The sequence below is a fragment of the Dreissena polymorpha genome, chromosome 5 (assembly GCF_020536995.1).
Source record: "Dreissena polymorpha isolate Duluth1 chromosome 5, UMN_Dpol_1.0, whole genome shotgun sequence".
NCBI classification, from domain to species: domain Eukaryota; kingdom Metazoa; phylum Mollusca; class Bivalvia; order Myida; family Dreissenidae; genus Dreissena; species Dreissena polymorpha.
In genome coordinates, this window is record NC_068359.1 from 108,951,967 (window position 1) to 109,024,055 (window position 72,089).

Consider the following 72,089-nt stretch of genomic DNA (forward strand, 5'->3'; position numbering starts at 1 on the left):
CAACGTTGAAATGTGACGTTTCGGAAAGCGAATCTAGCTTACATATTATGAAATGACGTATTTTATGTTGCCGTGTGTGTTTTAACAAATATAATTTTACGATAATTGCTTGATAGCATTGTAATTATTTTAGTGCAGTCAGACGTAATAGCCGCCGAAACGTACACCTACTACGTTTGTTAAGTGAAATGTCTGTGCGCCGTTATTTTGCTAGATTTCGTATAACGTTTTCCTTATGAACTGCATAATGCTACATGTTTGATAAAATTCTTTAACACTCAATTCACCAATATTGTTGAGTTAATCATAACGCTAACACGGACTAACTAATGTACATGGAGAAAGTAAATAAAAAACATTTTCTGGAGCAAGAAGTTGAAAAACAAAACATTACATATCAATTTTGACTTCCATTGCAACCAAATTTAGGTTCGATGATGACAGCCAGATATTGCTCTCTATTAATTGAATGTTTGAAAAATTCGTTAGATTTTGATCTCGAGGAGTTGTAAATAACTGAGGAAAAACTGGTATGACTGGTGCGGTATAAATCGCAACGTTTAGCTTTAATTAATGTATTTTTATTTTATATATTATTTGATTGGAGGTATTTTTGCCTTAAAAATCGATTATTATTTTTAAGGTAATTAATCTTGTTCAATTTGAACGCTTCGGACAGTGAATTGTCCGAGGATTCCCGATTGTTATCTTGTTAATGAATCCTATGCACATACTAATTTTAATAATTTTATAGATATTTATAAGTAGGCTAGTTTTGTTATGTAATTACGGTGATGGTCGAAACAAATCTATTGCTATTCCTGAATAAACATAATTCTGTTTAAGGTTGCTAATTATAAATGGACACAACAATATAGCAATAAAGCAGTCATTTGGGCAGTAATCCTATTTTTCCAATACAATGTTAGTGGCCGATGTATTGAGCTGATAGGAAAGAGATCATCACAGCAGGTTGCTAACACACAACGTAGACTCCCACTGTTTTATTCGGTAGGTGAACAATCTGATCTGATAAATGTCGGGCGATTGATTCATGTAAAAAAAATTGTGCGGTGTATATTTTCCTTTTTTGAACATCGTTACTTAAAACGACTTACTGCTAGAGATTGGCATTATTTTCTTTTATTATCGGAATGTAGCGTATTCGTGTGATTAAAACGCCTTGAAATCGGACTCTGTACGATGATTGATCTGTTTCTCAATCAGCAGATGACGAAACTGATTTTTACATTCGTCGGGCATCTAATGCTAATCGAACTAACGCTTTTGGCGACAGTTTTCTGAAGTTATGCATAGCTCGTGATTTACGAATATGTAACGGTCGAACAGGGAGCGATGCGAGTGTTGATAAATTCACATGTTTGACGAAATATGTTAGGGCGAAAGCGTGGTTAATTATTTGTTTGGCAGATTTTTGTCAAGATTTTCTGTCTGTCTGTCTGTCTGTCTGTCCGTCCGTCTATATGTCTGTATGTTTTTATGTCTGTGTGTCTGTATGTGTGTCTATGTGTGTGTGTGTCTGTCTGTTTGTCTGTCTGTATGTCTGTTTGTCTATGTGTCTATCTGTCTATCTATCTGTCTGTCTGTCTGTCTGTCTGTCTGTCTGTCTGTCTGTCTGTCTGTCTGTCTGTCTGTCTGTCTGTCTGTCTGTCTGTCTGTCTGTCTGTCTGTCTGTCTGTCTGTCTGTCTGTCTGTCTGTTTGTCTTTCTGTTTGTCTTTCTGTTTGTCTTTCTGTTTGTCTGTTTGTATGTCCGTCTCCACTTTCTGTGAAAAAAACATTGGATTTTCGATTTTTCATAATATGTTTGTTCATGCTCAGTTATCGATTTTCAGACTTAAGTAATTGTGCCTATTTTCCTATAGAAAAGGTGGTGAAAGGTTAAGGTCAAGGTCATCCTTCAAGGTCAAAGGTCAAGAAAACAAATCTATTGAAGTAATAAGCTTTAAAGGGAGATAATTAACTGTACCTGCCAAATGATAAAAAATATTAATAAATCAAAGCGGCGCAGTAGGGGGATTGTGTTCTCGGTCAGCAGCTGGAGCGTGCGCGTCGCGACCGAGGCGAGAGTCACCCGGAGAAGATTTTCTCCTCTGTACATATTTCCTTATAGAGGGGAACTTCTGCGGGCGGCTCTGCTAATCAAGCTGAGTCCGCCACCCTCGAGCCGGACAGCATGTATACAAAACCAGTAGGGGCCATCTGTACAAAGCATAATCTACAACATCACTTCTATGCCGACGACTCCCAGTTATACATGGCATTTATAATAGTTTATGCACACATAAAAGATTTTATGTCATTGTACGATTTCTTAATTGTTGAACATTATTTTTGTTCAAGCCTTATATTTAATTACTTGTGTATAACCTCAGTGTGGGGTCACATGGGCTCTTTTGACCAATCAAATTCAGTGTTGGTCATTGTGGCCCTTTGGATCCTTCTAGACTAACGTGGCATCCAATATGGTCGAAATTAACAATTACGCTCTTAAGCGATACTTCCAAGGATTAATTTTAATATGATATGATGCCGTTTCATTCCGTTTATGTGAGAGATTATCTCTCGTTGTACGAAGATTTACACCAATGGTGTTATCCCGTGTGATACTAAGTTTAAAGGGCAGTTGAACGAGTACACATGCTTATCAGTGCCGTGTGCAGAAAATTTTGCGACGTATACGCAGTCTACCGTGAAAGGTTTCCAAGATGGCGGCGCCCACAGCATAATTAGCGCATATCGCCAGTCACTTTTTTATGCTGGTCAGCTACACAGTTGTCGCTGCCCTGTATCAGTCATACTGATTCAGTTCAGATAAGTATTTAAATATCGTGTTAACATTTGTGCCTGACTAAGTTCTGGCTGTTTAAATTATTATTTTTTCTGCCTTTTTAAGAATGAAGATCAATTCGGGTCAGCTCTATATATCTTGTATATTTATTATTGTCTTATTTAATTTTAAGTTCAGCCTGGGCTTATACTTTATGAATATTTACGACACATTTGTATTATCAGTTTAGCTGGGTTTCCCACTGTCACATTAACAAATGTCATCACGTTTTTATGAAATAAACAATAAAACACCCTTTCATTTTAGTCTATATTACCATACCTAATTCATATGGTCAACGTGTGTATTTTAAAATTCTTGTGATGTGTTTTGTTGTGCTATTGTTGTTAATGTTTTCTTTATGGCAATTATTTGGTTGTAATATTTTCATTAACATATCCTTGTTAAGTCTGTAACTACTAAAAACTATATAGTAATTTTAATATTCTTAAAAGCTTCATATTCATATATATATATCTTATTTGTATGTGGTGGGCTGTGTCTTATAGTCACACTGTAATTTTAACCTTCAAGTTTTGTCTTGTAGTCACATCTGGTCAGTCTATTTGTGACTTGTAGTCACAATAGTTCACATAAGGTTATACCCAAGGAGTGTCCGTAAAGGTGACCGGTAGCTGCGGAATCCCACAGCCCGAGACAGAGAACAGAAATATCCTTTCACGTATCCTTCAGTTAATGAAAAACCGTATCTTTATGATGCCAAAAACTTACTGAAGTTTCTTTCTACATTTTTATTTATCAAACTATTTTCCATTAATATACTTTCATTAATGCTTCATAAGTGTAATATCTATCAATCTTAACTTGTATATCAATTTTATGTACAGTTATATGTTTTGTCAACACATTTTGATTTATATAATTATATACATAGGTGTTTCATCAAATAAGCAAGTTTCAGGTTTCAAGTATTTGTGTACGTATAACATTTGTGCTTATTATAAGCAAGACATATGTATTTGTATCTATCTCTAGAACACACTCAAGTGTTAATGTCACTAAAAGCCATGCTCGCTATTTAATATACTATCATTTACCGGTATGTGTCTTTATGTACTTAAGTCATGAACAATGTGAATCATATTCACAATCTTGAACTCATGGGTTATATACTGTATGAATAATAAAAAAGCAGCTCTTCTTAACATTTGATTAAGTTTTCGACTCACAGTATATTCACAATAGGATTTTGGAGACAATTATTTATAATCTCTTTCGCAATATTAATGTAATATTAATGTAATTTTTGTAATCTGTCATTATATTTTCAAGATTATACCAAATTTAAATGATTTTAATCATCTGTTCTGTATGCTGCTGATATATGCACGCTGTTAGTTATCATTTCAGGCCATGCCTACCTCTCAACACCGCAATATAAAGGACCTGTCCGCTGGCTGGCCCACTTCATGGGCGGCGGTGTTCCCGTTCCGGTCCCCTTCGTGGCGTGTTTTTACCACCCATTATGCCTTTCTGGAAAGAATCTGTTCTATTTTTATCTGTTTTATGGCATTTTATAATAAATGCCCGTTTTCAATCAACAATATTGTGTTTGTTCTTTTCTTCAAGTCATACGAGTCCGTCCGGTCTATGACCTTTTATTACCACCGAGGACAATACATAAATAATATTTTATGCACACATAAAAGATTTTATGTCATGGTACGATTTCTTAATTGTTGAACATTATATTGGTTCAAGCCTTATATTTAATTACTTGTGTATAACCTCAGTGTGGGGTCACATGGGCTCTTTTGACCAATCAAATTCAGTGTTGGTCATTGTGGCCCTTTGAATCCTTCTAGACTAACGTGGCATCCAATATGGTCGAAATTAACAACCCACTTCCACCCCTTCTCCGCCATAAGGTTTTGACTCCCGTACTATGTATGTTTTTACCTGTGTGTAAAACACATTTGTTTCTTAATTTACTGTTATACGCATTAAATATCGCGCGATGATGCGCTGCAAGTAATTGAAGCGTGTTTGAATGATATTGTACTGTGAATGAAGAACAACTTAGTTAAAATTAATGCTGAAAAAAACAGAAGTAATTATGTTTGTACCAAATCGCAGTAGAACTGAAAATGTCAGTGTTAAAGTCCGTACAGCTGTTATCAGTTTTTTAGTGCGACATACTGCCAACTTGCCCTGGCGACAAACAACTAAATAACGCAATACATCAGTACCTTAGTGGTTACAAAACAGGGGGCACGTTTTGATAATTGGCGCTATTGTTTTGTTTTACTCGCGCACATTTAACTTGCAAACTGCGGGGAATGGAGACTATGAAGGAAGACGCAATTTATATTTATCAACACGCGATAAAAATTAGTTTAGACAATGGACGGCTTATTTTAATCTATTTTTTACCAATATCCAACACAGATTGATTAAGAAAGTGTTGCAGTAATTTAACAATTATTTAAAAACATTTTATTATTAAGATTATTTTAGTATAAAGAAAAAACAGAATGAACAAAGATACATAACATTATTGTGGGCGATACGACGCGAATGTAAAATAAGCGGCCATACAGGCAATTTAGCATATTTGTCGCTAAATGTACGGGAAACAAACAAATGAAGAACTTAAGAATAATCTTAATGAAAAATTAAAAGGTCCTTAAACATGTGTAACAATGCTTGGGCTATTAATTAAACTCAGACAGTTTTAAGTACCATTGAACATTGAATTTCCATCCGTTGTTTATGATTAATTTAACACACCTCTAAAGTACTCTATTTTCAAACTGAAATTCAAATTCATTAACTTAATTCATATAACAAGATTTATGTCATTTGAAGATAAATATCCGAACAAACTCCCACGGCCAATTTATATTGTTATATAACAATATCGAAATCTATCGTTACACTTTTCCCAGATTGACACAATAGCGTTTTTTTTTTAATTTCATAGAGTAAAACATTGAAAATTTTATCTTGTTCATACCAGCGAAATTACATTGCTGATAATTTAAAAGCAAATACCGTGTCTTTAATGAAAACTCATACATCGGTATGGACAACATAATTAAGCGTTTGTAACACTGTTCATCGATACTTTGGAAATACGGGTTTTATTAATAGAGCGTTTTATTTCTTAAGCCTTATTATCGCAGTGACAGCATTTTAGGTTCTTCTTCTTATACCGGTGAAGGCCAAACAAATAAACGTATTCCCTGTCGAGTGAAATTATTCGAAAATAGTTCACACAATATATTTATTATTAAATTTGTGTAAATATATTTATAAAAATGACAAAAAAAATGTCAATACGTTATTGTAAATTACATACCTTTTTTAACTTTTTTTTTTTCACCAAAACTTGTATGAAGACTTATTGTTTTCATTCGATAAAGTACCATTTATTTGATTGCATACCTCTGCATATCTCACAACAAAGAGCATGCTACATTTAAGGTTCTGTCAACATTATTTTTGAGTTTCATTAGGTCTGGTTTGATGGGTTGGAAAAATAAAACATGTCTTACATTAAGGAGTGGTTAAATTTTTCTGACGATGTTATTAATATAGGCATACAACATGTATTTTATTTAAATATATATCGAGTTAACACAACAGGTAGTTAGATTACTTAGAGAAATCATCCGTTTGCAGCTCATTTCCATTAATTCCTTAACAAATAATAACGTACTCTCAACTTGGTGTTCATTAATCAATAATACGCTGTTGTTTTTTATATGCTTAATTGATGATTAAGTTACTTATTTCCTTTCATACAGACGTTGATGTAATTAACGGGATATTTCTAATGAGAAACTATACATTATTTTGAAGTTAATTTCCGTAACCGATGTGTGAACAGGTAAATGCTTCTTTTGATGTACTACGGTGTTATATTGCTAATTTTCGACAACGAGAGTACTGTTAAAGATAATTTCCGTAACCTCTGTGTGAACTGGTTAATGCTTCTTTCGATGGACTACGGTGTTATATTGCTAATTTCCGACAACGGGAGTTGTGTTAAAAATAAAAAATTCAATAATAAATACATATAAAAGACAGAAGAGGGGTGCCGTACATATTGCTACCGAGGTAATTAAAACGAAACGAAAGTGAGGTATAATAAAAAGTGTCATCGTGTGAATACACAATTTCTTTGAAATATGACTTTGTATATCAACGTTATTTAGTCCGTTCACGCATATTTTAATGCTATCGATTGACTGATTGGTATGTGTCAACATCGGACACAAGTTGTTATAAAAACGTACAGCGTCTTAATTATTCCGATACCGCTGACTGATAAAAAAAATAATGTGTTCAAACGGTGACTCTGTTAGAGCTCTCACCAGCTCCAATGATATTTTCTATTAAATTGTTCGAGAAGTGTATCGATGTTTGAACCTTTGTTTTATATATCTGTAACTCAAAAATGTAAGTTATAAGCAGCTTTAAAAAATAATATTGAATTGAAATGTTGGACCAGATGACTACGTGACCACCCCGCTGTAACAAAACACATTTGAATCGATAAATAAACGACGGTCTGAATACTTATCCTCCCAAAACCGTTGTATCCGAAATTTCGATTTTATTTGCGGTTCTATTTTTGAGCATGCCAAAAGTAATTCGTAAAAATAATGCATTTAGATTTTCCATGTCTATATGTATAAATGGTCTGGCGTGGGTTATAGCATAATCTGTAACATGATTCTATATTTATGTCGCGATCATTAAACCTTGTTGACAATGTTTACCTAAAATAACAAACAGAAACCACAATTATGTAACAAATAAGCATTTATACTGTGTGCTAAATCGATACACACATTGTAAAGGAATATACAGAAACCGTATCAATAACAACTTTCAACAGTATGTTAAAATAGTAATATAACACAATTATGTATAATTGTATACGAAAGTGTGTATTCTTGAATCCGAATGTTAAAGGAGAACAGACAAGTTCAGACTTAAAAAGCACATTTTATAAATGAATATAATATAATAACATTGAAATAAAAACACAAAAATATAAAAAACGAAATAGTGCTAAAAACGATGATTTTGATGATCGGTAATTTCCGTAATGCGTTCGGCACTTTCCGCCACCATTTTCCCTGATGACGTAGTCGTGAGACAACTGCGTATGACCCAGAACGACATTCATTAATTGTTATTTACGGTTACTAGATTTAATAAATTTTAACAATATAACAAAGGTATCTCAAAATATCAACAATAAACATTTAACTATGTGGCAAGAAACATTTTATATTAACAGTTTGTTCCTAATTCTCCTACTATTGTATACGAAACGGTAAAGTCCGGAAATTATACTAAATACACGAGATAAATTTGTATTGTTTTATTTAAGAGATAAATTTGCTTATCTCTTTAAAGATTTAATATCTATACAATACAAATAAAAGTTAAATTAATTCGTTTCATAAAATATTTGTGTTCATGACGTCACGGTTGTTGACATTTTCTTATCAAAATGAAATTGCGAAATAAAAGCGAGCGATTTGCAAAATCGAAAAAGAAGCAGACACCGATCGACAACGTCGTGTTCGATAACAATTATTCATTAACCGAGCTATGCGATGGCGATTTGTGTGAAAATGACTCACGTTAAAGCTATTCGCATTTGCTAAATGGCGTGAAAAGAGTAAGCAGAAGTGGGTGGGGAATGGAAGAAGATTGATTGACTCGTTGAGCTGGAGGTTTTGCTAAACAAAGTACAGTATGGTCAGTTTTGTAATATGTGTACCATTCCTTTGACAATATATAACATTGTTGGCGAACTACAAAATGGCCTCAGTGGTTATGTGTAAGTTGTTTGTGAAAACCCTGACTGTAGAAAAGTCAACCGTGTTGCTTATGGAAAGCAGCACATCTCAAGATCAGGGGAATGCCATGCTTTGACGTAAACACCAAGCTTGGAACAGGTATGCATGTCTTCATTTTTCAACCTGCCATTTCTATCAATGTTAAATCATTGTACAATTTCCATTGATCTTTGGACTTCTTACACATTTACAGACCCCTTAAAATTCCAAGTGTCATTCCCAGTAAATATTGGTTTATCGTGTAATATATAAGGAAACATTCCGGTGTCCATCATATTCAGTTTTCAAATTTAGTTTGTTTAATCCAATTGATTGCTCATTCATGTTATTTAATAATGTAATGATGATACGAATGGGTTCTATGAAAATACATTGTGATGTCATTATTAAGTAACTACGGCCTTATTTCGTGTTCATGTTCTTATCATTTTCAATTCTCTTTTCAGCAATGAAAGTCAGTTTGGGCAGGTAAATAACTTCCTAACCACTCTTAACATAACGCTTATTGCAAATAGAAATCTTAAGAAGATGGGGCTCGTGCAGGGGTGGCCATCAAGAAAATCTCAACTGCGTCGTCTAACAAGGCTGCCATGGATGCTTATGAGAAAGAAATTGAGTAAATGTAAAAACTAACTTTTAATACAATGTTATCGACTATTCTGGTGCCAAATTTTAGTGTTTTTTTTCTCATCAACTGTCCTCTTATTTCCTTTTCCAGATGAACATGAAACATGTTCGGCTATCCTTAAAAATTCTTTTGTTTGGCATAACCCGACCGACCCAATAAAATCGGCCCGACTGAATTTTTTGAAAAGAAGCGTAACACTCAATAAATTATTTTTAAGCTGATTACTTTATAAATTTCTACCGACTATCGATCTGAATTAAAGGATGATAATTAAATAATTAGTTGCATGTCGAAGATATTGCACCTTTCTGTTCTTGATTGAAATTAAAATGTTATAATTACTTTGTTGGTTTTTTTACTTACAAACAATGTTATTGTAAAGTAATATGTCAACCAAATAGTATATTAATTACGTATTTGCTAGATTACTTGTTTTCATTTTCTGTAGTCAAACGATATGCACATTTTATTTCATGTGCAAAATGCGTACAATTTTTCGGACTGTCGTTTTCAGATAAAGTATTTTTCGTCGATTATATTATATTCTCGAATTATCTTTATAGAAAAATAGACTTACGAATACACGTGCGGTGATACGGACGGTGCAGAAAAATCTTTACCAGAGGCAGAAGACTTGGAGCTTTATTTGATAATTACCTTTCAGTTTGGTATATGTCGGAGTTCAATGTCAGAAAGAAAAAAATCCCTACCTACCTACCCACCAAAATTTACCTGGGTCGGCTTATGCCAAACAAACAATTTTTTTAAGGATGGCCTTAATAATAATTGTTTTATTTAAGTCACTGTGATCATAGTTTGGTAATATTATATTTTTAAAAAGATTTTTGGTAAGAACCCCAGGGCAGGAACATTATTAAAAATATTTGTGATTGTTATTTTAAATATTAAAAGCTATTCCAAATATTACAATTTTTTTTAATAAATTCATTACTTTTAGTAATAAATCTTATGAAGGATATAAATGGTGAAGTCTTTTCACAAGCGATAATTTGAGTTCAACGACTTGTCAATATGTAATGTGCTGGTTGTGCTGAAAATTGATTTTTCTCATAACCAACGATCATATAATGCGTCTGAATGAAACTAAACGAGAAATTATAAAATTCATGAAATAAGCATTGTGTGAATTTAATTATGTATTTCAGTTCGAGGTACAGTAATGCCTGATATTATTCAGATTGCTGCTGTGCATTTGAAGACGGGTTTTAAGTTCTCGACATATGTGAAGACAACAGTGCCAATTTCTTCCGAAGCTCAGAAAGTGATTGGCATCTCTGTTGATGATCATGGCATAATGCGTGTAAATGGTGGAAGTGTTGATAGTGTATCAATTAAAACTTGTCTACATGATTGTATGATGTGGCTTGCAAAGTTTCCCAGAGCCATTTTTGTTGCTCATAATGGGCGCAGGTTTGATTTTCCGGATTTGGTTAGTGCATTGCTGAACACACACTGTTTTGAAACGTTTAGTAATTGTGGAAGCAGTTTTGTTGACTCTTTGCCGGTTTTCAAAAATCGTATCCTGGACAGTCACACAAACAGGAAGATCTAGTGAACGTGTTCTCCAGGCAACCTGCAACACCCTCAGTGCTCCTGATGATGTTGAAGCACTGGGATCTTTGCTAAAAACATGTAAAATTACTGACAATATGGCCCGAATCTTTACTATTACTGCAATCAATAATTCAGTTTGTTTAAGTCATGAAAAGCATTAAAGGCAAAGAACATTAGATTGTTAGACGTTCTGTTGCATAGAGGAATTCTAAATCGACCAACAGCTAAAAACATTGTGGGATATGGACTGGCCTTGTGTCATTTTAAAGCCATATTTTCTAGTTCCGGGGAGGATGACTTTAGGGATACTTTCATTGCTAAAAACAATGAGGGACTACCAAAAGTCACAAACGCAAAAAGATATTTTATCTGAAGTGGTCCCTAAAATCGGTCAGTTTTTCAGTAACGAAAAGTGACGGAACGAGATAATATGGCTTTCAAATGACACGCGGCCAGTCAATGGCTTTATACTGATACTAAATTATGTACATCTAGTTGTCATTAATCTGGCTGTTTTTATTAAAATATAAGTTGTATATTATTGTGCTACATGTTTAAAGAAACATAATAACTTATACATCTTTATGCTACGTAATATTGAGACAACTTTGACATTTTGTGGTGAACTGCGCCTGTATTCATTGACTTTAATTGACCTTAAGATTGTATTATTAGTTCGGCTGATTTCGGAGAAAACTCTGATGTATTGTCATAGCCATAGCCTCTTCGTCGTCCGCCGTCCGACGTCCGCCGTCGTGCTAAAACCTTTACATTGGCTCTAACATCACAGTGCTTCCACCTACAACTTCGAAACTTCATATGTACATGCACCTTAAAGAGTTCTATAAACTATACACACTTTTTGGTCACTAGGTCAAAAGTCAAGGTCACTGTGACCTCTAATATAAAACTTTAACTTTGCCTCTAACATAACAGTGCTTCCACCTACAACTTTGAAACTTCATATGTACATGCACCTTGAAGCGTTCTACACGCCACACCCATTTTGGGCAACTAGGTCAAAGGTCAAGGTCACTGTGACCTCTAAAAAAAAGATCTGACAAGCTTTCGCAGCCGAGCGTTGCACCCGTTATGCGGTGATCTTGTTAATGTTTTATTACATTGTATATCAATTGAAATTCAAAGTTAGCTAAATTTCTTCACATGTCATTATTTATAACTGTAGCTTTTAATAAGCAACTAGAAAACCCCCCAAAAAAGTGATATACACATTTATTCTTAAATTCATTGCGTGAAAATGAATTGAGGTAGGCATACTCAAAGTAAAATTTCTTGAGATAGGAACGGTAAAACTTCCTGAAATTCATTCAGTGTGTAGAAAATATGTTGTGTTAAATAAATATGTACACTATATGCATTTCACCACACTTTAATTGACATAAAACGAAATTAAAGTTTCTTGTAACTGAACCATTTGTTGTCGTTTTTGCCATTTTATCCAGAAAGTGCATATATTATTGGACATCAAACATTTGCCTTGTTAACTCTCTAGAGTCCACATTTATTGTTTAATCTTCATGAAATTTGGTCAGAAGATTGGTCTCAATGATATCTTGGATGAGTTCGAAAATGGTAACGTTTGCTTGAAAAACATGGCTGCCAAGGGGCTGGGCATTTTTCCTTATATGGCTATAAAGTAAAATCTTGTTAACACTCTAGAGGCCACATTTATTGTCTGATCTTCATGAAACTTGGTCAGAAGATTCATCTCAATATTATCTTGGACGAGTTCGAAAATGATGCCGGTTGGTTGAAAAACATGGCCGCCAGGGGGCGGGGCATTATTCCTTATATGGCTATAGTAAAACCTTGTTATCACTCTAGAGGCCACATTTATTTTCCGATCTTCATGAAACTTGCTCAGAAGATTTGTCCCAATGATATCTTGGATGAATTAATTCAAAAATGGTAACCTTTGCTTGAAAAACATGGCTGCCAAGGGGCGGGGCATTTTTCCTTATATGGCTATATATAGCTATAGTAAAATCTTGTAAACACTCTAGAGGCCACATTTATTGTCCTATCTTCATGAAACTTGGTCAGAAGATTCATCCCAATAATATCTTGGACACGTTTGAAAATGATGCCGGTTGGTTGAAAAACTTTTCCGCCAGGGGGCGGGGCATTTTTCCTTATATGGCTATAGTAAAACCTTGTTAACACTCTAGAGGCCACATTTATTTTTCGATCTTCATGAAACTCGGTCAGAAGATTCATCTCAATAATATCTTGGACGAGTTTAAAAATGATGCCGGTTGGTTGAAAAACATGGCCACCACGGGAGCGGGGCATTTTTCCTTATATGGTTAAAATAAGAACTTGTTAACACTCTAGAGGTCACATTTATTTTCCGATCATCATGAAACTTGGTCAGAAGATTTGTCCAAATGATATCTTGGATGAGTTCGAAAATGGTTTTGGTTGCTTTAAAAACATGGCCACCAGGGGCGGGGCATTTTTCCTTGTATGGCTATAGTAAAATCTTGTTAACACTCTAGAGGCCACATTTACTTCCGATCTTCATGAAACTTGGTCAGAAGATTCATCCCGATAATATCTTGGACGAGTTCAAAAATGATGCCAGCTGGTTGAAAAACATGGCTGCCAGGGGGCGGGGCATTCTTCCTTATATGGATATAGTAAAACCTTGTTAACACTCTAGAGGCCACATTTATTTTCCGATCTTCGTGAAACTTGGTCAGAAGATTTGTCCCAATAATATCTTGTTATCTCAGGTGAGCGACTTTTGGCCTTTCAGGCCCTCTTGTTTGTTTTTATTATGCCCATGAAATATATGTGTGAGAGGGTGGGGGTGTTCGTAAACGCATTAAAACTTTTACAGTGTTTTCATATCAATGCATACTCAACCCCTATCGTAAATGAGCAACGTAAGCATCAGTTCAGAATCATCTCCCATTGAAGTTGATAAAAATATGAAATTACGCTTACAAGATGAAGCAGATTTCTTAAAACCAACACAGTTCTGTTCCAGTTTCTTTTTTTATTTTGTTTAAAATAATCGGCCAATATATTAATATTTACAGTAGAAAAATAATCGTTCCATGTAACTTCATTGAGTGCCTTTTGCACTGAAATTCCCGACGCCCTTTGATGCTTTGCATCAATACTTATCTTGTGGTCTTTATATGATGCAAAAAAGAAACCATTCATCAGTAGCGGCGTGCATACCCATGCGTGTGTCACCGAGAGAAGAACTCAATTGACTTGCCTTTATCAAGTCCATGGTTTCTGAGGACAGCCGCCTTTCGACAATGGGAAACGTCCACATGATTTGTTGGAACTGCCGTTTCTATCCGCGGCAGACAACGTATTATTGTCTGGAATAAAACAAAGTATTACGATTTACACTTGTTTCCGTCCTATATTCAGGGACCCCTGAAGTCACATTGACTGATCCACTGGCTAAATGGTCATACGAATCAATTAAATCATTCTCATTATTGTCGCCGTGTTCTCTCACCAAAAGATCAATTGATGTTAATATCCATGCTAATGTGTTATCTGCGACTTCACTCGCAGACGCAGCTTAGCAATAGAAGTGACATCGTTTAATGGCGTTTATTATCGCGTATGAGTATTTTCGCCGTGTGTTATTGGATGCATTATTATATCAAATTACCAAAGAGATTTTATGAAAATCTCGGGAAAAAAATGTTGGATAATGTTGATATGACACGTTTTTAGCAGGATATAAACTTAATGAACACTTTCCGAACATTTGTATCGGTTTGTATTTAATGCAGTTCATCGAGAAATACATAATCATTAGTAGAAAAAGACCAAATAAACTCACTCGCAAAACAAAATGGCTGTCGGTGTGACATTTAAGAACTCAATCTCCACGCAGAGTTGTCGTTCTCACATACAACTCTGCGAAAGGCTCAGCCCTCCATTTTGTCTATAAAATAGATAAAACCGAACAAACGCATTCAACGTATATTTGATTGGATATTTAAGATCGCATGCATTGAATTAAGAAATATGACTTTTAAATGTACGATAAATCGTGCAAAAACTTGCGAGTTTTAGTGCAACTCTTTGGAACTAATTTATTGCCCATTTACGCAGATGGAATCATTCCACGCACTTCACAAATGTAAACAATTGAACATATTTTTTGAGTGACGTTAGGAATTGCTTCGACGTGTGTATGTATGTTGGTTTCTTAACATAAAAAAACCATATCAATTTTATAATAATGAATTAAGACTGATATAAGATATCATGGTATGAGATGGTTTTCTTTAATGCAGTGAATGCAATGTAACCGTCGTGCAAGAGATTGTTTAGTATTCTGTAACCTCAATGATGAACGCTTGGAATGATCATGACATAAATGAGACGCTTTCATTACAATTGTCCGTTCTGAGCCCAACACAGAGGTGAATGTGATGTAACCGTCGTGCAAGAGATTGTAAAGAACTACCATGACATTTTTATGTGTTCAAAAAGTAATTTATTTTGGCTTCAAAGAGAACGCTTTTAACTAAAATACATATCAAATTATTGTCCATTGTGAACACAAATTAAATTAAATGGTACTAATGATACGATACTGACTTGAAAGCATTTCACAATACCGATAGGGAAAGCTTTAATTGTATTTCCTTGCTGATGAAATATTGAATTACCAACTGTCATTCCATATTGAATGTTATACTGTGGATGAAGTAAAACAGACATGAAATCTATCGGTTAAAGGAACGTGTAGAACTTTCAAATAATGTTGTGTGATTGACAAAAAGTGCACTTTTAACAACTTCGAGGAATTCATTGGACACTATGTTTAAATGTTGAAACGTTTTGTGACATGTTGCCGTAATTAGTGGTAGGAAAAACAACAACAAATTAGTGCCAACTTCTTGGAACGAATAATTTATTATGTTATGAAATTATCTTAAATTTCATAACCTTTGTTACACGGCCGTTAATTACGCGCACCATCTCTTTTTTGAGATGCATTATTAAATGAGCAAATTGAACTTCCAAGGTCACGCTCAGATCCGGATGTATTGAAATTTCATGGATAATTGTACATTTACATTTGTGTATAATACATGTTGTTATCTTATTAACACAAACGTTTAAATCCAGCAATACATTATTAGAAAACTACTTTTTCTATTTAAAAACGCACGCGACTGAAATGGGCCGAAGTAGTCAACTTACAAAAAATGTAAGTCCTGTAAACATAATAAAAACCATTACATAAAATATTTCACTTAAAAATAGCTATAAATGTGCATTGGCGCCACCTCCTAATCTAAGCACCACCTCCATGGCATTGACTCCATCTCATTTTGCAAAATGCAAATTTATCTATTAGATCGGGTAGAAGCCGATATTTTTGTGCACGCATTCACTTGTACAGGTTCAAGGAATCGTTTTATGTAATGAGCGATTGAATTGGCTGGGAATTTGCTCGTCACAAAGAAAAAAGACATCAATTTGCTTTTACGAATTCTACCTAGCCACAACTTATAAAGGTCCTCGCGTTTCCAATTGGGTTGTGATTGTAGGTTTCTGTACATCTTTGGATTAATTTATAATCGCTGAAACGCACTATATTGGCCGATTAAAATAATTGACGAAAAATATGTTGAAAAAATTATTTTATCACCCTGTAAAATTATCCGTTAAATTTAAATTCATCCGGGCCTGAGCGCCACCTCGGAAGTAGCATTTGCTCATTTATCAAAGCATCTCAAAAGAGAGGCTGCGCGCGTGATTAACGGCCGTATGTAATTACAGTGATGATCTCCTAGACATGTGGCTGTGTTTGGCGCCTGACTAGTGTTCATGTTCAATTAATTATGCTCAGAAAATGCAACGCATATTTCTTTTTTGTTTTCGTTTATCAAGGAAACATGTCACATTAACTTCTTTACTTGTTCAAATGTATGCGTTCACATCAGTCATTATATTCCCGAAATGCAGATTTCACTGATGTTAATATCACATCTGAGTTGTTTTCGCCTGCATTGTTGACAAATTAGTTGCTATGCTCTGTCGGAAACTTATATGTTCGTTTTTTCCATAGAATCTCTGTGAAGCTTTCAACCGGTAGATAACGGTATGAGCAAAATGCTAACTGGAGCTTCACCTTTGCAAAACCATAACCATTAGGAAAAGAAATAATTTTAACATATTTAAGTATTAAAACAGTGTTTCCTATTAGATTATTTAATTTTTTTAATATACGAAAGTATTTTTTACACAAATAATCTATTCAACAAGATAGAAAGTAAAGCTACAAATGAAAACACAAATGAAGTGCTCACCTTTCTTAACGTAAGGGTGTGCAATATACCGGTATAAAGTTTTATCCTATTACTAGATGAAAATCGATAGCATAAACTTACAACGATCGTTTAAACTTTAGCTTTATACTATCGCTATTTTTAGATCAGATTTAAGTTTTTGCAAAAATTGGAGAATGTGTTTTTGTCAACTACGGAAAGATAAAAGCATCAAAAATGCGATATTTTATAATTATTAATGGAAAAAAGAAGAAATAATAGGATAAATAATGCTTGGCTCGGCAAGCCTCGCGCTACCCTGGTTCTAAGCATCGCATGATAAACTTGATCTTTATCCAAAACTCACATAATATTCTATCTCTACCGAAACTATTATTATAACTAACATGTACATTATGTTGCAAATATATATCACACATGCCAATAAAGATTCGATGGATCAGTATTGACTATATTACTACATCTATAATGCATCAGTGTCTATAATGGAAGTTAAAACTACGAAAAGGAGATTTACCATTTTAAGATTGTGTGATCCCGGTTTTGTGTTTTGTTCGAGCTATTTATTTTATTCTACGCTTTGTTTTGTTATTTCTGAACAAGACAGACCAGTTTATTTAGTAAATCCAGGCATCCGGCCCATAATACATAACACAATAACATAAAATAATATAATTTCAAAGTTGTGCCCATGATACATAACAAAATAACATAATATAATACAATTTTAAAGTTGTGTCATATTTTTTAAATAAATGTAATATCATACATAAGTGTTTATCGCCTGTAAAAGATGGAAAAGGTCTATGCTCAGGAGGAGCTAGATACAGGTGCAGTTTAGTGCTAACCTACATACATCGAATTCTAATGTACAGCTCCATCCTAATGAAAGTCAAGTGTGCAAAAACTTATTTATTGGAATAAACGCCGTATCCTTTACAATTATTTGCACGTTTGAACGAGGGAAAAAGTGCATGCATCCGTACAATGTGGTTACATCGAGGTTTTATATGATAAAGTTAAACATTTAACCTGGCCCTCATTAACTTACTCCTATCATCCTATATTGTCCGTGAACGAAAGGACATGATTAAAAACAATCGCTTTATATTATTTGTCTCAATGCATGAGTAACTCTTACTGACTTTTCCATTACATAATTTCTAAATGATTTGAAAGTAAATAAAATATTCAATCTAAATTCCTTTCATATTGTTTTTTTACTCTAATTGCATATATAACTGTAATACAACAAAATTAACGATTCGCATTTACTCATGGTCTACGCTGTTAAAATAGCATCAAACGATAATTACATGCTGCAACGTTGGTGTAAAAGCGGACTATTACCATAAAAGTGCCACAGGTGGTTTCCAGAACGGTAATTCTTTACTGCGTTGAATAAGAGCGAGTTCGTGGAAATCGCTGCACAATTGATGAAGTTATGGCTGTTCAAAGCGATGCACCCTGTTTTCGGGTGATTTTGAGTTTAATACCTTCAGGGGGGCATGCGTATACGGGAGCTTACTGCGTTTAAGTGAGGTTAGCTCGAACAAAACTTCCAAGATGGCGTCGTTTTCGTGTTTTCGTGAAGGAGTAGCGGATATTTTCACCCGGTAAGCCAGTTTATATTTATATTTCTTTTAAATGAATAAACCCTTTCGGCTCTACGGTGTTTGTGCTCCCCTCGTTTATTTGTTTCAATGCCGTAGACATCGGAATAAAAAGTTATTGAAGCAAAACCGTAGACACATTTGTTGTTTAATTTCTTGACCTTCGAGATGTTGGATGTTCGAATATTATTTTCTCTCATAATAAACAGTATTCTCGCATGTTTACGTAAAATATAACATAAATCACTATTATTTTATTATCTCGACGCGTCTTTATGTCTATTAATTCATTTTATGCCAAATTATAACTGTTTAACCCCCCTTTTTGGAACCTAACTTCCTTTTAAGTACATTTTGGGACCTGACTTCCAAACAACAAACAGCTCTTTCATATGTGAAAGAGATTGACACGAAATACCTACCATCTATAATAAAGTTGATATGTGTACTTCAATATTATCGTTTTATAGAATTGTATGTGGTGCAATATAAGTGTTTTCTTAATCATTTTACTGTAGATATATAAAAATGCAGTACAAAAAAACATGCCGACCAACTGAATCAATTCAAGACATTAAACAACAAATTTGTCGACGGTTTTGCTTCAATAACTTTTTTATTCCGACGTCTATGGTATTGAAACAAAAAACCGAGGGGAGCACAAACACCGTACAGCCGAAAGGGCATTTTCATTTTAAAGAAATATAAATATTAACTGGTTTACCGGGTGAAAATATCCGCTACTCCTTCACGAAAAACACGAAAACGACGCCATCTTGGAAGTTTTGTTCCAGCTAACCTCACTTAAACGCGGTAAGCTCCCGTATACGCATGCCCCCTAACGATGTTACATTTATATTTGATAGTGATTTTTTTTTCAGAGAAGTTGATTGATTGTTCATTATCATTTTTGATTATTTTTCATTCAAAATGATGTTTTTACTAATAAATATTATAGCCACACGCTTACATCCTGCGGAAAATGCACACATCAAGTCTTTCAAATATTCGTATCAATCGTCCACAATTTGTATTATCTGACTTGGTGTCGATTATGATTATCCATTGGTCAGACATGTCGAACAATAACAAAAACGTAAAATGTCAATGAACATCGTCCGTGGAAAGTAATTATGAATACACCGCTGTCATCATTGAGTTACCCACTTGGTTATTGAGCAAAACAATAATATTTTCTCATATATATTTTTACAATTAACATTACCGGTATATTGGTAAATTCTTTAATAAAACATATTGAGATTTTATGATTTACAATTAAAAATAATAATGTCAACACAATTCTGTACCGAGAAAGTTTAATCGCAATTCTTTAGCTTTTAATATAATTAATTTGCGAAGATGTAATTTTCTTCTGCCTTTAATCATCGTGGCATGCTGCTGTTGGTTTTTGTTTTGATTTTGGTGGATCGGGGGTCACACACTTGTGTCAAGGTTACATGACAAAAATTGAAGGCATAAGTATGTAGAACTATTAAAATGGTGAACGTCTTTATAAATAAATGCAGTTAATGACCTGGTCGGTCGGGTTTAACAGTCTTCCCCGTCCTATTTGTCCAGTTCATCAGTCTTCCGCTGCACGGTCTAGCAAGAAAACGTTTACGCATACTGTCAGAAAAACAGATTAAGATTGTTAACAATCGTTTTTTGACGGTACGCTCTTCATCAAACGTTATAACTGACAAGTAAACAATTACCAATAATTTGAAATTTAACATTGTTTGCTAAAATTCAGTGGCGAATTACAACACATGTACTTTTTTGTGCTTGGACATTACATAGTGTTTATGCAATAAATGTTCCACTTGGACTGGACTATACTTTAAACCAAAAATACATATGAAAGACTAAGAAATGATTTTGATTTAGCAAAGTCATAGAAATATGTCACCATGCTAATCAGACCAGCCATCTTGCCAGTTTTAAGCAGCATTTTTGTAGATCTTTCCCCGATTTCAGTGAGAAGTGAGATCATAATTGTGCTGTCAGCATTCGGCATCCTTTATGAGCGCTTGATTTGTACCTCACTTGAAATATCTCCTCAGACTCGATTTCCGCCCGTCAATAAAATTATGCCTAGCCCATGAAGATATGGGCCTCATTGTAGCCATTTTGATATTAATTTATTATGATATTTCGCTAAAGATTAAGCTCTTATCAATATGAGCATCTTTGAATACTTGTACTAAAACAAGAGCACCGAATAACGGGTGAAAATGCTCGGCTGCGGGTGCGGTTTTGAATAAATGAAAGCTTGTCAGAAAATTTTTTAGCGATCACAGTGACCTTGACCTATGACATAGTTACCCAACAATAGGTGTATCGTGTAGAACTCATCAAGATGCATGTGAATGGGAAGTTTCAAAGTTGTAGGTGGAAGCATTTAGATTTTAGAGCCAATGTAAAGGTTTTAGCACGATGCCGGACGGCGGACGACGAGCTGGCTATGACAATACCTCGGGTTTTCTCCGAAAACAGCCGTGCATAAAATAAACAAACATGAAAATCACGTTATAGAAAGCTGAATGTGTGCACACAATATTTCTTCACTCGTTTCTACTTATCAACAAGGATAAGTTAGAACCAGTAGATTCACACAAAAAAGTTATAACAACCGCAATTATATTGGTCAACATATATCTTCACTAATACTTTACTGGCGTCTATTTTTTTTTTTTTTTTTAGAATATGTAACTGTACACGAGTGATGTCATGAAAGCGCGGTGGTTGGTACCCGCGCTTCTCACCTACGCGACTAGGACTCAATCCCCATTTCCGGCAGCATGAGTTTTGTTGGCGATCTTTTAGTGAACGAATTGGACGAAATTAACGTCAACATACACGCACAAAATGTATTGCATTTTATCCATGAAGGCACAAAACCTTTTTCAAAGATACATCAAAATAAACTGACTGTAGACATCTTTCACCAAGAAAACTGTCCAATTTCAAACAGTTTGCAGTTAATTTTGATTAAAACGGTGCAAATACTTATGTGACAGGGCTGTAAGATAATAAAAAAATAATCGCACATGCCGAAAATGTAACTTTCAAAAGTATGCACTTACATAACGCATTTTATTACCGCTTAAGTCTGCAATTGCGTGTTGACCGACATCAGTGTCTTCTTGTTTGTGGTCAGCCAAATGTTCAGCTTGTATACAAACCACGCGCTGATGGCGCCCGAGGCGACGGTAAAGCGGCCACTTCCGGTTCTCAATGACCTACTGGACGGCACGGCGGTCCGCACAGCGATCATTACAATTCCAAACGGATCATTCATCATCCGCGGGTAAAAAGGCAACCGCTGGATCGTATTACGTCACTGACTCAGACATTTTACTCGGACGCAAACAGGTTTGCGGTTATTTCTGATTAAAATGCATTTATGCAGATGAATCTCGTTTTTGTTACATCATAATAGAAAGGTTCAACTTCTTTTCATTTGACCTCGTGATATTTAATGGACACACATAACCCATATTAGTCTAGATGAACATTCTGACCAAGTTTCAAATGTGCGAAACATTCGGCCTTTAGGATGGTAAAACGCTAAAAGTTGACACCGCATACTGGACAATGACAAACTTAGCCTGATCACAATATACCACCTTGAGAACTTCATGCTCAGCTGAGTTATAGAGCTCTTGTCATTCTTCTGCAAGGACAGTCAATATGTGTTTACACGTAATTTTGAACGAGATTCTTCCGATTTCAAAACAGTTGAAAACGTGAAGAAGTTACAATAGATCAAGTCCATGTGAAGAAGTTACAATAGATCAAGTCCATCAAGAAGTTACAATAGATCAAGTCCATCAAGAAGTTACAATAGATCAAGTCCATCAAGAAGTTACAATAGATCAAGTCCATCAAGTATCTCCGACACTTTTCCAAGGACAATAAAATAAACAAAATATTCATGCATTTTGTTTATTTCAAAACCCAGTTCGTGTGCTGTGTTACATAAAAGAACTGTAAGATATAAAACGTTGTTTAACAGTTTTCCAGTTAGTTAAGATTTGCAAGAAATAAATTCCATGATTAAAAACGTACATAAAGCATATGCATGATTAAAACCTTAACTAGAAAAACACAAATTATGAACAACAGACACGAATGCACTTGTTTACGGGTTTGAAGTTTTGTTCAATCGACTACTGTTGTTTACAAGCAAATTTGAACACCAAATCTATATGAATAATCTCAAACAGAAATTTTGCACAACATTTGGTTCACGTTTTGATGGCAAATTACTATGCCGCAATTTTTCACAGCTTTAAATCATAACCTCAGTAATACAAATTTAAATAGATGTGGTGTCAAATTGGTTTTACACAAAGAATGAGATTACATGTAGATACTGTAAGCGGCAGACTATTGCCTCCATCCTTCTGTCTTTATCACGGTCTCCTAACTGCGAGGTATGGTCGGACAGTAGACAAGAAGGGTTTGGGCTGACGACTGGTTGATAGGCAACTAGGAGGCAATAGCAGGTGTATTTGTAAACATTGATGACAACTCATTGTACATTCACTGGGAACGCATCACAATTGTAATGGCAATACATTCTTCTTCTGTATCATCTGTATTAAGATATCATATTGAGAACATGCCAGAGTATGTTTTAAAGGAACTGCTGACATAATTTTAACTTTATAAAAAAAAACAATGTCATTTAGTATCATAACTTCAAAAAAATACGAAAAGCAAACCAACAGAGAATCGAACATTTAAACGCCATGATCAAACGTCACTCGTTCTTTCCACTCTGTTTTTTCATATTAATTGGTGCAGTAAAAGGGTTCATATATCGCTCTTTCTTCGCATACGCTCTATTTTATGGTATACATCATCAACATTCAATCTAAACGAATAATCACCAACAATTGAGAATACTCAAAAATGCCAACCCCCTAACATTTTTTCCTGGGTCATCCGTTTACACGTTTCACTCTTATGAAGGTATATCATAATATTGATAACGCTATCCTTTTTAAGTTTTCAGTATACACTTATGCATATTTGCAGTATATATGCATTTATCATAGTAAATATTATGTTACAATTGTAATATAGAGAAGTAATTTTTAAATACATTTTTCTAAAGGAACGGAACCTGAAAAATAACATTATTTCATGTATCCATAATTGAACAATAAAGAAAGTTTAGCTTCACCGTAAAGAAATAAATGTGAAGCTTGTTTGCAAGTGCACCAACGTTTGTCACAAGCGAATGTCATTACCATTCTGAAGTCGGGAATAACGATGTTGCATAGATTTAAAGAAAATATCATATTTCCTGCATGCTTATCATAAAATGCTTACATGTATGATTTACATGTAGTGTATAATCGAAAGCAAGAGGCTTAAAAAGTTTTAATGGTTAAATGTATGTTGCTTAATGAAACATTGATATTAAGAATTACCTAGTTTTCTAACAGACTTGTAAGTTGTGCTTACATATATGAACATGATAGATTGTTCATCATCAATTCATAGTTAACCAAGCAAAATGTTTGGATTGGACTCTAATAAGAAGGAAAAAATCACACAAATTTGGAATTCATAATGCGTTTTCCAAAATTAAAAGTACAGTATAAATGTATTGGGGCAAATAGACAGACTGAATGAAAATAATCATATTTTTAATGTCATTTATTATTAGCTATTAATGAACAGCAACTTAATATAGGCAATAGTCTCAATACTTTACAATAGCAATACAGACAATGATGAATTAAACACAAAATTCGAAGGTCGCGGAACTAGAACGTCGAATGGTCAGTACCAACCCTCTACATATAAACCACGGATGCCTTTTTACAAAATTGCGTACTGAGTGTCTATCTTGTTTTTATTTCGTTGTTTTACGCTCATAAAAAAATACGAAATAAGGTGAGATTGCAGATACAAATGCGGCAAAGGCTCACGACGAAAACTCTCATTCTACCTGACTATATTTAATCATGTGCCTTGAACAGTTAGAAGTTTCTAAAAAAAATCATCAATAGGAAACTTCCACGTTATGTGTTGGAGCTGCCGCAGATTGTGTATAATTATCATATGTAAAAAAATATCGTGATTAACACATGTTTGTGTCCTTTGTTACGTGTGTCTTAACAGATCTACTGAATAAATGCTCATACGAAGGTTTTACTTATTTGCAATATTGTTCAAATATTCCCTTTTATCCTGTTCAACAGATCTGAAAACCTATATGCGGAGATGCTGGGTAGTGTGTTTTCGAAAAAATTTGATAAATATAACACGCGTTTATCTACTGTAAAAATAAATTATGGTAAAGTACATGAAGCATCTAAGGCTTATTTCGTGTTAACTCTAAAGTACGCTTCAAATTTAGGTCAAGAAAGTATGAAGCTGTTTGTTAATGCTCGAGAGATAATATTATCTTTTGTTTTGTGGCAATTATTGTTCATACACATTTTGTTTTTCTATGTTATGTTGTTTGTAAACGCATCAAATCAGTTCAATAAATAAGATTTGTCGTACTGTCGACTACTGTGTTATGAATGACAACAATAAAAATTGCAACTTTTTGAAATGCTGAACGCGATATGTCGGATTATTATGTGTCGGTTTATATTGGGAGTGCTTTTGAAGTAATTAGTTTTAACAATCATAAATATTCATGTCAGCATTAAATTGATTGCAGGATTAAAAATGTTTGGAGTCGGGTAACGGAATGCCAATAATATATACATTGTTGTTTAAAATGCAATTTTCTCGGATCTAAAAGAGCATGTGTCTAGCTAAAATGATGTGACAATTCGTATTAACTGCCAACAAACGTTCAAGATGCATATCACGGAATGAGATTAATTTTATGTTACTGACTAAAAGCGTTTTACGATACCGAGAGGAAATATTCTAATGTTACTCATATGTTTGAGCCATTGATTACCAACAGTCTGCCAATACTATATGTAACACTGCGGAAGAAGTAAAATGAACCGGGAAATCTATCCGCTACAGGGACACTTATGTACTCAGTGAAATGTATCTTGTGAGATAATGAAAAGGACTTTTAATGAACATTAAACATTTATTGGACAGTGAAGCCTTTGACCGAAAAAAACTTTCTCAAATTCAGAAACGTTTTTGTTCTTTAGTTCTTAAGAAATTAAACAGTGCCTATTTGCATACATTATTATTTTGCAAGAAATCTTTAGAAAAATGTTTATTTATTATATAAAATGCCACTGTAAAAAGAACGCAACAAAACGTCATTGGTTGCGTCCAATGAAACAAGAGCAATACGCAATAGAAAATAATTATGATTATGAGAGCAATCTCTATCTGTATTTATTCTCATAAAGTTACTTTGAAGACGAAATGTTGAACAATTATGCGAAACCGGAAATATTACATTTTCCTGAAGATCAATGTTTTAATAGATTGCGGTTAAATAGAATGACCAACTTTTCTGGTAAAACAGTAATTGTTTCTGTATTCGATCATTTGTGTAAGCCTTGTTCTATGCCCATATTTCGAATCATGTCTGTTGTATTGAATATATTAATTGACAGAAAAAAAACTAGTTCAATATCGACCTGATGACGACACGTTTTCCCTTCAATGATAATTAATTTTGTTTTAAGTGCATTTTTTGTTTTCAACAAACATTTTTGTACACGTGCAACGGAATAATTTTGCAAAGTAAAGGTCAATAGTAATAAAGCCAACAATTATGCTTGTTCCAAAAATGTATACAATAATTCATCTCAAACATGAAAAATAACTGATGCATCATTAACATTTACTCCCTTCTTCTTTATCTCGAAAAGCATACCCTTTTAAGTGTGTTATTTTAACAGCAATGTCGATCTATATTTTTGTAAGTGACTTAAAACATAGCAAAACAATCCCGCCAATCTTGAAATGGTACAATCATTCGACAAAAATGCTAAACATGCTGTTCGTTTATAAAATATATCCGTAAAATTAATAATAATAAAAACACAATTGCATAAGCTGAAGTTTGTTTAACAGGAAATAAAGTCAATCTAATACATTGGCACGGTATGCTGATGTAATCTATTTCTAGATTCATGTGCGTATTATTTCAAAAGAATTATTGTCATAAACGACAACTGCTATCAGCATTCTGGTCGTTTAGGGGGTCATGTAAAATAAAGAACTGCGCGAGCGTGAATGAAACACCGTCTAACCAACCGTCACCATAATCGTTGTCATATATCATGTGCTGTTGATTTACTGTATTGTTGTTTTTATTTTTAGATGTATTTAAATATATTTCGAAATTGATTAATTTACCAATCGGTGATCAGGTTGCATTAATTGTGGTGAATAAACGATCTAACCAAATGTATTAACCAAATTGTGTCTCATTGTATTGTACATAGTGTTGTCAACCTCAAGGTACCATAACAAATAGTTGCGTTTTTCTGATGTACGGTCAGCGCGCCATTTTTTGAAACACCGCTTCAAAACTTTAATTAAAAATTAACATGTCTCAAAACATTGAACAAGCAAAATTAAGCATTCGAATGAAATGTTATTATTTTTAATTAACCAAAAAACTATTTTAAATCATAACACTTATTTCGCAATAAAGTGCATTTCTGTTCCGTGTTAAATATATGCTTTGTATGTTTGCGCAAAATTGAGTAAAGAAGACCTTAATCTAATCAGAAGGCAACTTAATATCTGCAAAATATCATCACCGTGTGCTGTATTGCTGGATGCTATTGGAACATATAATTTTACATCCTAGTTTATGTTGTCGTTGGAAAAAAAGAAAGTCCAATTATCTAAAAAACATTTAAGAAATAATATTATTAATCGATTAGTTTAACACAATCGTCACTTGCCTATAAGCATACTGTGGATATATACTATTAATACAACAACGTACGAATCAATTCTTAGAGATATAATGGCGTAACAACAGAAATGTTGCTACTGTAAGTGATATTAGGTAACACACTTGCCTCTGTGGTGCTATGTTAATTAATCGTGAGTTTAAATCATATGGAAATACCGACATACATATAATGCTCAGATGATATTGTCCTGTTATGGACTGTAAAGAAACAAGAGTTGGCGGTGATGGAATGTTAACTTGCGAAGAAAAATATTACCACATACAATTATAAGTTCAAATTACGTTCATTCGATATATATGCTAGGTTAAACAACGGATAGTAAAAAAAATTAAGGATCCTTTTTAGCATGAAGAACAATCGTCTATAAAATAAAATCAGGTCAAGCTAAGCCGTTCAATCAAGTTGTGACTATCTGAGTAAAAAAATATGTGGATCAGCTTATGACCCACAAATTAAATTACCGCCATGTTTAGTCGTTGCCAAAAATCAGACGGTTTACTGAAAATTAAAAAAAATGAAACCGGAAATAAAGCAGCTGATAGGAGCATTTGTACGTATGTTATAATATATATTTAAAAAAAGATCTTTAATTATAAAAGTCACACTTTGACCGTTTAGAAAATTAATTATTTAATGCAGTGCTGATTTTAAAATATTCTTATTTTTCGTAAGGATAATTTTTAGTTGGTTGTGAAAAATACCATACTTACAGAAACATATATTTAATTCTTATCGATCTATCAACATCTCAAGCAAAATATCTTACGAATATTTAAGTTTGATGTCAGTGGTAATTTCACTGCCACCAGAAACTATCTCCTTGTAATGTCCTTGATTGTAAAGCCTATAATTACTAATATACTCTATTCAGCTAGAGAATGCATCAATCCTAACCATGGCATAAATACATGAGGTACTTAAACTGCACAAAAAAATAAGAGTAGGAAAGAGAAGATATAAGACAAAATTGAATAAAGATATAGAAAAGAGTTGCCTTTGGCAACCGCAAGATCAAACATCAGTCGTTCTGACCAGTGGGTATTTGATTTACTGTCATATCAAAACATCATCGTAAAGGTATCTTCTCTTGTGGTAAACACTGCCATCAGAATTAATTTTGAAAAATCTAAAAGGATTATCGGTTTGCATTATTATCTGATTTAATGCAAAATCAAAGCAAATTTTCTACAAAAAAAAACATCAGTTTGCAAATATGCACAAAGTGAAACATCGGCTTCACCAGTCGTAGATACAACGTACTATAGCCTGTTGTGCTTTATTTATGTTAAGGAACCAATTCTCAAAACCTGTCAACTTTCTGCGTGGAGGTTGCAATAAAAAAAAATCAAATAAACCTCGTATTACTCAACCCGACAGTCAGTGGTTTACATAAGACTTTTTGAAATACAAAACAAGAAATCTTTTAGCATTAGGTACGTGAATACGCATGCGATAAAGTGTCACCAAGAAAACTACACTTTTTATTTCACTGTATCATTTCATGTATCCTAGATGAACCAGGCATATATTTAAGACAGCAACATACCAATAATGGGAAACGTCCACATGATTTGTTGGAACTGCCGGTCTGTATCCACGGCGGACGACTTATTATTATCTGTAATGTATGGAAACGTATATGGTACACCCTTATACTGTGATGATGTTAACATTATATGACGGCATGATATGAAAAAGGTGTCATGTCGTCAAATATAACTCATCGTGTCGACTATAACTACGATGGCAAGTCATTTTCAAAAGAGCATGACGCCTAAAATTATGTTGATTTGTCGACATAAGATAAGTTGTCAAGACTTAAACAACCCGCATGTTGACATAAGAACCTAAATCTCTGACGATATTTTAACCTTTAGCCGTCTTGTAAATTTAACTATTTCTGTGTTGTTTACTGTATGACGGCATATATCTTGATGACTTGCAAGAAACATAATGTTGACATGGCGATATAACTGAAGGAGTCGATATAATTTATGTGGACAAAGGTCGTTGTTTAAAAATGATGGAAGCGTATATGGTGCCCAAATAATATGGTCATGCCGGATTAGTTTATATCGGCTTACTGTGAAATAACATTTTTAGTTCAGTTTTTATTGTGCTATATTGTTTTATTTATTTTTGCTCATTTTTAGTTCAGTTTTTATCGCAAATGTTCTATTGAGCGTACTTCAGTACTTTCAATACGATTCATCCATACACTAGTGCTGTATGGCTTTTACATAGATAGTGACACTTTTGTTCAGTTCTTTCAGATAAACCTAATTGAGGGACACTTTTTTAAGTTTAAACATGATATGTCTGTTGTTAATCTTGATTTTGTTATTCCCCGCCATAGGCGGAGGGATTTTGTTTTGGCGTTGTCCATCCGTCCGTCCTACCGGCACTTTTGTGTCCGGAGCCATACCTTGGAAGTGCTGTGGCGGATTTTATTGAAACTTGGTATGAGTATATATATGGATAAGAGGATGATGCACGCAAAATGGCACTGTACACCATCTGTAAATAATGGAATTATGGCCCTTTATATCTTGAAAAAAAATGCTTTTTAATATAAGCTTAGAGCTTTATCTCCATTAACACAAGAGTCAGAGCCATGAAACTTGCCATAGTTGATCTCAATCATCAGGGGGTGTTCACATTCAACACCCATAATCCTAGGGTCTAAGGTCAAGGTCACACATTGAGGTCAAAGGTCACAAATTTGATTCATTATTAGGTTATTCATTTACTATGCATCAAAGGATTTTGTAATAACTGCATTTTATTGTCTGCAAACCCATCAAATGAGTTATAAAAAATAATTGAGAAAAGGCACAACCCTTCACTTATATCTTTTCTTTTAGTTCTACACCCATCCATAAACACAATTTATTTGGCAGGGATATCAATTCAAGGAATTTGCTTGTTATCTTAATGTTAGTATGGTTATGATATATTATTTTTCAAATGATGGAGGTCAAATGTTTTTGTTTTTTATGCCCCGAAGGAGGGCATATAGTGATCGGACTGTCCGTCATACTTTTTTGAAAAATGCTCATTACTTCTATGTCACTTCAGATGTAACCTTTATATTTGGTATGCATGTGTATATGAACAAGGCATTTCCATACGCACACAAATTTTGACCCCTTTGTCCTTGACCTTGAGCTAAGAGTCCGCGTTTGGGTTTTAAAATCTGCGTTAGGATTTCAAAAAATGCTCATAACTTCTATGTCGCTTCAGATGTAACCTTCATATTTGGTAAGCATGCGTATATGAACAAGACCTTACCATACGCACACAATTTTTGACCCCTTTTACCTTGACCTTGAACTTACGGTCCGCGCTAAGGTTTCAAAATCAGCATTTAGGTTTCGAAAAATGCTCATAACTCTATCAAAGCATTTTTCAGGGGCATATGTCATTCCATGGAGACAACTCTTCTTTATTCAACTTTAACCATTTCTATAATTCTCAAAACATTTGAATGAAAGTACAAAACACTGTTATTCATGCCAATGTAATCATTCTGATTCGATGAGTTATTTTCCATAATGTTTGTATGTTTATGATATATTTTTCTCCCAATGATGGACGTTCAAATGTTGTTGTTTTTTTCAACTTTAACCATTTCTATAATTCTCAAAACATTTGAATGAAACTACAAAACAATGTTATTCATGTCAATGTTAATCATTCTGATTCGATGAGTTATTGCCCTTGATGCCATAGGCACTACAAGGTATAACCTTTACGGTTTCTGCACTCAGCAGCCACTAATTGAATTTATATTAAAAATATAGAAGTACCAAGATGCGCATATGGTCACATACACACATACAACCATGCATGCATGCATGCATACATACATACATACATACATACATACATACATGCATGCATGAATGCATGCATGCATGCATGCATGCATACATACATACATACATACATACATACATACATACATACATACATACATACATACATACATGCATACATGCATACATGCATACATGCATACATGCATACATACATGCATACATGCATACATGCGTACATACATGCATACATGCATACATGCATGCATGCATGCATACATGCATACAGACAGACATGCCATGCATGCATGCATGCATGCAGCGCCTCGTCCTTCAACAGCTATTTGTCCTTTCAATGCCTATGTCAACAAATTGGCTGCCCAGTGCTTAGCTCACATAAGCACTTTAGTGCTCATGGTGATATTTGATTGACCTGTGTCCGTCGTGAACCTTTGCATTATGAACACTAGAGACCGCATTTCTTGTCCGATCTTCATGAAACTTTGTCAGGACATTTGCCCAAATCATACCTCAACTGAGTTCTAAACTGGTCATGTGGGGTCGAAAACTAGGTCAAAAAATAAAGACCTTGTGAATACACTAGAAGTCGCATTGACTTTTCCAAAATGTTTGTGTAAAGGATATGTCACTTCTTGAGTTTGAAAATGGTTTTGGTCGGTTGAAAAAACATGGCCGCCAGGGGGCGGGACAGTTTTCCGGACATGGCTATAAATTGTAGGTTCCAGCTGGTGTCAATAGATTTATGAACAAAACATGAAAATAAGGACTTCCAAAGCCCAAGAAGTAAGTGGTTTATAAGGTGAAAACATGTTATTATTTACTTTTTTTGAAAGTTTTCATTAGAACTGGTTCATGTATCACTGAAGTATATGTTATTTTAATTGTGCAAATTGTCCCAAACTTCATAATAGAATGTTAATGCAAGCAATTACATTACCCCACCAACTTCTGACCATTTCATATGTCCTTAACTTTGTTTTCATTTGTCTTACTTTTTCTGAATAAATACTGAAGAACGGTTTGAAACTCATTAGCTGTTATGTTGTTTTATAACTCATCTTTTTAAATTTGACATTTAGAATAAAAGATTTATAATTTAAATTATCAGCTTCTATGCGAAGATTTGAAGCTCAACTTTTGTTAAATCTGAATAAAGCTTTTATTGAATCGGATTTTAATGCTCAACATTATAGTATCTGATTGATACTTCACTGTATCTATTGAAGTGTTATCTTGAACGCGCTTTTCGGTCTTTTAAATGTAAGATGTTAAGTTGTCTCTAGTTGAAAATGTGCATGTTTTTTTGTGAGGAACTAATTTGCATAAAGCCGAATTAAATACCAAAACTAACCTACTTACATCGATGAAGCGAAAAAAAGAGCGTTTCAATTCTTATACATGTAATTGCAATATCATTCTGCATGTGCATATGTTTTCAATGGTTTGGCTAAAAGACAATATAATTTGGGATTTATTCGTGCATGAATTTAGTAAGCGCCTCCTTTTCCAATTCGCAGTTTCGACTGTGTACATGTCGCAAATGGCATAATTAATCCAAGTAGTCCCACGCTTGATTTCCTCGTGCGCTTCGTGGAGGCAACTCGCTTCATTGAATATTAAAGCCCAGTCAAATGATATACTATAGCCAATCAGAATAATGTACACTAGTGAAACATAGGGTACTTGTAATTATGTAAAAGAGAAGAAAGATATTAGACAATTGTGGCGATCTATCAAAAGCATATCAAATGATAATGAAAATCAAAGAGCAATTTTACCTTATACATTAAACATAAACAATGTTAATGTTAGTGGAAGACAGCTTGTGGCTAATGAACTTAACAAACATTTTGTTAACATATCTCATATAATTAAGAAAACAGTTTTCAAACCTGAAAATTTTGAATATTTAAAAATTTTCTTAGATGAAAAATTGGGTCATCGAGAGTTCAAATTAGAATATATATCGCCTATGGAAGTTCTTACATTAATTGATAAACTTAATCCTAATAAAAGTAGTGGCTTAGACAGAATAGGACCTGATATCCTTAAACTTTGCAAAGATTATATCGTACAACCACTTACGACATTAATAAATACTTCAATTTCAACTGGAATCTTTCCAGACTTACTTAAATTAGCAAGTGTTGTACCTCTCCATAAAGGAGGAGATAAACATGATCCAAATAATTTTAGACCTATCTCTTTATTACCTACAATTTCTAAAATAATTGAAAGACATGTAGCCATTCAATTAAATAAATATTTAAAAGAAACCTGTATACTAAATGAACACCAATCGGGTTTTAGACAAAACCACTCATGCCAAACTGCTTTAATCAGACTCGTTGATTCATGGTTAAATTGTATGGACGATGGTTATATGATAGGAACTGTTTTTGTAGATTTCAAAAAAGCATTCGACTTAGTAGACCACACCATTCTTCTGCACAAGTTGAAATTATATCATTTTTCGGATTCGTCTTTGAAGTTTTTTTAATCATATCTACAAAACCGTTTGCAACTAATTCGGGCAGATGGAGTAACATCAGACACCTGCATGATAAGTTCCGGTGTACCACAAGGCTCCATTTTAGGACCTGTGTTATTTTTACTTTACGTGAATGATCTACCCTTAAAACTAACATCAGAATCTGACATGTATGCTGATGATGTAACAATCCACTGTAAAGGGAATAATATAACTATGATAAATTGCACACTTCAAGACGACTTACTAAGGTCACAAAACTGGTGTATGATAAATAATATGGCAGTCAACCCAGATAAAACTACTTGCATGACTATAGGATCACGCTAAAAACTTAAACATTCAGAAGATCTAAATTTGTTTGTAAATAACTCTAAAATAAAACATGTTGCAACCCAAAAACTTCTAGGTATCCATATTGATAAACATTTTAATTGGAAGGCCCATGTTGATATAACTTGTTCAAAACTTGTATCGAAATTATCACTATTCAGGCGAATACAATATTTTCTAACACCTGAGATGAAAATTATGTTCTATAATGCGTATGTAACACCAATTATTGATTATGGATGTGTCACATGGCAAAATGCAAATACTAGAGACATAAACAGAATATCAAAACTGCAAAGAAGGTTTTTAAGAGTAATATTACGTAATGACTTAAATATAAATTATTATGATTAATCACAAAAAATACAATGGCTTTCGTTTGAAAACAGATGTAAATATTTCACAGGTATAATTATTTACAAATCTCTTCATAATTTAACGCCCACATATATTGACGACTTGATAAAACTGGTGAAAAACAATAATTACAATTTAAGATCGATATCAAACAATGATTTGACGCATAAAACACCTCACTCAAACCTTTTAAAAAAGTCGTTAAGTTACTCTGGTATGGAAATATGGAACCACATACCGGTTAGTATTCGCCAATCTCTCACTCTCACCACTTTCAAACATAGGCTTAAGAAATATTTCCTCTTTGAGGCGCAAAATGAGTCTCACGCGTAGTAACATTTTTCTGTTTTCCTCTTATTCAAAAGTCAAAAACTCCTCCATAAGTGTCGTAATGATTACTGCAGATTTAAAATCTGCAATCAAATATACATATTGCTTTTTCAAACTATTTATATAGCAAGGAGGTGCAGGCTATTCTTCATAACAGTTGGGTAATTTCATATCCTATTGTGAACAACACTGGTCATGAATATGGTTTTCTGTAATTATAATATTTGTGTACATCAGCCGCTTCTATCAATCGTTAACTATTTCAAGAATTATGTATTCCACGTTTTTAAACTCTGACTTTGTACAATAATGTACGCGGCTGTTTTGTTAACTTTTTGTTGTTGATATTGGTCGTGTTAATTAAGATATGGTAATTGTATAAGTGTGTGTGTGTGTGTGTGTGTGTGTGTATAGGTGTGTGCGTGCGCGCGTGTGTGTGTGCGTGCGTGCGTTAGAGTGTGTGCATATGGGAAAATGTAATCAACAATACATTTATATTCTTAAATACTTTCTGTTTATAAATATTTGTTCCTTGAGACCATTTCATTATCGGAAGAGAAATTAATAATATAAGAGAAGTCATATAATATACTTGCTTTTATGACACTTCTATTACACTGTTACAGTACTCTTATGTCCGTCAAAGTCTACATGTTTGCATTATACTGTAGAAATGCATTATACATACCATAGTTGTTTGAAGGCCTCATTGAAAATAAGATTGCCATTGTTAAACTGTCTGCATGACTTTGTATCAATGTGTTGTCTTAATGAGTTACCTTCGGTAAATAAAGAGATTATTATTATTATTATTAATATGTAATCAACTGCAAGAAAAATATAATGCCATTAAAGCCAAGCGTTACTTTTTTATTCGCCGTTCATTTTTGTCGTTTTACAATGATGATGGCACGTATAATTGGCGATTAAATGCATAATTCGCTTTCAATAACACATTTATAATCCGGTTGAGTATATATATATATATATATATATATATATATATATATATATATATATATATATATATATATATATATATATATATATATATATATATATATATATATATATATATGTAGGGTCAGACCATAGACCGATCTAGTCAAAGGGTACGTGTATCACAACTCATACAAAAACTATACCGGCTCGTAAACAAATATTTCAAATTTTTTAAAATATTTTTCTAAATAATGTGCGATGTGGACATAATATGGAAATAAAAGCAAACTACAACCTTACTAGCTTTAAAGACTGTTCATGTTTTGGTATTTTTGACACAGCTGAGTAGGTGATTTCGCTTTAGTGAAAATTTTGACGGACGGCGAAGAAAGACCGATCACATTAACTAGCCCTAAAATTGATCTACAAATAGCCCAATTTTGTGTCACATTTTAATAATTTTCCATTTTCTCAAAAAACGAATTATTTGACCATTCAAAAAAATAAAGATCGAATTGCAGTATGAACACTTATTTCAAACATGTACTATATACACTAGAGTTTCAGGAACAGCAAATCAAGTAAGAAAATACAAAATAAACATATCATATTTTTTCCCCCCATTGTTAATTGTAAATATAAGATTTACAACAGTCGTTTCGTTTAATATATTGAAGTTTGAAATGAAATGTTAATAAATCTTTTGAAAGAACCATATTTTGAAAGGAACATTCCACAATTTACGAGGATTTCATAATTAAATGACCGCCATGTTTTCAAACAATTATTGACGTTTCATTCATTCTTTTGCAATCTAACAATTGAATGATGAACATGATTAATCTGTTTTTGCCAAGTTTGCAATGTCTGTAAATGTGTACAACAATATGAGTGAATTTATTTTGGCAAAGAAAAAAAACATCGTTTAACTACTTCATGATCAATATCAATAACAAGAATATCAATTTTGTGTTTTTTATCGACACATTGTAAAAAAACCTCGAAACGAAACTTACTTAAACTAAACTAACTTAACGATTAAATTTGCAAAATTTGCAAAATATAACCAATTTTTAAACATATATTTTTGCATATGTAATTAGTAAAAACCATCTAATATTTCATGTCAAGGCCAAGAACGAAGAAGTTGCACTTTCAATCGATTTAGGAATTGGCAGTTGCTCCCGCTGCATTTCACACACATGTTCTAGGACGGGTATGACGTCATCTTTACATCCAAACTTAGGATTCTTTACAAAGTATCTCTCTTGAAAGCGATCAATGGTTTCCAATTCGCAAGGAAGCCGAAATGAAAAATCTCGGGTTCCATACGTCTCAGGCTGGTGGTACATTACTATCGGTATCCAATTTGGTGCTTCCACATGTCTTTGCTGCCGAATCCGATGAGAATTCCATAGATGGGTTAAAGAGTTCAGATCACGTTGTATTAATGGTATGAAACAGAATCCCAAGCATTCTAAATGCACAGGATCATCAATCAATCAAGCAAGCCGCTGTCTACCATATCCTTGAAATAGTTCCTCCAAAACACAGTAAATTTGACTCTTAAATTTACCCCAAAACGTTCAATTCTTTGATTGCCAGTGGATCTCCCAGTCGTGTAACTGTTCATTCCAGACATGTTATCTCTGTCATTAAACCTAAACGCTATCTGCATAGCCCGTACCCAAACGTTTTCTGTCCCTGCATCACCACGAACCAGACGTAGAAGGCGACCAATCCGTTTCACAAAGTTAATAAAGAAGCCCGCGATAATTCGAGGGTCATTATTCGAATAACATGCCTCCAGCCATAATACGCAACTGGAAAATCCATCCACCGCAACGTGTATAGCAATTCCAAAAGGCTTTAGCTTATTATACCCATCAATGTGTATAGTAAAATTAGGACCTTTATTGGTATAGACTCTGCGTCGCAGGCGATGTGCAGACCTGAGAGCAACACCCTCAGGATCAATTACCTTGCATACACACCTTGTTGTTTCTTGAGTTACTTTGACATTTGTGGTTGTGTTGACCAGTTTCCATATAGTTTTATAACCACATACAGCCACCCCTTCTTTATCTACTGAGCGAATTGCTCGTATAACGTGTGGAAGAGGAGATTACGCGTTGCGTCTTTTGAGACCTTCGCAGTATCCGTTTCAGTTGATTCAAACTGAGAGCAGTGTTGTGTAGGAAAAGCAAAAATCCACATATATCCAGACGCGTATAGCCCTGTTTGTGATAACGGGAAATCCAAACATCCCTTTCTTGATTTGAAAGTACAGCTAATGATGAGTCAACATATATCAGTGCCACTAAGACACAAATCTGCAATATAAAAAAGTTGTGAGTCGTTAAACACACGTTTTGCATGTATTAGATAAAGAAAAATATCTAAATGAATCAATCGAGATTTAAGCTCTCTAAATGCTCATAAAACCCAACGAACACATTAATATTTATTGTTTGCAAACAATGTATGTTATTTTAACATTTATACCAAGCATTCCTGCTGTAAAAATGGACTGTCTGAGGTCTTGCGTGTTTCGAAAGAATATACCAGAAACTAAAAATCTGTTCGACGCCGGAAGTCATGAACCAATATTGCAATAATGTGATGATGTCAAAATTCTACAACGACATGATATGAAAAAGGTGTCATGGCGTAAAAAATAACTCATCGTGTCGACTAAAACTATGATGGCAAGTCATTTTCACAAGAGCATGACGCTAGAAGTTATGTAGATTTGTCGACTTAGATCATGTCGACCAAATATATTTTCGGGAAAAGCCGGAAACATTTACGTCGAGACTTCAACTTAATGTCGTTATGACGAGTAAAATTAAGGTGGGGAAAGCTACAAAACTATGTCGACATACCATGTTATTTCACAGTAAGTCAATATAGATTATTCCGGCATGACCACATTATTGGGGTGTACCATATACGTTTCCGTAGTAATGAAAGACAGTATTGCGATTTACACATGTTTGTGTCGTGTGTTAAGGAAATTTGTCACAATGCCTGATTAACTGTATAAATGGTCATACGAATTTATTAAATCATTCTCATTATTGCCGCCATGTTCCGTCTCCAAACAAATTAATTGATGTTAAGATCTGTGTCACCGCTCGCTGCAAACTTATGTGATAAATCCCTTTATATTCGATTGCTTTAAAGAGAAACTCACAAGAATAAAATAATTGTGATTTTAATTATTCTTAATTGCGTATTGAAAAACATAAACATGACCGTGTATATAGCGAATCGAGTGCGTCAAAACGCGAGATAACATATCTTGCTCAGACGATAAATTGTACTATAATACCCCTAATAACTCATGCAATTATAATTGCGTTCAAATGTACATTCAGAACATTTTAAATTTATGTCGAGCAAACTAAGTCGCACTATTACGGAAACGTATATGGTACACCCCAATAATGTGGTCATGCCGGAATAATTTATATCGACTTACTGTAAAATAACATGGTATGTCGACATAGTTTTGTAGCTTTTTCCACCTTAATTTTACTCGTCATAATGCCATCAAGTTGAAGTCTCGACGTAAATGTGCCGGCTTTTCCCGAAAATATATTTGGTCGACATGATCTAAGTCGACAAATCTACATATTTTTTGGCGTCATGCTCTTGTGAAAATGACTTGCCATCATAGTTTTAGTCGACACGATGGGTTTTTTTTACGCCATGACACCTTTTTCATATCATGTCGTCACAGAAATTTAACATCATCACATTATTGCAAAATTGGTTCATGACTTCCGGGCGTCGAACAGAATTTTAGTTTCTGGTATATTCTTTCGAAACACGCAAGACCTCAGACAGTCCATTTTTACAGCAGTAATGCTTGGTATAAACGTAAAAATAACATACAATGTTTGCAAACAATAAATATTAATGTGTTCGTTCGGTTTTATGAGCATTGAGAGAGCTTAAATCTCGAGTGATTCATTTATATATTTCTCTTTAACTAATACATGCAAAACGTGTGTTTAACGACTCACAACTTTTTTATATTGCAGAGTTGTGTCTTAGTGGTACTAATATATGTTGACTCATAGTTAGCTGTACTTTCAAATCAAGAAAGGGATGTTTGGATTTCGCGTTATCACAAACAGGGCTATACGCGTCTGGGTATATGTGGATTCTTGCTTTTCCTACACAACACTGCTCTCAGCTTGAGTCAACTGAAACGGATACTGCGAAGGTTAGGGCTAAAAAAACTCAACGCGTCGTCTCCTCTTCCAGACGTTATACGAGCGATTCGCTCAGTATATAAAAGAGGGATGGCTGAATGTGGTTATAAAACTATATGGAAACTGGTCAACACAATCACAAATGTCAAAGTTACCCAAGAAACAACAAGGTGTTATTGAAGGTAATTGATCCTGAGGGTGTTGCTCTCAGGTCTGCACATCGCCTGCGACGCATAGTCTCTACCAATAAAGGTCCTAATTTTACTATACACATTGATGGGTATGTTACGCTAAAGACTTTTGGAATTGTTATACACGGGGCGGTTGATGGATTTTCCAGATGCATATTATGGCTGGAGGCATGTTATTCAAATAATGACCATCGAATTATGGCGGGCTTCTTTGTTAACTTTGTGAAACAGATTGGTCGCGTTCCACGTCTGGTTCGTGACGATGCAGGGACAGAAAACGTTTAGGTACGGGCTATGCAGATAGCGTTTAGGTTTAATGACAGAGATAACATGTCTGGAATCAACAGTTTCATGACTGGGAGATCAACATTTAATAAAAGAATTGAACGTTTTTGGGTAAATTTAAGAGTCAGTTTTACTGTGTTTTGGAGGAACTATTTTAAGGATATGGTAGACAGCGGCTTGCTTCAAATTGATGATCCTGTGCATTTAGAATGCTTGAGATTCTGTTTCATACCATTAATACATCATGATCTGAACTATTTTACCCATCTATGGAATTCTCATCGGATTCGGCAGCAAAGACACATGGAAGCACCAAATGGGATACCGACGGAAATGTACTACCTGCCTGAGGCGTATGGAACCTGAGATTTTTTATTTCGGCTTTCTTGCGAATTGGAAGTTTCGTTTCGAATTTTATTTTCAATGTGTCGATGATCAACAAAAAATTGATATTCTTGTTATTGGATTTGATCATGAAGTAGTTAAACGTTGTTTTTTTTTCTTTGCTAAAATAAATTCACTCATATTGTTGTACCCATTTAAAGACATTGCGAACTTGTCAAGAAACAGATTAATCATGTTCTTCATTTCATTGTTAGATTGCAAAAGAATGAATGAAACGTCACTTATTGTTTGAAAACATGGCGGTCATTTAGTTATGATATCCTCGTAAATTGTGGAATGTTCCTTTCAAAATATGGTTCTTTAAAAAGATTTATTAACATTTCATTTCAAACGTCAATATTTTTAACGAAATGCCTGTTGTAAATCTTATATTTAATATTTACACGGGCACAAATATATCATATGTTTATTTTGTATTTTCTTACTTGATTTTCTGTTCCTGAAACTCTGGTGTACATGTTTATAGTACATGTTTGAAATAAATGTTCATTCTGCAATTCGATCTTATTTTTTTTGAATGGTCAAATGAATCGTTTATGCGGAAATGGAAAATTATTAAAATGTGACACAAAATTGGGCTATTTGTAGATCAATTTCAGGGCTAGTTAATGTGATCGGTCTTTCTTTGACGTCCGTCAAATTTTTCACTCAAGCGAAATCACCTACTCAGCTGTGTCAATGGCTTCAACCCGGCAAAGTAGGGGGCATTGTGTTCGTGACACACAATGCCCGCTACTTTGCCGGGTTGAAGCCATATATTTTACCATTTACCTTGAAGGATGACCTTGACATTTCACCATTCAAAATGTGCACCTCCATGAGATATGCATGCATGCCAAATATCGAGTTGCTATCTTTAATATTGCAAAATTCGACCCTTGACCTTGAAGGATGACCTTGACCTTTCACCACTCAAAATGTGCAGCTCCATGAGATACACATGAATGCCAAATATCTTCAATATTGCAATAGTTATGGGCAATGTTAAAGTTTTCGGACGGACGGACGAACGGACTAACGGACGAACATACAGACTGATTGACGAACGGACAGACTGACAGTTCAAAAACTATATGCCACCCTTCAGGGGCATAAAAAGTTAAAGTTTAAGGACGGACTGACATACGCAATATATTTGACATTTAACCTTGTAGGATGATTTTGACCTTCACCTTTCACTACTCAAAATGTGCAGCTTCATGAGATACACATGCATGCAAAATATCAAGTTGCTATCTTCAATATTGAAATAGTTATTGCCAATGTTAATGTTTTCGGACGGACGGACAGACGCCATATATTTGACATTTGACCTTGAAGGATGACATTGACCTTCACCTTTTACCACTCAAAATGGTCAGCTCCTTGAGATACACATGCATGCCAAATATCATGTTGCTATCTTGAATATTGAAAAAGTTATGGCGAATGTTACAGTTTTCGGACGGACGGACAGACGCCAAATATTTGACATTTGACCTTGAAGGATGACACTTTTGACACCGTCACTTTTCACCACTAAAAATGTGAAGCTCCATGAGATGCACGTGTATGACACATATCAAGTTGTTATTGAATATTTGTTACGAGCCGGTATAGTTTTATATGAGTTGTGATACACGTTCCTTTTGACTAGATCGGTCTATGGTCTGACCCTATATATATATATTATACGTGCAGTCATCATTGTAAAACGACAAAAATGCACGGCGAATATAAAAAGTAACGCTTGACTTTAATGGCATTTTATTTTTCGTGCAGTTGATTACATAATAATAATTGCCCTATGTTTCACTAGTGTACATTATTCTGATTGACTATTCGGGATTTTCGAAACTACATAAGTTGTCTCCCATTCGGGTAGGTATCACGAGAATCCCGGGTAAAAAGCGGTCCGTCTAAAATGCGTAAATGACTCATATCCGCGGATATGACCGAAAAGTGCGGATATGGACGAATACAGCCAATATCAACACATTTTCTTCAATGTTCATTTCAATATTTAATATTAAAAAAATACACAATATGTGATAAATATGTTATTGTGTCAATATATAACAATTTAATAGACATCATTTTTCCAACTCTAAATTCATATCCCCGAACATGACGAAGTGCCAGAAGATTGTTTTAGGGCTACACGCCGCAAACAATATAACCACGCCGACACCACACTTTGTTGTATAAGTTTACATAATGTTTATATAATATACTGAATGTATAATTATTCTTGATGTCGTCTGAAAACTTTAGTATTTAGATATACAATATGCTTTAGAAAATAGCAAAGTATTTTTGGGCCGATTAGCGCCAGACCACAAGTAATTAATGATGTTACTTTTTCCTGGTTATATTTTAATTGAATACAAAATGTTGAATGTATTTATTTATACTGAATGTTATGAATGCAGTAAATATTTGCTAAAAATGTCACTGTTTCAAGTGGCATTTTTCATTTGAAAATAAATGATGATTTCAAATGCGCGAATATGATAAAATCGACGAATGTGGTTTATCCAATAAAGGATCTATATTTTTAGTGCTATAATAACTTTATGCAAGTTAAAAATATCTTATATTTGAGGTACTATTTATTTTATGCTTTCCGTTGGTTTTTTGAGAAATATTAGTGAATGAAAACTGATAATTTAACTGTTTCAAACAGTGAAAAATAACACTGAAAATTATCGATAATTTTCACTTTTTACTGTGAAATGACGTCATTTTTTTTTTACGAAATAACGTCATTATCCCAGCGAAAATCTTTAGTTAAACTCTTAAACAATGTGTCCAGATTTTCGTAATTCCGTCTTGACAGAGTTGTCGTTCGTGCGGGTATGTATACCTACTTCCGGTGTTAAGGAAAACAAATTAAATGCCATAATTTAAGCGGTATTATCGGTAAATTTTCAAAATAAGTAAAATTACATAAATCGCATAAAGACTCGTGTACAAGAAAAGCTTGGATGATAGCAATTAGCCGAAAAATTGGTTTTCAACGGCGTATACTCGCGTCTGTTCCGACCACTTTCGAGACGGATTCGGTCCAAACTCTGTTGACCAAAACAAAATTCCTACTGAAATTTTACATCAGCGCAAAATCGTACCAAAACATGAAAGAAAGCAGCATACATTAAGACAGCCACTTCCAAAAAATATCCCTGTCACCTCTGCCCTATATTTCCATTCGTAAGTATCAGCAAGTAGCATGTTTTGTAGTCATAATCCATATTGTCCACAGCATGGTCAAAGGGATAATAAAAATATACATTTCCCCTATAGTTTCATCCATTCCTATAAATTCAGCCACCAAATGCAAGACATATTTTGAAAGACGTGAGGTATTTATCTTATTTTTGTCAGAAAAAGTTTAACATGATATTAAAAGGGTAAAATAAAACAATAGATCTAGTCAAATTTTGATAATGTATTTCTTTTATTCTATATAATTTAACATACATGCATACATGTAGGCGTTATGCATATAAACCAACACATTCATGAACATTTCATTACTTATAATGAATAATATGTCCGTCACATAAAATGAAAAATAAAAAAATAAATACACCCACCCGCCCTAATTTTCCCCAAAATTTGGATGATAATTTAGTTATTTATTTTCTATTGCCTAATGTAGAAAATTCCATTACCAATGTCTCGTTTTTTGGTTTATTTTTGGTGTTTTCACTTCATATACATTTATATTTGTTAATGCAGCATCACCTTACTAAAACAATATCCCGGAAAGAGAAAAATAATGCATTTGAATATCAATCGTACTTTCGTTTAAACAACTGACGACAGAAATGATTCGATGTACGATGTGAATCTTAATTTAGTTTTAGTGAAGATTCGTTCATAAGACACAAAGACACTATTTTGTTTTACGGATCATTTCGGCTTAGAGGAGTGGGTGAGTCATGTAAAATATCGAATATTTTATATATTTTATAAAAAACTGGAAGCAAGATGAGTTGCAGATAATTATTTAGATTTTTCGTTAATATAATGTTTTATAAGTGAATGTAACAGCTGTAATATTAATCTTAAACATATAGGCTTCGTATTTTAACTTATCGGGGTATTGGATATGAACTGTTGAAATATTAACGAAAAATCTAAAATTTTACCGGGACATGCATTGTTTTTCAATTACAGCGCAACTATAATGGTTATACTCATTCTTGAAACATTTGAATGTAGCACTACGATATCATGTGTTCAATAAAATAACGTGCATATTTTTACGTACCAATACACTATAATATATAGTAACAATCAAATATAAAACATTTTTACCTTGCATATTTAATACATGTTGTGTATTTTTCATTAAACATTGAAATAAACATTACAGAAAAAGTGTCGATATTGCTTATATTCGTCCATATTCGCACTTTTCTGTCATTTTCGCGGATATGAGTCATATACACATTACGACGGACCGCTTTTTACCCGGGATACTCGTGATACCTACCCGAATGGGAGACAACTTATGTAGTTTCGAAAAGGCGCACGAGGAAATCGAGCATCGAGCGTGGGACATCTTGGATTAATTATGCCACGTGTGACATGTACACAGTCGAAAAGGGGCGCTTACTAAATTCATGCAGGAATAAATCCAAAGTTATATTGTCTCTTTGCCAAACCATTGAAAACATATGCACATGCAGACTGATAATTGTAATTACATGTATAAGGATTGAAACGCTCGTTTCCACGCGACATCGATGTAAGTAGGTTAGTTTTGGTATTAAATTCGGCTAAATTCAAATTAGTTCCTCACAAAAAATCACATTTTCAACTAGAGACAACTAAACATCTTACATTTAAAAGACCGGAAAGCGCGTTCAAGACAACACTTTAATAGCTGCAGTGATGTATCAAGCAGATACTATTATGGTGAGCATTAAAATACGATTCAATTTTAGATTTAACAAAAGTTGAGCTTCAAATCTTCGCATAGAAGCTTATTATTTAAATGATAAATCTCTAATTCTAAATATCAAATTTAAAAAGATGATTTATAAAACAACATAACAGCTTATGAGTTTCAGTCTGTTCTTCAGTATTTATTCAGAAAAAGTAAGACAAATGAACTAAAGTTAAGGACATGTCCTTAAACAACAAAAACAAGTAACACAAACGAGAGGGCTAAGAGGCCCTGGATCGCTCACCTGAGGGAATGATATGAAAAGAAAAACGAGTTAACTCGTGTGCAAATAATTAATAACATTTATATGACAAAGGCTGACTTCAAGTCAAGGTTAAGGTCTTCCAAAGTATTTAATATAAGCATATATAGACAATAAACCGACCCCCTGGTAGACATGATTACCCGACCCTCTGGTAGACATGGTTACCCAACCTCCTGGTAGACATGGTTACCCGACCCCCTGGTATACATGGTTACCCGACCCCCTGGTAGACATGGTTACCCGACCCCCTGGTAGACATGGTTACCCGACCCCCTGGTAGACATGGTTTTACCCGACCCCCTGGTAGACATGGTTCCCGACCCCCTGGTAGACATGGTTTTACCCGACCCCCTGGTAGACATGGTTCCCGACCCCCTGGTAGACATGGTTTTACCCGACCCCCTGGTAGACATGGTTCCCGACCCCCTGGTAGACATGGTTCCCGACCCCCTGGTAGACATGGTTCCCGACCCCCTGGTAGACATGGTTCCCGACCCCCTGGTAGACATGGTTTTTAATACTGATTGACCAGAACCATTTTACAACTCAAAAGTTTTGACCTAAGTTCATGAAGATTGGGCCCCCCCCCCCCCTATCAGTACCAATTTCGAACTTGTCTGAAAAATCAATGATACCAATTTTCTGACTAAGTTTCATAATGATTGGCAAAAAAGTGACTTTAAGGGTGTTCACAAGCTTCTTTTACTACATAAAATATATGGAAAATGACCCCATGGTGACCATGTTTTTTGACGGACCAGAACCAGTTTCAAACAAACTATACATATAGAGAAAACTGCGCCTGCCCCTTAAAGCCATATTTCCCCACCGATCTTGACAATTTTCGTACTCGTCCATGATTTAAATAAAACCATCACAAGGTCTTTATTCGTTGACCAAGTGACCTTGTTTTTGACCTCACATGACCAGTTAAGAACTCATTTGAGTTATTCAAATGTTTTCAGAATGATAGAAATGGTTAAAGCTAAAAAAAACATTTGAGCGTCAATCATTTGGAGAAAAATATATTATAAACATACAAATATAATTGTCAATAACACATCGAATCAGAATGATTACATTGACATGAATAACAGTGTTTTGTACTTTTCTTCAAATGGTTTGAGAATTATAGAAATGGTTGAATAAAGAAGAGCTGTCTTCATAGGATGACATATGCCCCCGAAAAATGCTTTGACAGAAGTTATTAGATTTTTTCGAGACCTAAACGCTGATCGTGAACCTTAACGCGGACCCTTAGTTCAAGGTCAAGGTCAAGTCAAAGTGGTCAAAACTTGTGTGCGTATGGAAAGGTCTTGTCCATATACACATGCATACCAAATATGAAGGTTACATCTGAAGCGACATAGAAGTTATGAGCATTTTTTTGAAACCCTAACGCAGATTTGGAAACCCAAACGCGGACCCTAAGTTCAAGGTCAAGGTCAAAGGGGTCAAAATGTATGTGCGTATGGAAAGGCCTTGTTCATATACACATGCATACCAAATATGAAGGTTACATCTGAAAGTACTGAAGTGCGCTCAATAGAACATTTGCGTTAAAAACTGAACTTAAAATGAGCAAAAATAAACAAAACAATATAGCACAATAAAAACTTAACTAAAATGTTATTTCACAGTAAGTCGATATAAACTAATCCGGCATGACCATATTGTTTGGGTACCATATACGCTTCCATATTTTTTAAACAACGCCCTTTGTCCACATAAATTATATCGACTCCTTTAGTTATATCGCCATGTCAACATTATGTTACTTGCAAGTCATCAAGATATATGCCGTCATACAGTAAACAACACAGAAATAGTTAAATTTACATGACGGCTAGGTTCAAATATCTTCGGAGATTTAGGCTCTGATGCCAACATGCGGGTTGTTTAAGTCTTGACAACTTATCTTATGTCGACAAAGCAACATAATTTTAGGGGTCATGCTCTTTTGAAAATGACTTGCCATCGTAATTTTAGTCGACACGATGAGTTATTTTTGACGTTATGGCACCTTTTTTATATCATGCCGTCATAGAATGTTGACATAATCACAGTATCAGGGTGTACCATATACGTTTCCATACACTATAGAAAATATTCGCGACATTATGATATCCATCGTTTTACTGCAGTTTATTTTTGTGTGTTGTTATATGCATCACTATATAAACTCAGTAAAACCTATTTTATGATAATGTCAAACTAAATTGTGTTAAATGTCTACAATTTGTACCTCAGATTATAAAGTAGCTGGTCAATTTCGGAACGTTTGCGTCGGTTTATATTTAAATACGATACGATACGATAAAACCTAAAAGAGATACATGTGTCATTTATCGTGATAGTATTTACACAACCGCATAAGTTGAAAATTTTCAAACAAACCTCGTTCATTATTTAAATATTTTTAAAATCGTTATCGTTGGACAAAAACATAATGAACAAGTGTAAATTTTGCAAATATAGAATATTGCATCATATTGGAACCTCAAAACTTTCACAGCCGACGCAGAACTTTTGATCAATTGGCATTCCCACTTTTGGATGTACGGATTGTTCAATGTGAGTATCAATTCAGTTAGAGAGTAAACTGAACTAAGTGTAAATATATTATGAACAATTCTAACACGGCACGTGCCAAATTTCATATAAACAAAGAAGAAAATCGTCCATGGGTTATTCTGCAACAAATTATAGGCGGAGCTTATACATTGAAAGCACGCGCTGTAGCTTAACAAAACATGCCGATACATTTTCCACCAGCAGAAATGAAATGTTTTTTTTCCATCCAGTTTGGCTGTTATTGAGGGCGGAGATCTGATCGACAGAACAGCCGAAAGCTATTTTTTATAAGCGGAGCTTCACATAAAATAGTATGCAAAAAAAATAAGATACATTCTATAAATCTTTAGTAAAAATCGTGTTAGAATCGAAATAATCCGTGTACGTTATAGTTTGTTGTCGATTTACCCACGGCCGGAAGTTTAGATGCGTGGTTTCAAATCATTCGTGCTTCGCACTCGTGATTTAATCCCTACGCATCTAAACTTCCGGTCGTGGGTTATTCGACAACAAACTATAACGTACACGAATTATTTCTTAATTAAACCTTATATATAAGATATTCCGATACCTTTATTTTTACCGATATTAAACATGAAAGCACGCCAATTTAATCATACGACAGAGTCTGCTTATGCGATATACATCTCGAGTCCTTTCCGTATTATCTCAATATAATAATTCCGATAACAAGCGTCTGCTATCAGCATTTGGACCGTTTTGGGAGCTTATGTGAAAGCTATAACTCAGCGAGTATGATTTGTGATTTGCGCTCAGTAAATTCGATTAAAGACCATAGAGACAAACAGCCAGTAACACATAGATGTTTACAAATCATTAATATATATGCTGCGGATATACCGTCGGTTACTCCGATAAGACATAGATAAGCCCAATGGCAGCGCAATAACTACTTATAAAGGCATTTGCTGTGCCGGCATCAAATCGTCAACCACACATGTTCTGAAAGTAATCCAAAATGTGTTTTTAAGTCTTAAGTCCAATTAAACATACGCATTTTGAAGAAAACTGTTGCAAAGTGTTTTTTGTTTAGGTATTTGATATTTCTTAAGTATTATCTTGTTCTGGGCAACAAATAAAGAATACTAGGTCGGTGCTGAATAAACTTCGCTTTATTCGGCACCGACCTAGTATTCGATTTATCCCATCAATTTTCTTAGTCGTAAATTATTTCTTTAAAAATAGTCAATAGAATAGGAAAATAGAACTTAACGGAAAATCCAAATGTTATTTTAAGCAAACATTGTTTTATTATTTTATTCGTGCCAAGCCTAATATATAACAAAAAGATTAGTAACTAACCTTTTTTCTGTTTATCATACCTCTACGTCCCCGATTTTAAAGAAATAATGAAAATTGAAAAAAATACTAAAAAACTGCAGCTTTAGCGGGAAAGAATATGACTTTTGTCGTTTGACGTGTTAATAATGACGTCATGAGTACGCGCACTTAATATTTGTAAATATTGTTCTGTTTGCTTTTTGTGTTGCATTTTGTGTTTAAAATATATTACCTCTTGGTATCAAATTGTTCGTTTCGTTGAATCTGATTCGATTTGACTAAAAATTGATTACTTTATAGTTGATTCCGAGTAATATGACCATCCTCCGCCGCGCGTGACAGCAATATTTCAGCATTGCCGAAATAAAGGAAAATATATTCCAGAGTGGTTTATTTCGACAATGCACGTCTGAAACTTTAATTCCGTTATTGATGTCATCTTACAAGTGTACCCCATTATGAATGCTATAACTAGTGTTTGTTCTCAGAAAATGCTTTTTCATGTGACATGGCAATTATTTCCTTTGCACAGAAAATTGTTTCATTAGCATGGACAAGACCGTACAACCGCCGGATCGCAATACTGCCAGTCTTATCGCCAATGCTTTGAATCTTTGTCTAAGTTTACGTGTTGTTGATTTTCGCTTCAACACGAAGAGCTACTTTGCCGTATGTACCAGCGTGTTGTTGTTGGATTTTGTTTTTGGAACATATTTCATAAATTTTGAAAATGGTTAGTATACCGATCAGGTCACATAACTGAAATATGCTTTTGTAGTATGTTCGCGAGCTAACCTCGTCGATAATTGTAATTTCGAATCCCATTAGAAGCACGATAAAAAAAAAAAGTTGCACTTGAATTGATTGTTTCTTAGTGATTTATTGTTGCAATACAAGAATATAGCGGAAAAGAGAAATTTGTTAAAATCAATATGTATAAGGGAAATACAGTCGAAATACGCCTTTAAATTAATATCAAGACTTTTAATTCAACATAAAAAATAGGCGCTAAATAACACACCAAATTCACGTAATTTGTACCATGCAATGAATGATCAGTATCATAACTGCAAATATAGTACAACGAAACAATTAGACATTACAAATGCACTAGACAAGACAAAACAATACAAACACAGACACACACACACACACACACACACACACGCACGCACACACTCGAACACACACGTGTATAAAACTGGTAACGTCTTGAATTTGTCGTTGCATTGAGTTAGGGGCATAGTTGGTTTTAAGGAGCTCCAATCATCGCACTTGCCAGTAGTATTCACAAAACATTTTAATTAAAATAAATATTAGCTTCAAAGCATCGCAATCACATTAAATAGCAATAAAAGAGAACACATTTCACCGTAATTACCATTAAACTACAGAATTGCTGAACCCAAACCAGCGAACAGTCTCTAAACTTTTGGAACACGAGGCTATATTAAGTTTATCTTCATGCACTTTCATCAAAATAGCCATCCTAAGAAAATAAAAATAAAAAAATAAAATAATAAAATAAAACAATAAAATCAATCAAACTTCTGCGTGGATGTTGCCGTACACTAGGTAAATACAGATCATTTTACATACCATGACAGTTAGTGTTTTTCGTGGTATTTTTAAAATACAAAAAGCGAAATCAGTTAGCAGTAGCGGCGTGCATACCCTGCGTGTAAGTGTCACCAAGAGAAGAACCCAATATACTTGCCTTTATCAAGTCAATGGTTTCTGAGGACAGCCGCCTTTCGACAATGGGAAACGTCCACATGATTTGTTGGAACTGCCGTTTCTATCCGCGGCAGACGACGTATTATTGTCTGGAATAAAACAAAGTATGGCGATTTACACTTGTTTGCGTCCTATATTCAGGGAGCCCGTCACATTGACTAATCGACTTGCTAAATGGTCATACGAATCAATTAAATCATTCTCATTATTGTCGCCGTGATCTCACTCCAAAAGATCAATTGATGTTTATATCCATGCTAATGTGTTATCTGCGACTTCACTCTCTGCAAAATCGCGTGGTAAATCCCATTGTATTCGATGGTTTAAAACCGTCTTAGAAATAAATGCAGCAGGGTTTGGTATGGACTTCTAGGCGGTGAGTTGAAAATGTAAACATATCAATATTGTTGGTTTTTAATAGACAGCGTAATTATGCGAGATAATATATCATGCGCAAACGATCAAGTGTATTTTGATACACATAATAACTCGTGCAAAGCTAATTTTCCATTCAATGTACCTACACACCTGTATGCAATTATATATGTCGAGAAAATTAAGACGCAGCTTTGCAATATAAGTGACATCGTTTAATGGCGTTTATTATCGCGTATGAGTATTTTCGCCGTGTGTTATTGGATGCATTATTTTATCAAATTACCAAAGAATATTTTATAAAAAATCTCGGAAAGAAATTTGGTTAATGTTGACACGTTTTATAGCAGGATATAAACTTAATGAACACTCTCCGAACATTTGTATGTAATGGTGTTTATCGAGAAATATATTATAATGAGTAGAACAATGCCAAATGATTAACTCCCTCTCAAAACAAAAATGACTGTCGGTGTGACATTTAAGAACTCCCATAACATTTTCATGTGTTCAAAAAGCTATCTGGACTTCAAAGAGAATGCTTTTAGCTAAAATACATATCTTATTATTGTCCATTGTGAACAAAAATTAAATTATATGGTACTAATGATACGATACTGACTTGAAAGCATTTCAAAATAACGATAGGGAAAACTTGAATTGTATTTCCTTGCTGATGAAAAAAAGAATTACCAACTGTCATTCAATATTAAATGTTTAACTGTGGATGAAGCAAAACAGATATATAATCGTTCGGCTTAAGGGACGTGAAGAACGTACAAATAATGTTGTATGGTTGACAAAAAGTGTACTTTTAACGACATCAAGGAATTCATTGTACACTAGGTTCAAATGTTGAAACGTTTTGTGATATGTTGTCGTCATTTATGGTTGGAAAAACAACAACAAATTAGTGTCAAATTCTTGAAACCAATAATTTATTCTCATATTTGACACACCTTTCTGAAAATGTCCGGACATTATGTTAAATTTCATAACCTTTGTTATAAGGCCGTTTATCACGCGCGCCACCTCTTTTTTGAGACGCATTAATAAATGAGCCGATTCAACTTCCGAGGTGGCGCTCAGACCTGGATGTTTTGAAATTTCATGGATAATTATACATTTATATTGTTGTATATTTCATATTAAATGTTGTTATCTTATTAAGACGAACATTTCAATCCATCAAGACATTATTAGAAAACTACTTTTTCTAATTAAAAACGCACGCGACTCATATGCGCCGAAGTAGTCAACTTGCAAAAAAATGTTTGTCCTGTAAACATAATAAAAACCATTACATAAAATATTTCAATTAAAAAAGCAATAAATGTGCATTGGCGCCACCTCTTAATCTGAGCACCACCTCCATGGCATTGGCTCCATCTCTTTTCGAAAAATGCAAATGTATCTATTAGATCGGTTAGAAGCCGATGATTTTGTGCACGCATTCACTTGTACAGGTTTTAGGTAATCGTTTTTTGTAATGAGCGATTGAATTTGCTGGGAATTTGCTCGTCATAAAGGAAACTGATATCGATTTGGTTTTACGTATTCTACCTTGCCACAAATTATAAAGGTCCTCGCGTTTCCAAATGGGTTGTGATTGTATGTTTCTGTGCATCTTTGGATTAATTTATAATCGCTAAATAGCACTACATTGGCAGATTTTTTTAAATAAGGCGAAATATGTTGGAAAAAAAATCACCCCGAATATTATCCGTTAAATTTCAATTCAGCCGGACCTGAGCTTCACCTCGGAAGTAGCATTGGCTCATTTATCAATGCATAACAAAACAGAGGTTTCGCGCGTGATTAACGGTCGTGTGTAATGACAGTGATGATCTCCTAGACACGTGACTGTGTTTGGCGCCTGATTAGTGTTCCTGTACGATTTATTATACTCAGAAAATGCAATGCATATTTCTTTTTTGTTTTCGTTTATAAAGGAAACATGTCACATAAAATTCTTTACTTGTTACAATGTATGCATTTACATTATAGTCATTATATTCCCCCAATGCAGATTTCACTGATGTTGATATCACATCTGAGTTGTTTTCGACTGCATCGTTGACATATTAGTTGATATGCTCTGTCGGTTACCTATATGTTCGGGTTTCCCAGAGAAGCACTGTGAAGCTTTCAACCGGTAGATAACGGTATAAGCTTTGCCTTTTTCTAACCATAACCATTAGGGAGAGAAATAAGTTTTACATATTTAAGTATTAAAACATAGTTTCCTATTAATTTTTTTCATTATTTATATACGAAAGCATTTTTTCCATACATAACATATTCAACAAGATAGGAAGTAAAGCTACAAATGAGAACACAAATTAAGTGCTCACCTTTCTTACCCCTAAGGGTCTTCAATATACCGGTATAAAGATCTATCGTAACTATTATCGCGTAACATGTATATGATATTGCAAATATATATCATACATGACAATAAAGATACGATGGTTCAGTATTAACTATATTACTACATCTATAATGCATCATAAGACAATGATCTATAATGGAAGTTTAAACTACGAAAAGGATATTTACCATTTTAAGATTTTTTGATCCCGGTTTTTTTGTTTTGTTCTAGCTATTTATTTTATTCTACGTTTAGTTTTGTTATTTCTGAACAGAACATAACAGTTTATTTAGTAAATTCAGTCCTTCGGCCCATAATACATAACACACAAATATAATATGATATAATTTCAAAGTTGTGCCCATAATACACAGCAAAATAACCTAATATAATACAATTTCAAAGTTGTCATTTTTTTATAAATATAATATCATACATAAGTGTTTATCACCTGTAAAAGATGGAAAAGGTCTATGCTCAGGGGCAGCTAGATACATGTGCAGTCTAGTGCTCACCTACATACATCGAATTCTAATGTACAGCTCCATCCTAATGAAAGTCAAGTGTGCAAAAACTGGCCTGATATTATTTATTGGAATAAACGCCGATTCCTTTACAAATATTTGCACGTTTAAACGTGGGGAAAAAGTGTATGCATCCGTACAAGGTGGTTACATCGTGGAATTATATGATAAAATGTAATCATTTAACCTGGCCCTAATTAACTTTCCCCTTTCACTTCATATTGTCCGTTAAAGACAGTAGGACATTATTAAAAACAAAGCCGCTTTTTTTTATTTGTCTCCATGCATGAGTTACTATTACTGTCTTTTCCATAACATACTTTATAAATAATTCAGAATTAAATTAAATCTTCAATCTAAATTCCTTCCATATAGTTTTTTTCTATTCTTATTGCAAAATGCAATACAACTAACACAATTAACGATTCGCATTTGCTCGTGGTCTACGCTGTTAAAACAGGGGAGACGGAAAACTACAACGGACGAGGCATGGTCAGGGGTGATAACCCCAAAAAAGGGTTAGGGTAAGGGTTAGGGTTAGGGGTCGGGTTAGGGTTAGGGTTGGGTTTAACCCAAACCCTAACCCGACCCCTAACACTAACCCAAACCCTAACCCTAACCCTCTAACCCCCCCCTTGCGCAATACGAGACCATGCCTCGCCCGTTGTAGTTTTCCGCCTCCCGTTAAAATAGCATCAAACGGTTATTATGTGCTTCAAAGTTGGTGTAATTTTCGGACTAATAACATGAAAATGCACACATATATACAAGTATTTTCAAATATTCGTATCAATCGTCAACGATTTGTATTATCTGAATTTGTTGTCGATTATGATTATCCATGGGTCAGACATGTCGAACAAAAACAAAAACGAAAAATGTCAATGAACATGGTCCGTGGGAAGTAATTATGAATACACCTAGAGCTGTCATTATCGAGTTACCTACCTTGGTTATTGTTCATAACACTGAATGTTTTCCTATTTATATTTTAACTATAAACAATATATTGGTAAATTCTTTAATAAAACATATTGAGATTTTATGATTTACAATTAGAAATAATAATGTCAACACAATTTTGTGCCGAGAAAAAAAAATATCGCAAATCTTTAGCTTTCAATATAATTAATTTTCGAAGATGTAACTTTCTGCTGTCTTTTAATCATAGTGGCATGGTGCTGTGTTTGCTGTTGTTTTTGTTTTGTTTATGGTGGGTCGGGGGCCAAACACTTGCTAATTAATAACATAATTTTAAGGTTACATGACAAAAATTGAAGGCATGAGTAGGTAGAACTATTAAAATGGTGAACGTCTGTTTTAATAAGTACAGTTATTGCTCTGGTCGGTCGGGTTTAACAGCCTTCCTCGTCCTATTTGTCCGGTTCATCAGTCTCCCGCTGCACGGTCTAGCAAGAACTTTTACACATACTGTCAGCAACACTGATTAAGATTGTTAACAAACGTTTTTTGACGGTACGCTCTTCATCAAACGTTATCACTGACAAGTTAACAATTAACAATAACATGGAATTTAATAGTGTTTGCTAATATTCCGTGGCAAATTACAACACTTTTACTTATTGTGATTTGATATTACATGATGTTTATGCAATAACTGGTACATTTGGACTGGACTACACTTAAAACCATAAATACATATTTGCAAGACTAAGAAATGCTTTAGATTTAGCAAATTGATAGAAATATGTCACCAGTTTGGCTAATCAGACCAGCCGCCCTGCCAGTTTTAAGCAGCAATTTGTGTAGATAATTCCCCGATTTCAGTCAGACGTGAGATCATAAGTGTGCTGTCAGCACACAAATGGCATCTTTTCTGAGCCTTTGATTTGTCCCTCACTTGATTTATCTCCTCAGACTCGATTTCCGCCCGTCAATCAAATTATGCCTAGCCCATGAATATATGGCCCTCATTGTAGCCATTTTGATGTGAATATATTATGATATTCCAATAAAGATTAAGCTCTTATCAATATTAGCATATTTTAATACTTGAATTATAAAAATAAACAAACATGAAAATAACGTTATAGAATGCTGAATATGCGCACACATTATTTCTTGGCTCGTTTCTGCCTATCGACAAGGATTAGTTAGTCCCAGTAGATTCACACAAAAACAGTATAACAACCACAATTATATTGGTCAACAAATGGAATATCTTCACTAACCCTTTACTGGCGCCTATGTTTTGTTCAGAATATGCAATATATTGGTGGGAATTGTTACCAGTTGTTACGATTTAATATTTCCATTAAACACAAAACAATATAAGTGACTTAATTGTAACTGTACACGAGTGGTGTCAGGAAAGCGTAGTGGTTGGTACACGCGCTTCTCACCTAGTCGACTAGAATTCAATCCCCGTTCCCGGCAGCATGCGAATTTTGTTTGCGATCTTCTAGTGTACACATGGAAAATGCATCAGCAATAAACTCAAAGCGCTAAAGGCACTGCAGTTGTTGGCTATTGCATGATTTAAGACGCATATCATTTTTGAAAATTAATCGCAAGTTTGAAATTAACACACGCCATTCACATTTATGAAGAGTGTGTCATAACGCACGGGTCGACCTTTGTATGCACTTTTTATCATCCTATTTATTCCATAGAGATAAATTAGACAAAATAACAAGAACATGGCCTTTTTGGACGTTGTGAAAGCATAGAAAGTCTGATGGAAATGGTAGTGAGAACTGAATATAAAGACAATTTGCAATCACCCTCATATTAAATGAATATCGAATACCTATCTCACTAAGAATATAATATCATGATGAAAATTCATTTTACAAAACTTAAGATTTTTGACACCATATACAAATTCGAAATATACAAGTAGATCATTGATAAAATTAAATTTTAAAAAATCTGCGAGCAATACTTTGACCCGTACATTGTTGTTTATGCATTACTTGTAACCCTAGCAGTTCACACGGTGTCAACAACTCTTACCTAAACATAGGTATTGAGCACTCATGCGCTTGTTTGGCATAGCTGTTTTACTCAGCTTTTCATCTTAATGACTTTTACATAACGCCAGCAGACACGCATGAATATTTTCGAATATTTCATAGGCTGATTCGAGATAGAACCTCTGAACTTTGGCTACATCACTGTGTCTGTGCTCATCGCAAAGGATGTAGCACTGTTCAGTGTATGGAATTGACATGACGCCTTATCAGTGATCGCTCCGCCCACGTGGCTCAGCGGGAAGGAAACCTAGACAAGCTAACACCAAAATGGCTTCTTTGCCTATAGACTGCATATAGATTTACGCGATATGCCGGATGATTTTATGGACTTGTTTAACACCATATTACACTTGTAAAGGGGTTAACGCCATTTAGTTATTCTGCAAATGCAAAATATATACGATTAAAGAGAACATCAGCTATTTATAACGGGTAAATTGGTACATTAAACACGCTCTCAAACGATTGCGCGCTTAACAAAATCGAACCCGTTATTACGTGTAATGATGGTATTTACCCGTGTTATTAACAAAATTATTACCGAAACATTTCGTCCTACCCGTGTATTTGACAAGAAATAGCGCTTTATAACTGGGAATTCGGTGAACATTTACGCGCTTTCTGACGCCGGGTGGGTACCTCAATCCCACATGTTATTGCGTATAAAAGTGATATTAATCATATTAAACATTGCTTATGGGACATTTATCAATCACTATAATTTAAAGCGCAAAAACAACACAGTAAGTTTAGACATTGTCTGATATAAAATTAGCGTTGTACGAAATGGAATACGGGCAGGCCATTATAAATTAATAAGGCTACCAATATCTGACGCTCGCGCAGGTACCGACTTCCCCGAAGTTACCGCATTTATTGGTTAACTAATATCAGTAATAATAACTTTTTTACAATAGCATTTATCGATACGTCTTTATTAAAATAATAACAAAATGGTTTTCACTTGTTTCTGACACACACAGAAACGCGATTTTTAACGGGGATTTCGTAAAGTTACACGAATTGGGTACCAACATTCTCAATTATTTTACATGCACACGTGACATAATACATACCTTATAATGCTTAGTTATTGCTTATATGACATTTCAAGTTTGTGAAATAAATTAATGTTCTATAAATGGGATCTCGATAATTCTTGAAGCATCTATTACACTTCTCAAGATCTTTTTTCGGGTTTGGAAACGAAATAAATTCAATGTCACCAACTAATCTGTCAGGATATCGATTGTCCGAGTTACATAATCCCCATTGACACCGTTTAACCATTTTTAATCGTTTTTTTAAAGAGGAAAACAAAAGAAACTCGTTGGAATAAAAGTGAACCTAAACATGTAGCTTGTCTAGAAAATGGCGGATAGGTCGTTGCTAACGAGTGCGCCCGATTAATCGATCGCTGATTGGTGGATCAATTCTAGTGGGCGGAGCGATCATAGATAAGGCGTCATGTCAATTCCGTACTACTCTCTGAATGTTCAAACGACACAAATTGTGGCCCAGTTAAAATTACGCGTCAAAATCTCTCTCGCAGAATTTCAGTTTTGCTTTCAAGATGAGAAAACAATCATTACCAAAATAGTATAGTGTCACGATAAGAGGAAAATCGTTTAATTATCCAACCATAATGTTTGCCGTAATCGGTCAGCACGTCTGGAAATCGTTCCTGAACGCCTGGATAGCTGCCCTTAATTACAAGTTTGCTATTTTTAATTCAATTTTGTATCGGAAAGCATTGTGCTTAAATGTGCCATTTACGTTTCGCAATGAGTTTTAATGACCCTCGTCATTCGAAAGTGGGTCTTATTTCATATGCGCCCATCATATATATAGCCCACTCAGCCTGCGCATCTCTCGGTCTGGTCAGGAGATGCATAATGGGACCATAACATATTGAGTGATTTTATAGCGAACAGCATCGCCTCTGACCTGACTGAGCAAATGCACATGTTGGGTTTAAGTAACGCTGGCCGAAACGCATGATACCCATTTTCGCATGACGCGGCTATGAAAGTGTGATTTAAATGTGTCGAAAGAAAACTGCATTTAAATCAAATATTAACATACGATATATTTTGATAGTGAAGAAATATACTCATAATAAGGCATGTGAAGACACATATGATGTGCACTACCGTAGTATATTTTTATCTACTTACACTAATGTGTGGTTTGACACTGACAACACACATTTCATGCGGTGAATATGCAACTTACAAGTGAAACAAGATATGTGTTTGTCAGAAACACTATGTCCCCTTTTACGCCGCTTTGAAGCTATATATTTGACCTTTGACCTTGAAGGATGACCTTGAGCTTGACCTTTCACCACTGAAAATGTGCAGCTCCATGAGATACACATGCATGCCAAATATCAAGTTGCTATCTTAAATATTGCAAAAGTTATTGCAAATGTTAAAGTTAGGGTAAACAAACAAACACACAAACAAACAAACAAACAGACAGGGCAAAAACAAGATGTCCCCCACTATAGTGGTGGGGGACATAAAAACCCACTATAGTTAAACTTTTGTTTTCATTTAATTTATTTATTTAGAAAAGTAAATTGCAGACTTTATTTCAAAGTTAGCGTTTACGCCGACTACATTTTAAAAAGATATTTCTTGTTCTATTTAGTCGTTTTCGGTTTTAGCGATATAAAGCATTTTCAAGGATGTCTATAGTATACATGTAGTAATTGGTGAACTCATGTCCAACGTTTTATAAATTGAGAACTGTGAATACAAACAAGCTTAAACTTCTACTATTGCGTTGTTAGCACCAGTAAATACAAACGATCGCCGCTATCTGTTGAGAACAAAAGAACGTTTCCAGAAATCCCCGCTGCAGAAGCATGAACGAGGTTACGAAACAGATCATTCGTATTATATTTAATTGTTTGTTATATTCGGTTTTAGCGATTATGAAGCTTTTTTGTCTATCGTATCCCGGAAGTTATTGCTGAACTCATGTTCAACGTTTTATAAATTGTGAATATAAACAAGCGTTACCTTATAATATTGCGTTGTTTTATCGAATCTATTAATAGCCTTAGATTAACAAGCGTAACCTTATACTATTGCGTTGTTATCACCCGTGCAATTGGACTCTCCCTTGTTTATCGGCAGCCGCATCTATTAATAGCCTCAGATTATGAATGAGCTGAGCAAAAATATTACGTCCTACAGACGCAGTAGAAAGTGGACTATTTCAATCATTCATAAATAATATTAATTATTCATAAACAATCTCTTCCGCGACACGTATAATACAATCATTGTTTATTGATTCTTTTTTATATAAGCTCCGTTCAAAACTATAACATTGAACACGATATTCATATGTTTTCATTTGGGAATGAATATAGTTGGAGAACTCAAACCTGTTGCATAAATTTGGAACTCTTTCTCGCGCGGATACGGCATGTGTGGCGGGTAGTAGGCTTTCTTTAGATATGCCGAACCGACTTGAAATTTTGAGTACCATTAGCTGTTCGCTACGCGAAAAACTAAAAATGCATCGAAACTTTCGAAAAGTCTAGTAAGTAAGTTAGGTGTGGGTGCTGAAGCACATATAAAGCATCCTCAGACGCGAATAAACGTCAACATACACGCACTTGATGTATTGCATATTATCAATAAAGGAACAAGACCCTTTTCAAAGATACATCAAAATAAACTGACTGTAGACATGTTTCACCAAGAAAACCGTCCAACTTCAAATAGTTAGCAATTAATTTAGATTTAAACGGTAAAGCGGCCACTTCCGGAACTCAATGACCTACTGGACGGTACGGCGGTCCGCGGAGCGATCAATACATAACGGAACGGATCATTTATCATCCGTGGGTGAAAAGGCAACCGCAGGATCGTATTACTTCACTGACTCAGACGTTTTACTCGGACGCAGTCAGGTCATTTAGACGGTTATTTCTATTAAAATGCTTTTCTGTCGATGAATCTCGTTTTTTGTTACATCATAATATGAAGGTTTCCTTTCTTTTCAGTTGACATTGCGATATAGTTAATGAACACACAAGACCCAGATTTGTCTAGATGAAAAGTATGGCTATGTTTAATTATAATAGATTCGACTTCTAGGATGGTAAATACCTCAAGTTGACACCGCGTACTGGACAATGACAAACTTGGCCTGATCACAATATCTAACCTTGTGGACTTCGTGCTCAGCTGAGTTATAGAGCTCTTTGCATTCAAACCAACATCTGCAAGGCCAGTAACTTGTGTATACAAGTAATTTTGAACGAGATTCTTCCGATTTCAAAACTGTTGAAAACGTGAAGAAGTTACAATAGATCAAGTCGATTAAGTATATCCGACACTCCTCAAAGGACAATAAAATAAACAAAAGATTCATGCATCTTTTTATTTCAAAACCCAGTTCGTGTGCTGTGTTCCATAAAAGAACTGAAAGATATAAAACGCTGTTAAACAGTTTTCCAGTCAGTTAAGATTTGCAAGAAATAAATACATGGTTAAAAACGTACATCAAGCATACGCATGATTAAAACCTTAACTAGAAAAACACAAATCATTAACAACAGACACTAATGAACTTGTTTACGGGTTTGAAGTTTTGTTCAATCGACTACTGTTGTTTACAAGCAAATTTGAACACCAAATCTATATGAATAATCTCAAACAGAAATTTTGCACAACATTTGGTTCACGTTTCGATGGTAAATTTACTATTGCAATTTTAAACAGATTTCAATCAAAAACTCAGAAATACAAATTGAAATAGATGTGGTGTCAAATTGGTTTTACACAAAGGATAAGATTACATGTAGACACTGTAAGCGGCATACTATTGCCTCCCTCCTTCATTCTGTATGATGGTCTCCTAACTGCGAGGTATGGTCGGACGGTAGTCAGACACTAAGGGTTTTGGCTGACGACTGGTTGGTAGGCAACTAGGAGGCAATAGCAGGTGTATTTGTAAACATTGATGACAACTCATTGTATTTTCACTGGGAACGCATCACAAGTAAAAATTGCAATATATTCTTTTTTTATCATCTGTATGAAGAGATCATATTGAGAACATGCCAGAGAATGTTTAAATGGAACTGCTGACATAATTTTAACGTCATAAAAAACGCCATAATGTATCATTACTGCAAAAAAGTACGAAAAGCAAACCAACGGAGAATCAAACATTCAAACGCCATGATCAAACGTCACTCGTTCTTACCTCTCTGTTGTTTCGCCATACTATCATATTTGTTGGTGCATTTAAAGGGTTTATATATCGCTCTTTCTTCGCATATGCTCTATTTTATGGAATACTTCATCAAAATTCAATCTAAAAGAAAAATCACCAACAATTGAGAATACTCATAAATGCCAACCCCCTAACATTTCTTTCTAAATCATCCGTTTACACATTGCACTCTTATGAAAATATATATTTACAACGCTATCCTTTTCAGTGTACATTTATGCATATTTGCCTTATACGCATTTATCATAGTAAATATTATGTGACAATTGTAATATAGAGAAGTTATTTTTATAGACTTTTTCTCAAGGAACGGAACCTGAAGTTGGGAATAATGATGTTTCATAGACTTACAAATATATCATATTTCATACATGACTATCATCAAATGCTTACACGTATGATAAACGTGTAGTGTATCATCGAAAGCAAGTGGCCTAAAATAGTTTTAATTGTCAAATGTATGTTGCTTAATGAAAAATTAATTTGCAGTATTACCTTGTATCGAACAGACTATTAAGTTGGGCATACATATGTTAACATGATTGATTGTTCATTATCAATTCATAGTTAACCAAGCAAAATGTTTGAATGAAACCTACTCTGATGAGAAGGAATAACTCACACACACTTGGAATTCAGAATACGTTTTCCATAATAAAATATACAGTATATATGTATTGGGGCAAATAGAAAGACTGAATAAAAAAAATTAATTGTTTAATGTCATCGATTTTAAGCTGTTGATGAGCAGCAACATAATATAGGGAATAGTCTCAATACTTTATAATAGCAATACACAAAACGATGAATTAAACACGAAGTTCGAAGGTCGCGGAACTATAACGTCGAATAGTCAGTACCAATCCTCTACATATAAACAACGGAGACCTTTTTAACACAAGTGCGTACCGAACGTCTAACTTGTTTTTATTTTCACGGAATTTCCGATGTTTTACACTCATAAAAAAGTTCGAATACGAAATAAGGTGAAATTGCACATACAAATGCGACAAAGGCTCACCACGAAAAAACTCATTCTACCTGGCTATATTAAGTCATGTGCCTTGAAAAGTCAGAAGTTTCAAAAAAAAAATCGCTCTCAACAATAGGAAACTTCCACATAATTTGTTGAAGCAGCCGGTCTGTATCAGAGGCAGATTTTGTATAAATATCATTTGTGAAAAAAATGTATTGTGATTAACACATGTTTGCGCCGTTTGTAAAGTGTGTCTTAACAGATCTATTAAATAAATTCTCATAGGAAGATTTTACTTATTCTCATTATTGTTCAAATGTTCCATCTGATCATGTGCAACATATCCAAAAACCTATATGCTAAGATGCTGGGAAGTGTGTCTTGAAAATTGTTGATAAATACAAAACGCGTATATCTTTTGCAAAAATAAATTATGGATAAGTACACGGAGCATCTAAGGCTTATTTCGTTTAAACTCTAAAGAACGCTTCAAATTTTGGTCAAGAATGTATGAAGCAGTTAAGTTAATGTTCGCAAGATAATAATTATCTTTTGTTTTCTGGCAATTATTTTTCATACACATTTCGTTTTTCTATGTTATGTTCTTTCTAAACGCATCAAATCAGTTCATTAAATAAGATTTATCGTGCTGTCGACTATTGTGTTATGAATAACAACAATATATATTGCAACTTATTGATATGCTGAACGCGATCTGTCGGATAATTATGTGTCGGTTTATATTGGGGGTATTTTTTAAGTAATAAGTTTTCACAGTAATTCAAATCCATGTCAACATCATCTTGATTGCAGGATTTAAACATCTTTGGAGTAGGGTTACGGAATTTTAAAAATAAATGCATTGTTGCTTAAAATGCAATTTTCTCGGATCTAAAAGAGAATGTGTCTAGCTTAAATGATGTGACAATTCGTGTCTATTGCCAACAAACGTTCAAGATGCATTTCATGAAATAAGATTAGTTTTATGTTACTGACTAAAAGCATTTTACGATACCGAGAGGAAATATTCTTATGTTACTAATATGTTTGAGCCATTGATTACCAACGGTATGCCAATACTACAAGTAACACTGCGGAACAAATATAAAGAACCGGAAATCTATCCGCTACAGGGACACTTAGGTACTCAGTGAAATGTATATGGTGAGATAATAACATTGACTTTCAATGAACATTAAACATTTATTGGACAGTGAGACCTTTGACCAAAAAACTTTCGCACAACGTTTTTTGTTTTTTAGTTCTTAAGAAATTAAACAGTGCCTATTTGCAAACATTATTATTTTGCAAGAAATCTTTAGAAAAATGTTTAATTATTATCTAAAAGGCCACTGAAAAAAGAACGCAACAAAACAACATTGGTTGCGTCCAATGAAACACAAATGATGAAATTTATCACTATCAGTATTTATTATCATAAAGTTACTTTGAAGACGAAATGATGAAAGTGTAAGCGAAACCGGAAATACTGCATTTTCTTGAAGAGTAATGTTTTAATAGAAAAGAGGTTAAATAGAACGACCAACTTTTATGGCAAAACTGCATTAGTTTCTGAATGTGATCATTTGTGTAAGCATTCTTCTATTCGTACTATTTCATACTTATATTTATTTATGCTTCCGTTTAGACTCAGAAAAAGCGTTTATTTAAACTCACAATGTCATTTCTCACTGGAATGTCAACTTCTGACATTTAAGGAAACAAACCATCTTGTGAATCAGAGACCTATACAAACAGTGCATGTATGTGCCCCTAAAAGCAGTTGAAGGGAAAAAAGATTCACATTAAATAAACGTGATTAATAATATTTACAAAAAAAATCATATTTAAATGGATATTCTTAATAAATTATAAAACAGAAATTCTTGTATTCACAACGGAACCTGTCTATTGTAGTGAATGCACGGGAAACGACTATTTATCTTGGTTCCATATCTAAATTAATTCAATATTGACCTGATGACAACACGTTTTCCCTTCAATGAAAATTAATATGTTTTGAAGTGCGTATATTGTTTTCAACGACAAAAATGTGTACACGTGCAACGGAATAATTCGTAACATATAAACAAAAATTCCCCATTAACATCGAAAAATAACTGGTGCATCTTTAACATTTACTCCCTTCTACTTTATCTCGTAAAGCTTAACATTTTACCTGTGTTATTTAAATAGAAATGTCGATCTATATTTTTCGTAAGTGACTTGACACGTAGCACAAAATCGCGCCATTCTTGAAATGGTATAATCATTCGATAAAAATGCTAACGGACATGATGTTTGTTTATAAAATATATCAGTAAAATTAATAATAATAAAAACACAACCGCATAAGCTGAACTTTGTTTTACAGATATTCAACATGAAATTAAGTCAATCTAATAAATTGGCAAGGTAATTTGATGTGATATATTTCTCGATTCATGTGCGTAATATTTCAAAAGAATTTTCACATAAACGGCAACTGCTATCAGCATTCGGGTCGTTTAGGGGGTCATGTAAAATAAAGAACTGAGCGAGTATGACTCGAATAAAGTCCATGTGGACAAAAGGACAATAACGCATTTATTTTCACAAATGGTGTCCGCCTAGCGATTAGGTGGTCTTTCCCAAAGACACCAAGTACTGATTTTAGTCCTAGGAAACGGATGCAAGAGCGTAAGGCTTTCGATGCAATCGAGCTACAAAAGATTTGAACTAATAATTAATGTACCGTGCCAATGCTGTTGATATATGATGTTGTTGGTCACCTTTGCCAGACATATGGAAGCCCCACAACAGTGCAATTACTATCAATGTGAATCCTACTTGTTGTTCCTGAGTGTTCATGATTGCTATAAACGAAGGCAAGTCGCTGTGCCGGCATTTATTCGCCAATCCTACCTTGGCTAGAAATAATTCAAATTGGTATAAATAAATACCAACAAGTTTATAATACAGAATTAAACAAGAAGTATGTCGTGTTTGAAAGCAGCCAATGTCTTGAAGAATACATGAAAACCGATGTTTATTTACATGTAAGGCTTATGATATTTCAGACAAGATTATGACATTTAATGCAGTCGATAAAGCACTTTCGATGACTTGTCATTATATCCAGACGTGTATAATATAAGCATTCTAGTCATCGTACATTAAACCAGCGGTGCTTATTGTCAAACTTACAGCATGTAGTCCTGATATCAGGACTTCCAGTTCGCTTTTGGAGAGAAAACAACACATTCATATTTAAAGAAAAACGCATTTTCTTAAACATGTTATCAATGTCGAGAAAGAACATCAAGTCCTATTATCTTGGCATTCAGATTCTGTGAGGGACATTATGATTTAAAACATAACGTTCATTTGCGATACATATTTAGCACTAAAACATGTTCTAAGGTAAATCTGGAAGGTCTTCTTGTGCTGTTTCACTCACTATTTTAATCAATAGTGTAAATTAAATACGTATTAAATAAAAGTACGTGTATAATACAATCTTTAGTGGTCTTTATATTGAAATTTAGATAAACGTTTTAGGGGAATTGCAACGTTATATAATTTGCCGTATTGCTGTACCGTGTAGTGCTTTTCTTTGTACATATAATTGAAGCCAGTCTCTGTGAACTGTAGACAAAGTTGAATAGAGTTTGCATTGGTGACGAGAATTTAATGCAATCCAAATAACATTCAGATAACAATAGGAAATTTGACATATAAAACATGAACATTTTTTGAAAAACTGGAAAAACGTGTGTTATTTTATGCATTTAATTTATTTGAGGTATTATCTAATTATAAAAATAACAAACGAAAGTACTGTCTTCTAGTTTGTCATTCTTTTTTATCCTAACTATGTTCATGCAAGTACAATGTGGAAAATGCAATAATTGATGACGTCCTAAAATAATTTCCCATCATGAATAGTATAACTGTTGTTTTTTTCTCAACATTTGCACCTGGATATTAAAAGTGAATGGTTCCTTAGCAAAGAGAATTGTTATTTAACTCGGACCCTTCAAACGCAGGAATGAAACACCGTCTAACCAACCGTCATCTTAATCATTGTCATATATCATGTGCTGTTGATTTACTGTGTTGTTGCTTTTATTTTTAGAGGTATTTAATATATTTTGAAAATGATTAATTTACCAATCGGTGATCAGGTCACATTAATTGTGGTGAATAAAAGATCTAACCAAATGTATTAACCAAAGTGTGCCTCACTGTGTTGTACATATAGTTGTCAACCTCAAGGTACCATAACAAATACTTCCGTTTTCCTGGTGTACTGTAAGCGCGCCATTTTTTCAAACACCGCTTCTAAACTTTAATTAAAAATTAACATGTCACAATACATTGAATAAGCAAAATTAAGCATTCGAATGGAATGTTGTTATTTTTAATTTACCAAGAAACTGTTTTAAAGAATAACACTTTTTTCACAATACAGTGCATTTCTGTTCCGTATTTAATATATGCTTTGTATGTTTTTGCAAAATTGAGTAAAGAAGACCTATATCTAATCAGACGGCAACCTAATATCTGTAAAATATCATCACCGTGTGCTGTATTGCTGGATGCCATCGGAACATGTCATGTTACATCCTAGTTTATGTTGTCGTTGTAAAAAAACTGAAAGTTCTTTTTTTTAAGCATTTAAGAAATAATATTCTAAATCGAGGAGTTTAGCACAATCGTCACTTGCCTAGAAGCATAATGCGGATATATATAATTAATACAACAACGTAAATATCCATTCTTAGAGTTGTAATGGCATTCATCAGAATTGTTGCTACTGTAAGTAATAATAGGTAACACACTTGCCTCTGTGGCACTATATTAATTAATCGTGGCTTTAAAACATATGAAAATACCGACATATAATGCTAAGATGATATAGCCCTGTTATGGACTGTAAAGAAACAAGAGTTAGCGGTGATGGAATGTTATCTTGCGAAGAAAAAGATAACCACATAAAATTATAAGTTTAGATTACGTTCATTCGCTAGATATGCTAGGTAAAACAACGGGATAATAACAAATTTTAAGGATCTTTTTTAGCATGAAAAACAATCGTCTATAAAAAAAAGTCAGGCCAAGCTAAACCGTTCAATGAAGTTGTGACTATCTGAGTGAAAAATATGTGGATCAGCTTATGACCCACAAATTATCGCCATGTCTAATCGTTGGCAAAATCAGACGACAGACGTTTTTCTGAAAATTAAAAAAAAAATGAAAGCGGAAATCCAGCAGCTGAGATCTTATGCATAAAAGTCACACTTTGACCGATTAGAAAATTATTTTTGTAATGCAGTGCTGATTTTAAATATTCTAGTTTTTCGTAATTTTAAGTTGGTTGTGAAAAATACCATACTAACAGAAACATATATTTCAATCTTATCGATCTATCAACATCTCCAGCAAAATATCTTACGAATAATTCAGTTTGATGTCAGTGGTATTTGCACTGCCACCAGAAACTATCTCCTTGTAATTTCCTTTATTGTAAAGCCTTTAATTACTGGTAAACTCCAATCAGCTCGAGAATGTTTCAATTCTAACCATGGCATAAATACATGAAAAACTTTAACAGCACAAACCAATACGAGAAGAAAAGAGAAGATATAAGAAATCAAAGTACTGACAGTACTGGTCTGACGATGCTTTTGGAGAGGATGGATATAAAAGCATCAATTTAAGTTTATCTTACCACAATTGTGTATGTGGGTACGAAAAGTTTGGGTACGAAAAAAATGGGTACGAGCCTTTTGGGTACAAATTATGCCCAAAACATTGGGTACGAAAAAAATTTGGTTCCGAAAAAAAAAACTTGGGTACGAAAAAAATATTGGGTACGAAAAAAAATATGGGTACGAAAAAAAACTTGGGTACAAAACAAAAATTTGATACGAAAAAAACGACTTGAATACGTGAGTTTGCCCATGAACACATGGTAAGGTTAACTAAATCTCCGCGATATGACCTAATATGTGTTTAAAACAGAAAACAATATCCAACAAACAAATGAATTATCAAACATAGTGTGTGCACTGATGTGGCTCTTTAATTTCTGTTTGAAAAGTTTATAAAATATGGAACATGAGAGAGCACGCATAAGAGCGAGTTTCATAGATGTCGCACGGCTATTATGCGGTTTATATACCATACTCGCTATAACGTTTGCAAATGGCAGGTTAGAAATAATTCGTTTTCTTTACACTCATGATCGCGTTAAACGTGAATTAAACACGTTTTCATTCGCAATTTAATTACAGAAGTTCGGCAAATATGTCAAATACAATAAAGAAAATGGATAGTTGTTTCATTAATCTATAAACATATAATGGATTAAATATAACTGATTTAAAATTAACTTTTTGCAAAATATTATTAAATCTTTTTCCCAGAATATGCTATCCTATTTATAGCTGAGCTTCCTTTACCTTTATCAATGATAATCAGCAAGGTATTCCGATTAGAAAAATAATTCCGAGAAAATATTGCGCAAAACAGTACGTCAACTTCTTCCTGGTTTTTCTCTGAAATGACGTCAGCGCCAAATGGGTCAAAATTGCTTGTATAATTATAATTAATAAAAGAAACAGCCGACAACAAATGAATTAGCATTTCCCGGGTACGGTAGAAAAATCGAGCTATCTCAATCGGACTGGCTCGGTCTTTTACATAGGTCGCCATTGTGAAGAATTTTATCATTGTATGATAACTTATACGAGCCGCTTCGCAGCATCGTCAAAAATATAATAAAGATATAGAAAAGAGTTGCCTTTGGCAACCGCAAGATCAAACATCAGTCATTCTGACCAGTGGGTTTTTTACTTACTGTCATATTAAAACATCATCTTAAAGGTAACTCCTCTTGTGGTAACCACTGCCGTCAAAAGTAAAAATTTGTCAAATCTGGAAATATTATCGGTTTGCATTGTTATCTGAATTAATGCAAAATCAACGCAAATTTTCTACCAAAAAAGATCAGTTTACAAATATGCACAAAGTGAAGCCTCGGCTTCACAAGTCGTAGATACAACTAATTATAGCCAGTTGTGCTTTATTTATGTCAAGGAACCAATTTCCAAAACCTGTCAACACACTGCGTGAAGGTTGCAATAAAAAAAATAAATAAACCACGTATTACTCAACCCGACAGTCTGTGTTTTAAATAAGACTTTTTCAAATACAAAACGCGACATCATTTAGAATTAGGTACGTGAATACACATGCGATAAAGTGTCACCAAGAAAATAACACTTTTAATTTCACTGTATCAATTCATGTGTCCTAGACGAACCCTGCATTTTATTTAAGACAGCAGCACACCGACAATGGGAAACGTCCACATGATTTGTTGGAACTGCCGGTCTGTATCCATGGCAGACGAATTATTATTATCTGCAATGAAGAAAGTAGTGCGATTTACACATGTTTGCGTCGTATACTAGGAAATATGTGACATTGACAAATTTACCCTCTAAATAGTCATACGAATGCATTATATTATTCTCATTATTGTCGTCATGTCCCCTCTCCAAAAGAATTAATTGATGGAAACATCAATCGTGCGATCTCTGTAACAGCGCTAGCTACAAAGTTGAATGGTGAATCTCTTTGTATTCGATTGCTTTAAAGAGACACTCGCAAGAATCAATTAATTGGCAT

General features: G+C 34.2%; 1 long non-coding RNA gene across 1 annotated transcript; it reads right to left on the minus strand.

Annotated features, from left to right (window-relative positions):
* Positions 1-23,072: 23,072 nt before the first annotated feature.
* LOC127832592 (uncharacterized) lies at positions 23,073-49,834 on the minus strand. The gene is made up of 3 exons (XR_008026978.1): positions 49,731-49,834; positions 29,245-29,316; positions 23,073-23,307 (listed from the first exon to the last, which is right to left on the minus strand). It is a non-coding gene; the product is annotated as an uncharacterized LOC127832592 (long non-coding RNA).
* Positions 49,835-72,089: the final 22,255 nt, after the last annotated feature.